Raw genomic sequence first — 72,089 nt, forward strand, 5'->3', positions numbered from 1 at the left:
ATGAATTATGTTTCGATGAATAAAATGTGTAATCTCGCGTGCCTGGATGTAAATAACGCCACACATCTATCAAATCATGCCTACGCAGGAAGCGCAGCAAAGCTCTTCTGTCGCCTCTAGCGTAGCGGATGGAAGAATTTGAATTATCCTCCTGAGGATAGCAAGTAAGGTTAAAATCTCCACCCACAAGGAGAGTACCTTCTACATGATCCAACAGTACACGTTCTAGCAGTGTAAAGAAGGCCCCCTGACCAGCGTTGGGGGCATAGACATTCAGCAGACTATACAAGGTTCCATCCAGCTCAGCCTTGACCAATATGTAGCGGCCCTCAACATCCCGCACCACCTCTCTCAATACCACCTGGACACGTTTATGTATTAAGATACCCACCCCCTGGGTCTTTTTCCGGACCTTATTAGAAGAAAGGAAAACGTGTGGATAGTTGTGGTGTGTAAGCAATTTCTCATAATGAGATTGAAAATGGGTCTCCTGAATAAATCCAACCGCACTATTCAGGCGGCTCATTTCTTTAAATAGCAAGCGTCGTTTTTGTGGAGAATTCAGTCCATGTACATTATAAGATAGCAAAGTGAGTTTATCCATTTGTACCAGAAAAGAAAAAGCACATCATTACCAAATCGACCATTAGTTCCAAAGCAGCCAAATCAACCAACCCCTGCAATCGTAACCTTAAGAGAAACATTATACAAACAGTCTTCCATACAATCATACAAGAAAGCACTCGGTCACCACTTTTCCCAGCACCAACACCCCCCCCTCCCCCCAACCCCCCAACAATACCCCACATGGTCCAGCCACCAAAGCACCTGGTAACCATGGTACAGGAAGTGTAGAGAAACAGCTCACAAAGGGACCCCCAAAACAAGCCCTATAAACAATCTTCGCGACAGATGCCGCTCAGCAAAGAGAAGAAAAAACAGTCACAGCATAAAATTTCTAAATCACAGTGCACAAATACAAATGTTCAAGTGAGTGAGGATGTAGCCGCCTCCAAAGGGCGACGAGCTGCAGCTGATCTAGCCACTCTCTGCCATCCCAGCCCTCTTCCTGGTTTGGGCACAGGTGACCTCTGAGGAAGGGGAGCCATTTCTGAGGCTGCCATCAAACTTGCTTCCACCATTCGAGCCTGAACATCCGCTACAGTTATTGCAGTGTAGGTCTTGCCTGCATGTGTAAAAGCCAGTCCGATGGGATAGATCCATCTATATCGAACACTGCGCTCCTGTAATATACGGGTACAGTCTCTATACGTGCGACGGCGGGCCAGGGTTGCTGGAGCCACATCAGGATAGACATCAATTTCTGCTTCTTCCCATTTGACGGTTCCCCCAGAGCGCCTCACCGCCCGAAGCACATGTTCCTTATCCATATAGCGATGGAAACAAGCCACAACATCTCGGGGGCGGTTCATATCACGCGGGCCAGGAATGCGGTGTGCCCTATCCAGCAAGGGTTTACCCACCTCCACAGGCAAACCAGCAGTCTCCAGTGCCTGTATGCATATATGATCAATCACCTCCATACATCGCGGGTCAGAAACAGTGTCAGGCACTCCCCGAAAGCGAAGGTTGCACCGTCTGGAGCGGTTTTCCAGATCCTCCAGTTTTAGGGTGCTCACATCAGCTTTTTCCTCCAGCGCTGCAATTTTGTTTCTCAGCTGTGTCAATTCAGAGCCATGTGTCTCCACTACAGCTTCCGTCTCCCCCACCCGACTCCCGAGGTCACCCACCTCTCGTTTGAGCTCTGCAACTACTGCATGTATATCAGCTCGAACTGCTGTAATCTCAGTTTTTAATTCCTGGAACCAGCCACGCATTTCCAGTTGCAGATTCGGCAACGTTGCAGCATCAGGTGGGCCCTCCGCAGCCGCGGTCGGATCGGGCGCCATTTTCGGACCAGATTTAGGAGGCCCATGTGGGATCGGGGAGGAGAACGTTTTAATATCTGTCTGTTTTTTCCGCGTCGCCATCGAGACGCAGCAGTGTAGTTTCACAGACAAGTTGAGGAAGGCAGACAGTGCAGGCACTCGAGATCGCGCGAAGGTCGCCAAATTTAGCCCGGGGGTCCGCGGAGCTATCGCTCTAGGCTGCCATCAGCCACGATGACGTCACTTCCCCCCGAGGCAAAATAATTTTGATAACTTCAAAGCAACCAGCCTGTCGTGTCTGGCTGCCTTCTAGATACACATCCTGGTTGCCTATAGCCAATTGGTACAACTTGAGTGAAATTCGCCCCCTCCCCCTCTCCAGTTGCCTCCTGCAGTCAGTCTATTAGCACGACTAGGTGTGTTTCTTCCATCTTCATCCTGCAATATTAGCATCATGGGACCTGCTGCACTGATTTCAATGAGTAGAATCAGGGATCACAAATACCATCCTGCTTTGGAATGCAAGTTCAAAACAGAACTGGCCAAAACAATCTCCCTCCTGGAACTAGGTAACTTGGCATATCTAATTTAAACAGTGTGTTCTCCCATTACAGATCAATAGCCTGTTTACATTGACATCCTCAGTATAAGTGTAACAAGATGGACAGATGTCAAGAAGAAGACTACAGATGGAATAGCAAAAATACAGTTTGGAAGGAAAGACTGGGCACACATACAAGGTGTTGCAATCAACTGCAGCAAAGACAATTATAGAATTGAAACCAATTACCGAGACTCATATATGACACTGCATGCTAAAGACACAAAAGTGCTATGCAGCCACAGAAGATGTAGAAAAGGACAATTTCTATTATATGTTACAAAAACATGTCACCAAGTCTCAAAACATGACAGTACTGATTTGAACAATCTAAACGCTAAAGTTGTCAAAGACAACAATGACTGGAGAAAAACAATGGGAAATGCCAGTGTTGGAATGCAAAACAATAATGATGAATGATTTGGTGGCACAAAGTTAGGGGCCCTGATATTCAGCCCACGGGAAGTAGCCTGGTTACCTCCTTCAGGCTGTGGTGATCCTGGAAATTCAGTGCTGGGGGCTCAGCCATCAGCATTGAATTTCCAGTTTAAAGTTCGCTGCCATGGACATAGCCAGCCAAGCTCATATTCAGGAGCTGACTGGCTAAGACCTAAGAGCCAAAGATAGACTTGCCTTTTAGACAACAGCACCCAAATTTCACAGAGTGACAAGCATCCTCTGAAACTGAAAAGCTTGAGACCTACAGTCTCCATTTCCAATAAGGGTTGTTCCCTTTATCTCCTGTCCTTTTCAGCTTATGAAAAACTTGATAAATTGAATGATTCTTGTTCTAACTAGATTTATTGTTGAGATCAGGCAGTGGCGTACCTAGCATATATGATACCCAGGGCCCATCATTTTTTGACACCCCCTCCATCTGTACGAAAAACATGATTTTTAGTAACAAGCCACATGTCACACATGAGTACCTAGGAAAAGGTAGCATCTTACATACTGTAGTGAGCAGTGCAACATCAATACTCCCATTGTAAAACTAAACAAGCCAGACTACTACAGATCAATCCTGCAGTCAAGCCTAACAAAAAACCATGTCTTTCGAACACACAGAACACAGAAAACACCTAGTATGGAATATGTAATCACAAACTAACCCCTCCCTCTTTTACAAAACTGTAGTGTGGATTTTAGCCAGGATGGTAACAGATGTTATGCTCATAGAATTCTGAGCATCAGAGCTGCTACCACCATGGCTGGCGCTAAAAAACGCTCCACAGTTTTGTAAAAGGGGGGATAAAATAGAAATACATAGACAAAAGGTTAAATGGAACCAGTAAGAAGCTGGACTCTGAATACAGAGCACCACAGAAACAGTGACACATGTCTCCTAAAGCAATAAATAAATAAATAAAAAATTCTACCTTTGTCTTCTATGGTTTCTGCTTTCCTCATCTTCTTGTAACTCTCTTCCTTCCATCCACTGTCTACCGTCTCTCTTCCCCTATATGGCATCTTCTCTCCTTCTATGCCCCTTCCAGAAACTGTATGCCTCTCCCTTCCATCTCACCTTTCACCCCCATTGGTCTGGCATCTCTCTCCTCCCCTTTCCTCTCCCACACCTTTCCTCTGCAATCCCTTTCCCTTTTTCCCCTCATTTTTTCTTTTCAATTTATTTTCTGCATCTGTCTAGAATACGTTCTTACTACCCTCTCATCAATGTCCTTTTTTACTGTCTACCTAAAGTTTGCCACCTCTTTCTCTCACCCCTCCAGTGTTTCCCTAACTCAATCCTTTTCTCCCCATCATGTGCCCTCCTTTTATTTATCCCCTCCTTCCATCATGTACCCTCTTTCTCCAACCCTTCCATCTAGTACCTTCTCCTCTCTCTGTCCACTTCCATCCAGCATCTGCTCCCCTCTGTCTCTCCTCCCATTTCCTTCCGACCTTTGCTCCCTTATCTCTCCCATCTGCACTTCCATCCAACATAGGCTCCCCACTACCATCCAATGTCTGCCCTTTCTCTCGCCATCCACCCCTCTTCAATCAGCATCTGCCCCCTTTCTTTCCCTTCAATATCCTTCCCCCTTATATTTCTCCCCTTTCTCTGTACATCAATTCTATCAGCACCACCCTTTCATACCACCCTGCACCCTTTCTTTCCCTCCACCACTCTTCCATTCCAGCAATTCTGCGCCTTTCTCTCCCTTCATGCAGCAAGGTCCCACGATGACTGTAGCTGCCAGCTGTCAGTCCACCCCATTCCAACATACTTGATCTGGAGCGGACTCAGGAGCCGCATGCTGGAAGGTCCTGTGATGGCTTGTCTGCTAGTTCTGCTCCGGCAGACACAGGGAGTTGTGGCAAAGTCTCGCAATGACTACATCTGCCGGGTCCACCCCCTCCGACATAACTTACTTCTTCCGGAACAGAGCCGGCAGACGAGTCATCGCGGGACCTTCCTGAACCTCAGCACGGCTGCCGACTCTGCTTCAGAGAAAGTAAGTCAGAGGTAATGTGACCATTTATTTTTTTCATCAAAAGGGGACATCTAGTAATTGACTGTGTACCCTTTCTTTCATTTCTTTCTTTCTGCACTCAGGCCCAATTGTCCTTTTCCATTCCCTCCCTCCTTCCTTCCCATGTCCATAGTGCCCACAGTGCCTCCTTACTGTGTCCATAGTGCCCCCAGTGCCTCCTTACCGTGTCCATGGTGCCCCCAGTGCCTCCTTCCCGTGTCCATGGTGCCCCAATGCCTCCTTCCCGTGTCCTTAGTGCCCCCAGTGCCCCCAGGAAGGACTTCCCCGCCCCTCCCCCTTGGTACGCCAATGAGATCAGGATCATATCCTTCTGTATTAAAACAAATGGCCTGGCCTTGATGAAGAAGGCTAGCTTCAATAAGACAGTTACAGAAGACTATTGACCTGTTTCTAACTTTCCCACTTTTGAGAAAGTTGTGTTACAGCAATTGGTTGGGATTTTTTTTTTGTGTGTGTGTGTGGTTAAATATACATGATCCATATGTTCTATATGGTATATAATTTTTGAATTCTATCTGTAATACATGAATGCCTGATGGTCACCCTTTTATCTCAGTTTTGATTCAAAAGTGCATCAATTACAGAGGAAATCTAAAAGCATTGGGATATAGTGACTTATGTTTTCACAATATGACCTTAGGTATACTTATAGGAGAGGACTTAATTTTAAATAACATTTGAGCCCTGCTGTACTACAGGATAGATAATCTTTTGCCTCTTGAAGTGGACATCATAAACCTTATGGCAAATGCAAGATCATTCTGTGCTACCCTGATGTTGGGGTCTGAATTTATCAACCCAGTGTATTTTCATCATATCTCTTCTTTTCTTTGGTTTATTTATCTTTACACATCCAGGGGGTGGGGGGGTTGGAGGGACGGGAATAAATATTGATAGTGATATTTGGGTAACTTTATTCTTTATTTGTATTGTATATTAGGATATATTATATGCAGAAAAATGAAATTATTGAATGATATTTATGTTACCTGTATAGATAATAGTGGAATATGTGGAATATCTTTTGTTCTTTCATTTGTATGACACTGTTTTTGATTAAAAATCAATAAAGAATTAAAAAAAAAAAAAAAAAGAAATGCCTGAGTACTCATTACTTTGGTAAAAGACAAATAGCTGTCTAAAGATTAATATGTACTTCCAATTCTTTGAACAAAACAATAGATAAATAATTTTCTATGCAAATTAGTTTGGCAGGTCCACAGTGATGCTGCCTGAGATTTCCAGGTCAACATTTCTGTATTTCTTGCTTGTATTTCTTGCAAGGGCTAGAGAAGGATCAGGTGTCTGGTTTAATAATGTCAGTCCATCTGTCAACGAAAACTGATATTATTTGCCAAAGAGGCTGCAATAGCAAGATACCTTAATTGCAAAGCTGTCTAGATATTCTGTTAAAGGACTGTCATGATAAAACATGCTTTGACATTGACAGTTGTTTGCTATGTGAACATTTGCCAGTTAAGGTAAATTATCTGTGATGTCCTTTATAACACTTTGCAGGACTTCAATCATTTTCATTCACATGGTGCTAGTATAAACAGGGGCAGTTTTCACCAAGCCACCTTGTGGCAAAGTAAGGTCTACCTGTGAAAATTTGCTAAAATTACACAAGTCAAAAATGCCCATTTGCACCCTAATTCTGTATATGATGCTCACAATTACGCAAACAAATTTCATCATGTACCCAATTTGCATATAAAGCTAACTTAAAATGGAGTTTGCTATAATTCTATAATTTCTTTTTACTTTATAATTTTTATTCATTTTTAAACACTTTCAATAAGTGGAAACAGAATAAATTAAACAATTTACACTTTAGACATCACTTAAAATTTTACAAGATTCATATAGATTAATACCCTCCCCCACCCAGTCTAATTTTTATCATTAAAGTAACTATAACATTTTATAATTTCTGCTGTCAGAAAGAGCCATATATCAAGAAATGATAAAACGAGCCTCAAAGACTTCAGTGCAGCTCAAAGTACAAACGTTAATTATAGGAGTCACCTTTATTATCATTGGCTCCGTATTAAAGTCATGTGCAATTTAATTGACACATGAGCCAATTAGCACTGATAATTATGCATTAATAATGAATTATCAGCACTAATTGGCATTCATTTAAATTTAACATGCACATTTTATAGGTGCTGAAACCCATGTGTAAACTTTACACTATTTGTCTTGAAGCCTTTATCTGTGCTATTTACCATTACCTTGGGCTATTTACCTCATGAAAATTAGTCCATAAAGTAAACTTACCTCATGGTAATTATTTACCCCAAGGTAAATAATTACCACAGGTTGTATTTTCTCTGGAACAATCAAGGATCATGATATCCAAGGGTAGATGTCATGATCCGAAACCTGTCCATCATGTGGGTGTTAAATACTAATAAGATTCAGGATCTTAATCTGAAATTGCCATCTTTTAGTCCAGTTTCATTGGAAAAATTCTATAATTTATTTATCCACAGGTCAGATATCAGATAGCTTTTTGCAGCACAGAACAATTCCTATTATGACTGTATCTCCAACTCTGCAGGGACTACCTCTGAGTGTGAGAAGACAATTGTTCCCGTTTTAATTATGGTCATTTCCACTAAGGAAGTTATGATGATAATTAGGCTGTGTTACGATGGTAATTTTAATCATAATAAATCTTTCCACTAGAAACTAACTGAAATCACCAACTTATTTCACATAGGTCGGCAAAATACTTTCAGAAAATAATGAATTATAGCTGTTGGATTTCTAAATCAAAATTACTAATATTTTCTTATCAAGCATCAATATAAAGCAAAGTGATTAAAAATGCTTAGATTGTAATTTATTTTAATGAAAGGTTTTTGGGTCTTTCTAGAAAATTGTAACCTTAAACAATTACACATCCCTAAATATAAGACACAACAAACTGAAAAGTGGACTCATAGAGGAGGTCATTTTAGATGCACCTAGATGTGTAAATGGCCATGTTGCCTGGTCAAATTTTGGTGGCCCATGCAAACTCAGATATTCAGCAGCACTTAGCCCCCTTCACTGAGGACAGAATACTAGGCATGGCCCAGCATGTCTTTTCCCTTCTCCACAACTTCCATCATGCTGAAAAAACCTGCCAGCCTCGGCAGTGATTCAGTAACACCTGCAGCTCCCCTTCCTGCTTTCTGTCTGCTGCGGTCCACTCGGGCAGAAACAGGAAATTGCAGGGAGGGGAGCTGCAGGCAACATTACTGAATCATTGCTGAGGCTGGCAGTTTTTCAGTGTTACGGAAAGTGTAGACGACATTGGACCGGCACGGAGAAAAGGGAAAAGACATGCTGGGCCGAAGAGGAAGCCTCCTGGACTAACCGTGGTTTTTTAAAGTAAGAAAGGGGGGATATTAATTAAAAAGTGCCAGATTGGGGGGGGGAGATCTTATGGGGCCAGAAACAGAGGACAGAGAGAGAGAAATGGTGGGCAATGGTCTGAAGGGAAATAAATTGGACCTAGGGTGGTGTGGAGGAAGAGGAAAAGAGATACTTGAAGTGAGAACTGTTGGAAAATAAAGGGAGAAATAGTGGACCTGGGGGAGGAAGGCAGGCAGGCAGTGGTAGAGATGGAATGGGGGGAGGCAGTTGGGAAGAGAAAGGGAGAGAAGTTGGATCTGGGGTGGAAGGGAAGAAGGGAGATATTAGGTCTGGGCATGGAAGGGAGAGAGAGATGCAGCATCTTTTATTTTTCTTCCATCTCATTGTTCAGCATCAAGGGGGAAGGGAAGAAGAACAACAGAAAAGAGCAGGAGCAAAATGTTGGATCATGGGGAGAGAGGAAGAGAGATGAACCCATGGAAGGGCAGGAGGGAAGAGAGCTGGGGATGCTAGGGGATGGCGAGAAAGGGAAAGGGAGATATAGCCTGACCAGTGGAGAGAGGGTTCTGAAAGTGGTGAGCCATGTGGAAGAGGTCAAAAGGGAGATGACTAGTGAGAGAACAGTGAGTACAGTGGTAGAACTGTGGTAATGGGGAATAGATAGAAGGAAATAGGAGGCTGGGAAAGGAGTGAGATGAGAAATGGGAGAGCTAGGGACTGAGAGAAGATAGAAAATTGAGAGGTAGCTGAAAATTTAAAAAGAAGAAGGGTGAGATAGGGCAAAATTTGAATGGACAGAGGCAAAAAAGTAAAGAAAAAGTTAAGACAGCTGAAAGGGAAAAATCAATACATTGGAGACAGGCATAAGGAACAATAGAGAAAAGGAGAATAAATGGACAGCAGACACTGGAAAGAGAATTGGTAGAAGATAGAGAAAAAGCAGAAAGAGAAACCAGGTACCATGGAAAAACAAAGTGACCAGACAACAAAAGGTAGAAAAAATAATTTTATTTTCTATTTTGTGATTACAATATGTCAGATTTGAAATGTGTATCCTGCCAGAGCTGGTGTTAGACAGCAAGTGTGAACTAGGACCTATAAGAGAGAGGAAAAGCCTTTTTTATTTATTTTGTTAATGTATATTGTGTATAAAACTGCCCTACGAACCCGTGCCAAATCCTTCCCCCTCCCCTCCCCCTTTTGATCCCTGGAAAAATTTTCTTCTATAAAAGTGGTCCTTGGTGTCAAAAAGGTTGGGGACCACTAGCATTGAGTATTCAAGCAGACTACCCCAGCACTATCTGGTTACTGCTGGGGTGGTCTGAGGACACAGTCAGGGTAGAGCTGGAAGTTACTTGGTTAGCAGACTGAAAATCACAGCTAACCAGGTTAAGTGCACAGATAAAGCTAGCATAGTAAAAAAGCTATTCCGACTTTATCCAGGGAGTGGAATATCACTGGTAGCCATGTTACTTCCAGGAGCTATGGTGTGCCCAATATTCATTGCCAGTGCCTGAATTTGGATCCGGTTGGATTTTTATCACAGTATTTTTTTTTATCATTGTACTATTTTAATTGAATTTTCATGGTTTTATATGTCAGTGTTTAATAAATTATCTCCAGAACATCTGTATCCACAGTTTTTGTTTTCATCAGTGCCTGAATTAAGCCTGACATTTGACTATCGCTTAAATTCAGCCTGCTGTGATCAGAGCTTTCAAAATGCTGAGTGCCACCATCTGAATATCAAGATGTTTAATTTTATGTGCAAAAAAATATTTAAATAAGAATGAAAGGAATGAATGAATGAACTAGTATGTGAGAGGTCTATGCTATTATGCAGTGACCAGTTTGTGTATATGATGGTCAGTTTCTGTATTAGTAATGTTATAAATTTGATACATTTTGTATTTCAGCTAATTTTGAATGATTGATTGCTGATCTGTTGTGCACAGCTTTAAAGGTTTTTGATGGATTAACATATGAATAGGCATTTTTATAAAATAGCAGGACTTAATTTGTAGATAAATAAAAACCAAGTAGAACTATAAAGCCAAAGGAGCCAGAAGGTGGATAGAAGCAGGAGCACCAGAAGAAGGGTTGAATTAGGAAGCAGATTGACTGACTGATTTGTGATTTACTTCAGGTTCAAGCCCTCCCATCCTTTTCCTTGCAGGCTGTCTGGAGGGGAGGAGCTAGAGTAAAATACCCTTGCTGATTTGTTTGTAAGCAGTATTAGCAACAAGTCCTGAAGATGAGAGCCCTGGATTTCCTTAAGTATGATCACTAGAGGCAACCACACCAAAGGAGAACACCCAAGGAGTAGGACATGCTCCTTGAGCTTGCCCTTTGGGGTAAGCGCGCGCTAAAACCACTATTGCAGCTTAATAAAAGGAGCCCTATGTGTTTTCTTATACTCTCAGCAAAGCACATACCTTGCTCTCTGAGTTTCCTTTGTGATGAAAGATTATCATGCTATAACTTTAATTTCTTCTATTTCTTGATGAAAAATATAAAACCAACAACAACAAAGGAAAATACTAATATTAATAACATCAATGAACCCTTAGTTTTGGGAACAGGAGAAATAGGGTGAATTTGAGTACCATCACACTGCCATGGTGATAGCACGAAATCGGGTAGTAATGGGTGAAGTGTGCTGGATCTGTAAATTACACTGGTCAGGGCTGATGTCAATATGCCTAAGGGACTGGAATTTAGAAGATATATGTCTGCATCAGACCTTTTTATTCACAATTTCCAAGGACGATACACCAGTTTTTGGTGGGATTTTGGATCATACTTCCAAACAGCTAGGTTAGCTCAGGTGATAGCCACAAAATGATGTCTTTCATTTCAAATCCATCTTAGTATCCTAAAGTTATTACAGTTTGAATGTTGCCTTACTGCCTGTGCGAAATGAATTGATGGTCTCAGTTCAGTTCCCAGTGGCCAGGTGTTCACGTCTCTGAAATCCATCATCACAACTTGGCAATATTATCATTCTCAGAAGAGAAGTCAAAGACTGCACAGGCATGGAACTTAAATTACTTGCACATCCTTAGATATGGTGGTTAAAGAGTAGGGATGAAACATTAATAGATCAGTATGAGAAATTTTACATTACTACTATCCTCTTGGTACCTGTCATGAGAATAAATGAATGACTTATGTTTCCAGTGCTGTCAATTGAGTACAATTCTCATGCAATAAATTTAGAAAAAGTAAAAATTATGTATGATCAGCATAACCCTAACCTTTTTGGGGTAATAATTATATTCTAGCTCTCTTTCTGTCCCTTTCCACAGTGAAGAAACATATCATTTCACTCCCTTGTTTACAAATCACAATTTGGTTCACTAGTATAAGCCATGGGTAGGCAATTCTGGTCCTCGAGAGCCAGAGCCAGGTCAGGTTTTCAGGATATCCACAATGAATATGTATGAGATGGATTTGCATGCACTACCTCCTTGAGATGCAAATCTATCTCTTGCATATTTATTGTGGATATCCTGAAAACCTGACCTGGCTCCGGCTCTCGAGGACTGGAATTGCCTACCCCTGGTATAAGCCAACAAAACATGCATGTTAGACTTTATTACAAGTCAACATAAATCCATTCAACATGAAAAATCCTTGCTTTTACACCTGACTAGCTATTGTAGCTGACTGGCATATGATTCTTAAATGGATAGGTATTATCAGCTGAATAGCTCTTGGGGGCCGATGTTCAGAATTCTGGAAAAGTTAAGAGAGGCTGGTCATGTAGTCAGGAAAGCAAAAATGCAAATGGAAGAAAAAATAGCTGACACGGTAAAACAGGGAGACAAGACATTGTTTAGATATATTAGTGATAGGAAGACGTGCAAAGGTGAAGGAGAGAAATATGTTGAAGCTGATAAAGAAAAGGCTGAATTACTTAAAAAATATTTCTGTTCTGTGTGGCTGAAGCACAGGGAGTGGGACCACAGAAGACAAACATGAATAGGGATGGAAGAGTGGTAGACCCTGATTGATTTTCACAGGGTTGTGTTCATGAGGAGCTAGCTAAAATAAAAGTAGACAAAGCGATGGGGCCGGATAGTGTACATCCGAAGATGCTGAAGGAACTTAGGGAAATTCTGGTGGCTCTGCTGACTGAACTTTTCAATGCTTTTCTATAGTCGGGAGTGGTCCCGGAGGACTGAAAAATGGTGGATGGGGGCCCCTCTCCACAAAAGTGGAAGTAAGGAAGAAGTAGGGAATTACAGGCCGGTAAGTCTGACTTCTGTGGTAAGCAAATTAATGGAAACACTTTTAAAACAGAGAATGGTGAAGTTTCTGGAATCCTATGAATTACAGGACCGGAGGCAACATGGATTCACTAGAGGTAGATCTTGTCAGACAAATCTGATCAATTTCTTTAACAGGGCGACCAGAGAATTGGATAGAGGGAGTGCACTAGTTGTGATGTACTTAGATTTTAGCAAAGCCTTTGACAGTGTTCCACACAGATGTCTAATAAATAAACCGAGTGCCCTCAGGATGGGTCCCAAAGTGATAGACTGGGTCAAGAACTGGTTGAGTGGAAGGTGACAGAGGGTAGTGATTGATGGAGATCGTTCTGAGGAAAGGGATGTTACCAGTGGTGTGCCTCAAGTTTCTGTTCTTGGGCCTGTTCTTTTTAACATTTTTATAAACAATATTGCTGAAGGGCTGTCAAGTAAGATTTGCCTCTTTGCAGATGATACCAAAATCTGCAATGGAGTGGACATCCAGGATGATGTGAATAGCATGAAGAGAGACCTGGCGAAGCTTGAAGTCTGAAATTTGGCAGCTTAAATTTAATGCTAAGAAATGCAAGATCATGCATTTGGGCTGCAAAAACCTGAGGGAATGGTACAGTTTAGGGGGTGAAGAACATATGTGCACAACAGAAGAGTGGGACTTGGGTGTGATTGTATGTGATGATCTTAAGGTGGCCAAACAGATTGAAAAGGTGACGGCAAAAGCTAAAAGGATGCTAGGGTGCATAGGAAGAGGTATGGCCAGTAGGAAACAGGAGGTATTGATGCCCCTGTATAAGACTTTGGTGAGACCTCATTTAGAATACAAAAAGCTATAAAAAGGATGGAGTCGGTCCAGAAGAAGGCTACTAAAATGGTGTCGTACTGCGTATGGGGACAGACTTAAGGCATATGGGGAAGACTTAAAAATTTCAATCTGTATACTTTGGAGGAAAGGCGGGAAAGGGGAGATATGATAGAGACGTTTAAATACCTACGTAAGTCTCTTTTGTTTGAAAGGAAGCTCTAGATTGAGAGGGCATAGGAGCGCAGGGAGCCTATGAGTGTCGAGAGCAGCGTGGGGCATTCAGCGCAGCTCCCTGCGCTAAAAAACACTATCGCAGTTTAGTAAAAAGGGAGGGGGTATATTTGTCTATTTTTGTATAGTTGTTACTGAGATAACATTGCATAAAGTCATCTGCCTAGACCTCTTTGAAAACCCGCGGAATATAAATGATAATTAACATTTTCTCTGCGTACAGTGTGCTTTGTGTTTTTAAAATTTTATTGTTGGTAGATCATTTTGACTTGGCCACAAAGTTAAGGGGGAGGGAGGGAGGGGAGCTGCTGAAAGACATCTAGTAATCCTTGCAGGCTTGACTGTGCAGGGAATTATTTTTGTAAAATCATGTTTTGTTATGTAACTGGCATTATTTAGACTTTAATTTCTATGAATGAATAGAATGAAAATGATATAAAATTACTTGCTTGTTTTTATGTGCGTGCGCTGAAGGAAAGTGGAGAATGGGCTGAGGACGCTGAAGGGAAATGGGGAAGAGAGAGTGGGGAGAAGACGCTGATTTATAAATTGACAATTGTACAGAATATTGTTTCTTTTTATACTTTAATATAATAAGTTCAATATAAAACAATTCAAGGCTTGTGTGGATGGAATCAGGTGGTTTGTGGGGATGGGGACCGAGCTTACGGGGATTAGTCCAATAAAATGGTATTTTCTTATTTCTCATTATTTGTTTTATTTTTATTTGTTAATTTGTAAAGTGGTGATTGTTATATATCAGTTTTTTCAAATTTACATCTACTGTCTTTATATTTTGCACAGTATTAGAAGACATGTGTTACTGTTTTTGTGGTGTGGTGTTGCATTGTATGAAGAGTCTGGTTTCTTGGCGATTCAGTCTAACTTTTGACTACATATTTCTATTTTTAGTTTGTGATTATTCCATATTGGGCGAGGGTGTATCTCTGTTCTGTGTGTATGAAAAGAACATAGTTTTCAGTTGGCATTGACTGCAAAATCAATTGACTGTGCGAGATCTGGCTTGTTTAGTTTTATAATGTATGTGTTGGTGTTCACTGCAGTGTTTAAGATGCTGCCTTTTCCTAGGTATACTCTTGTGCGATATGTGGATTATTACTAAAAATCATATTTTTCATATAGATGGGGGGGGTCAAAAAATGATGGGCCCCCGGTGTCACATATGCTAGGTACGCCACTGCCCTAGCCCCACCCCCACTGCCTGTTTATCGATGATGTCATGTGTATGCGCGCATGACGTCACCATGTTGCATCCGCGTGTGCACAGATGCCCCTTCCCAACACGATTTCTTTTAAAAACCCAGACAAAGTGCCAGGTTTTGAAAACCAATCCAGACTTCCGGACCTGTCTTCAAAAGGAAATCCAGGTATCTGGTAACCCTAGTTCTGAGCATAGTCCCATTGAATTCCATTGCCTTATCCAATCAAGACCCAGCTTTGCTGGTCACTTATAGAACTTGATTTTTCTCTCTCTGCTTGCTGCTGCTCTCTCATTTTTTTCCCCAGCTGTTTACTTTTCTTAATTTCCCAGTTACTTTACCCAGTGGCATACCAAGGGGGGGGGGGGGAGGGCAGTCCGCCCTGGGTGCATAGACATCCGGGTCCAGAAAGTCCTGCCCTACTGTTGAAAAAGACCTGCACCTCAGCGTGGCTGCCGGTCCACCCCACTCCAACGTACTTGCTCTGGAGCAGAGTCAGCAGTCACGCTGAGGTGCAGGAAGGTCCCGCGATGAGTACATCTGCTGGCTCTGGTCCGGAAGAAGTAAGTTACATCGGAGGGGGTGGACCTGGCAGACGCAGGGAGTTGCGGCAAGGTCCCGCGATGACTGCATCTGCCGGGTCCACCCCCTCCGACGTAACTTACTTCTTCCGGAGCAGAGCAAGCAGATGTACTAATCGCGGGACCTTCCTGCACCTCAGCGTGGCTGCCGACTCTGTTCCAGAGCAAGTACGTTGGAGTGGGGTGGACCGGCAGCCGGCAGCTACAGTCATCGCGGGACCTTGCTACATGAAGGGAGAAGGGAGCAGGACTTCTGGTATGAAAGAGTGGTGGAGGGAGAAAAAGGCATGGAAGGGTGGTACTGATGGAATTGGTGTGCAGGGAAAGGGGAGAGAGGCATAAGTGGAAAGGATACTGGATGGAATTGGATTGGAGGGAAAGAAAGGGGGTAGATACTAATTAAAGAGGGGTGGATGGAGAGAGAAAGGGTAGATATTGGATGGTAGTGGGGAGGGTAGAGGGGGAGCCTATGCTGGATGGAAGTGCGAATGGGAGAGATAAGGGAGCAAATGCTGGAAGGAAATGGGAGGGGAGCAAATGCTGGATGAAAGTGGACAGAGAGAGGAGAAGGTACTAGATGGAAGGGGTAGAGAAAGAGGGCACATGATGGAAGGAGGGGATAAATAAAAGGAGGGCACATGATGCGGGGAAAAGGATTGAGTTAGTGAAATACTGGAGCGGGTGAGGGAAAGAGATGGCGAGCTGTAAGTAGACAGTAAAAAAGGAAATTGATGAGAGGGTAGTAAGAACGTAATCTAGACAGATGCAGAAAATAAATTGAAAAGGAAAAAGAGAGAAAAAAGGGATTGCAGAGGAGAGGGAAGGAGAGGAGAGAGATGCCAGACAAATGAGGGTGAAAGGAGAGATGTAAGGGGGAGGCATACAGTTTCTGGAAGGAGAGAAGATGCCATATAGGGGCAGAGAGACGGCAGATAGTGGATGGAAGAAAGGGAGTAACAAGAAGATGAGGAAAGCAGAAACCAGAGAAGACAAAGGTAGAACAAAAATTTTCTATTTATTTATTGCTTTAGGAGGCATGTGTCACTGCTTCTGTGGTGTTGCATTGTATGCAGAGTCCAGCTTCTTGCTGGTTCAATTTAATCTTTGTCTATGTATTTCTATTTTATCCCCCCCTTTTACAAAACTGTGGAGCATTTTTTAGCACCAGCCATGATGGTAGCAGCTCTGATGCTCAGAATTCTACCACCATAGCTAAAAGCACACTACAGTTTTTTAAAGGGGGAGGGGTTAGTTTGTGATTACATATTCCATACTAGGCGAAGGTGTTTTCTGTGTTCTGTGTGTTCGAAAGACATGGTTTTCTGTTAGGATTGACTGCAGGATTGATCTTTACTAGTCTGGCTTGTTTAGTTTTTTAATGGGTGTATTGATGTACTGCTCACTTCAGTATGTAAGATGTTGACTTTTCCTAAGTATACTCTTGTGTGATGTTTGCATTGTTACTAAAAATCATGGTTTTCATATAGATGTGGGTATGGGTGTCAAGAAACGATGGGCCCCAGGTGCCACATATGCTAGGTACGCACTGACTTTACCTGACCATGCAGGCCAGATTCATTAACAGTGCAATTCCCAATAAGCATTACCTGACAGTGACATAATCTCCTTCCCAAGCTGTAGAGAATTCTCCAGTGGGGAGCTGTCCATATTCAAGGAAGAAATTTATGCTCTTTCTCAATATGGTAAGCTAAGTTTATATATTGGGATTTATTAACTGCCTTTATGAAAATATTCACCTAAGGTGGAGTACAGCAAGTACAATTCAACATAACATACAATTTGGTGAACAGCATAACAGTAGTAAAAAGACCAAATATAAACAAATACAATGAATGAGGTAAAGTCAAAGTCAGCAAATTAAAACTTAATAATAGGGTTACCATGAAACAGTTGCAAAAAGATAACAACACTGAAAGTCAAATAAGAGAGATACAATACAATATCAGCACAATTCTTATGAGACACCTAAAAAGCACACATCAGAACAAATAATATAGATACGGCACTAATGCTTTTCTATAATACAGCTTATTAGATGAGGGCAAGATGGGTGGTACAGAGTCCACTGGAATCAACAGATGGGAGACTAAACTCAAGGCAAGTTGATTATACAGTTAAAAATATAAGGAACTATTTAATTACAGTATGTGTAGCAAGATAGTCTAGGTGCAGAATGAGTGTTTAGTCAATCACCCTATGTATTAAAGATTTGGGAGAAGCAACAGCAAACCGTGGAACAAAAGAATGAAAATGAAAGACCTGATTTTGATGAAAGAGTCACTTGGCTTTAATTCTATAAACAGTAAGAACAGCTGGGCACCACAATGAAAGACTTCTGAGGAAATTAGAATGTTATGGGGATAGGAAGTAATGTCCTATTATTGATTAAGAACTGATTGGAAGACAGAAAACAGAGTAGGTTTAAATGGTCAATATTCTCAATGGAGAAGGGTAAATAGTGGGGTTCCCCAGGGGTCTGTTCTGGGACTGTCGCTTTTTAACATTTTTATCAGTAATCTAAAGAAGGAAATAACTAGTGAGATAATTAAATTTGTTGAAACGCTAGCCACCAGTGACCATAACATGGTATGGTTTAACCTTAAGAAAGGCTTCCCTAGATCACAAACAAAAACAAGGGTACTCAATTTCCGGAGCACTGATTTCACACGCATGGGAGATTTCATCTATCAGATGCTGCAGGTTCAAGAAGTAACTGATAATGTAGAAGCTATGTGGTCAACCTTGAAATCGACCCTTCATGAGGCAACTATCCGCTACATAAAATCGGTAACCAAACAACAAAGAAAAAAGAAGCCCCAATGGTTCACAGATGAGGTCTCGTACCTAGTCAAGGAGAAGAAAAAAGCATTTCTCTCATACAAACGCACCGGGGAAAAAGAAGCTAACATTGAATACAGGACAAAGTCTGCAGCGGTCAAAACAGCAGTCAGGGAGGCCAAACTTCGTACGGAAGAAACTCTAGCGAACAACATTAAGAAAGGGGACAAATCCTTCTTCAGATACATTAGCGACAGGAAAAAGAAGGCAAACAGGATAGTACGCCTTAGAACGCCAGATGGGAATTATGTGGAAACAGATTCCGATAAAGCCAAAATACTGAATGATTACTTCTGTTCAGTCTTTACCTGCGAGGCACCAGGGCACGGGCCACGGCTGGAAGCAAAGCAAAGCATGGAAGACCCATTTCAGAATTTTGAGTTCACACCAGCTGATGTTTACAGAGAACTGTCAAGATTCAAGGTGAACAAAGCCATGGGACCGGACAATTTGCACCCAAGAGTGCTCAGAGAGCTATGCGATGTTTTGGCGGAACCGTTAGTCGTGCTCTTCAATCTCTCCCTGAGAACAGGGAGAGTCCCCCTGGACTGGAAAACTGCCAACGTTGTTCCTCTGCACAAGAAGGGTTGCAGAGCGGAGGCTGCGAATTACAGACCAGTGAGTCTCACATCAATAGTGTGTAAACTCATGGAAACTCTACTTAAAGGCAAACTAGACACAATACTGGATGAGGGGAATCTGAGGGATCCCTGCCAACATGGATTCACTAGGGGCAGGTCATGCCAGTCCAATCTTATCAGCTTCTTTGACTGGGTGACAGGAAAGCTGGACTTGGGAGAGTCTCTGGACATAGTGTACTTGGATTTCAGTAAAGCTTTTGACAGTGTCCCACACCGTAGACTATTAAACAAGATGAAATCAATGGGGTTAGGTGAGAAACTAACTGCATGGGTCAAGGAGTGGCTGAGTAGAAGACTTCAGAGGGTGGTGGTCAATGGCACCCTCTCTGAGACATCGGAAGTGACTAGCGGAGTGCCGCAGGGCTCAGTCCTGGGACCATCCCTTTTCAATATATTCATAAGGGACTTGACCCGAGGGCTTCAGGGTAAAGTAGCACTGTTTGCCGACGACGCCAAACTGTGTAATATAGTAGGTGAATGCAATCTCAAGGATAGTATGACGCAGGATCTAATCACATTGGAAAACTGGTCCTCGACATGGCAGCTGGGCTTCAACGCTAAGAAGTGTAAGGTCATGCATCTCGGTAGCAGAAATCCATGCAGAACATACACCTTGAATGGAGAAACACTAGCTAGGACTTCAGAAGAACGGGACTTGGGAGTGATCATCAGCGCAGACATGAAGGCTGCCAAACAAGTAGAGAAGGCCTCATCCAAGGCAAGGCAAATGATGGGATGTATCAATAAAAGCTTCGTCAGCCGCAAACCTGAAGTCATAATGCCACTCTACAGAACCATGGTGAGACCTCATCTGGAATACTGTGTGCAATTCTCGAGGCCACATTACCGGAAAGATGTGCTTCGAGCTGAGTCGGTCCAGCGGATGGCCACTAGGATGGTCGCCGGACTCAAGGGTCTCTCATACAAAGAAAGACTGGGCAAACTGCAGCTCTATACCCTAGAGGAGCGCAGGGAAAGGGGTGACATGATTGAGACATTCAAGTACGTCATAGGTCGTGTAGAGGTGGAAAACGATATATTCTTTCCCAAGGGACCCTCGGTCACAAGGGGGCACCCGCTCAAACTCAGAGGAGGGAAATTTAGTGGTGACATCAGGAAGTATTTCTTCACAGAAAGGGTGGTAGATCACTGGAACAAACTTCCGGTGCAGGTGATCAAGGCCACCAGTGTGCTCAACTTTAAGAATAAATGGGACATCCAGTGGGATCCCTACGACGGTCGAGTTAAGGAACTAGGTCATTAGCACTCAGACTTAATAGGGTGGGTAAATGGAGTGGGCAGACTTGATGGGCTGTAGCCCTTTTCTGCCATCATCTTTCTATGTTTCTATGTTTCTAAAGTTATTCAAAGTTGTAAAATCACAACAGGATGTGCAAAGTGATGCATGTGGGAAAGAGGTACCTGAACTATAGCTAAGTGATGCTGGGTTTTATGTTAGGAGTCACTGCCCAGGAAAAGGATCTAAGTGTCATTGGTGAAGATAAGTTAAAATTCTCAGCTCAATGTGTGGCAGTGGCTAAGAAAGCAAATAGAATGTTAGGAATTATCAGGAAAGGAATGGAAAACAAAGATGGAAATGTTATAATGCCCTTGTATATGGTACGGCCATACCTCAAATTCTATATGCAGTTCTGGTCACCATATCTCAAAGATATAGCAGAATTAGAAAAGGTACAGAAAAAGGTGATGAAAATGATAAAAAAGATGGGACAACATTCCTATGAGGAAAGGCTAAAGCGGCTAGGGCTCTTCAGCATGGAGAAGGGATGGCTAAGGGGTTTTATGACAGAGGTCTATAAAATAATGAGCGGAGTGGAAAGGGTAGATGAGAATCTCTTGTTCACTGTTTCCAAAAATACTAGGCCTGGGGGGGGGATGATATGATGAAACTACTAATTAGCAGATTTAAAACAAACTGGAGAAAATATTTCTTCACACAATGTGTAATAAAACTCTGGAATTCTTTTCCCGGAGAATGTGGTGAAATCAGTTTGCTTAGTGGGGTTTAAAAAAAGGCTTGGATAATTTCCCAAAAGAGAAGTCCGTAGGCCATTATTGAGATGGCTTGGGGAAATCCACTGCTTATTTCTAGGATAAGCAGCATAAAATCTGTTTTACTACTTAGGATCTAGCTTAGGTACTTGGGACCTGGGCTGGCCATTGTTGGACCTTTGGTCTATCCCAATATGGCAATTCTTATGTTCTTATGTTTATAGACTATCTGACTTACATACATATTCTAATTGTTTAATTAGACCTAAATTGGCACTTAAGTGCCACTAATTGATAATAATTAGCACTACCTATAACTAATTGGTACTAATTAGCAGCTACATGTGTTAGTGAGGTATACCCATTCTATAAAGTTAATATCTAAATCCTATAGCAGGGCTGCCCAAGTCCGGTCCTTGAGATCTACTGGCAGGCCAGGTTTTCTGGATATCCACAATGAACATGCATGAGAGAGATTTGTCTGCACTGCCTTCTTGGTATGCAAATCTCTCTCATGCATGTTCATTGTGGATATCCAGAAAACCTGGCCTGCCAGTAGATCTCGAGGACCGGACTTGGGCAGCCCTGTCCTATAGCATGCAACTGCAAAAGGAGCATATACAAGGGCAAGGTCAGGGGCATGCCGCTATTTTGCTGCACACTTTACAGAACACTGGAAGTTAACGCACACAATGGCTGCATTTAAGTGCAAGCAGTTATACCTGCCTTTATTTGGGTGCCTCTTTGCCACACACAGGGCAGGATTAACCAATAGGCCAAGTAGGCACGTGCCTAGGGCCCGAAATGGTCAGGGGGGCCCGATGAAGGAGGGCATCAACACTGTTTTTTCTAAACAGCAATGGGCCCCTCCAGTATCGATCGGCAACACGGGCCTCCCCCCTGATCGGCAATGAGCCCCCCCCCCAATCGACGGAAAGTAAAACAAGCAAGCAACACGGGTAAGAAAGGCAATGGGCACTGTAACTGTGCAAGCAGTGCTGTTTGCCCAAAGCTTCCCTCTGACCCAGCTTCCTGTTTCCGCCTGGGAGCTTGGTGGGGTGGGGTGGGGCAGGGGGCCCAGTGTACTTGTGTGCCTAGGGGCCCTTGATGAATTAATCCTGCCCTGGCCACACAAGCTAGTCTCTACAGCAGCTTTAGCACACAGTTTGGTTATTATGGGCGCCAGAATTGTGAGACCCTAAAAAAGAATTGGCCCCCTTTTTTTTCCTGTGTGTAAACTCTTTTACTCGTGGAAATGGCTTTTATAAATAGTCGTTTTCTCCCTAGAAATGGGATGTTTGATACTAGGTGGTAACTTTCATGCTTGCGCTGATCAAGGTTCTTCTTTAGCAATAGATACACCACTGCTCACTTTAATGCTGTTCTCAGTGGCCCCTTTAGAAAGAGAGACATTCATGATTTTTATGGCCTCTTTTATAAGGCCCCTACTTGCCTACTGCACAACTTTTGATGGGCAGGGGTCAAAGAAGAAGATGGTTAGTCAATAGCCTCTCAGGATTTGATCAGGTCCCTCCTCTGCTTTTGGGTTAAGAGCGTTCCCTATGTTTGTGTAAGAAGAAAACAATTTTATGCACTCCTAGCTAACTAGCAATAGATTGGGGTGACTGCCTGCACCAGCAGCTCAGTTTTGAAGGGGCAGGCTGGTTGGAGCCTGTCCAGTGCATTGTAAGAAATATTGTTTTTTGGCTGCTGTTAAGGCTTGGTGGTGTTTTGTCATATGTTTCCTAGCCAGTTGTCATCCAGGCGAGATTTATGCCATCTGCTCTCCAGTTCCCATCATTCATGCATAAGAGCTCTAAGTTCTGGAGAGAATCAGGTCTCCCACTGAATCACTTCTCTCCCATTCAATCTGTTCAGAATTCTACTGCACGACTTATCTTCTACCAGTATCACTACACTCATATAACTTCTCTCTTCAGATGACCTCATTGGTTTCCTATCCATTTCTGTATATAGTTCAAATACCTCTTACTGACATACAAGTGCATTCTTTCTGAAGCTCCTCAGTATCTCTCCCTACACCTCTTTCCAGAAACTTCATTCATCCAGTAAATCACTCTTTATCTATATCAGGGGTGTCAAATGTCGGTCTGCGAGGGCCACAATCCAGTTGGATTTTCAGGATTTCCCCAATGAATATGCATGAGATATATTAGCATACAATGAAAGCAGTGCATGCAAATAGATCTCATGCATATTCATTGGGGAAATCCTGAAAGCCCAACTGGATTGCAACCTTCGAGGACCGACATCTGACACCCTTGATCTATATGCTTAGAGTAGAGGAACAGCCTAGTAGTTAGTACAGTGCACTAAAAATCTGGGGAACTGGGTTCGATTCCCACTGGAACCCCATGTGAGTCTGGGCAAGTCACTTAACGCTTCATTGCCCCAGATACAAAATAAGTACCTGTACATACCATATTTTTTGCTCCATAAGATGCACCCTATATTTAGAGGAGAAAAACACATTCTGAATCAAATTCTCCCTGCCAGGCTCTGTACCCAAGCCCACACTCCTTGCCAAGCTCTGCACCCTGTCCCTCCTCCCTGCCAGGCTCTGTACCCTGTCCTCCGTCTGGTTGTCTAAGTGGCTGGCATGCAGGTAGGGACAGGGCAGGCAGGCCTCCTCCCCCCAAGCCTCCTCCACCCGCAGGCAGGCAGGCAGGCCCCGGCCTCATCCCCATACCTATTTTTAATTCAGAAGGCACCGCCCCCTGTACCTAATTCTCTCCGTACTTTTTTTAAATTTGGCCCTTACCTATTTTTAATTCGGGTGGCACCCCATACCTATTTTTAATTCAGCAGGCCCTGGCCCTGGCCCTAGCCCCCATTACCTTATCTCAATTCCACTGCCCTCCCTTGCTGGACACAGCTGCCTCTCTGACAGCAGAGTGGTGCATAAGGCCGCCTGCCCGGTCCCACACCAACTCCCGTGAGAACTGAGTTCTCACGGGAAGCGGCGCAGGACCAGGCAGGCAGCTCCATGCACCACTCTGTCACTGGAGAAGAGGAGGCAGCCATGTCAGCTGACCAGGCAAGCAGCCCCTTGCGTTGCTCTGCCGCCGGAAAAGGCACTGAAGGAGGGCAGTGGAATTGAGATAAGGCAACGGGGTGGGGAGGAGGTTTGGGTATTCACTCCATAAAACGCACCCTTATTTCCACCGCTTTTTTAGGGGTGGAAAGAGTTCGTCTCATGGAGCGAAAAATATGGTAATATATAAACTGCTTTGATCATAACCACTAAAAGGCAGTATATCAAGTCCCATTCCTTTTCCTCCATTGCCATCTCCAGACTCTGATCCTTTTATCTTGCTGTGCTGTATGCCTGGAATAGACTTCCTGAGTTAGTGCATCATGCTATGTCTCTGGCCCTATTCAAATCTAAGCTAAAAACCCACCTTTTGAGGCTGCCTCACGAGATTGCCACTAGAAGTCTCGGCAGCTATTTTCATTGCTGAAAGAGCTTGGGCAGCAGCGAGTGGGAATCACTCCTGCCCTAGCACACTTCTAGACCACCAGAGAAATAAAGTAGGTCTGGGGTCCTTCCTCTGGGTCCAGGAGGGGATTGGTGGTGTCTGTTCAGGGGTAGGGGTTCTGTAGATGCAAGGTATTAACCAAACTCAGGTAATATGCAGCCACACACACACTATTGTGCATTATGTTGAAACAGCAAGAGGCTAGACTGCGGCTACACTCTGAGGACATGACTACTGCTGGCCACTATGCACCTATTTAGAAGTGCTGCAGACAGCAACAAACATGTATCCTTCAGTAGTTTAGGAATAGGTTTGCAGTTAAGATGCCACAGGTTTGATGATGTAAACACATTACAGAGGTACGGGGAAGGGAAGCGGGCACGTGCGTGGCTTTTGGGGGGAGGGAAGAAGCGTGTAGGGGTGGGGGTGGGACGGGGAGGGACACCACTGGCACAGGTGCTTCTCACCCTTGCTATGCTCTGAAATCACCTACAAAGTGCTGGGCTTTGAAAAGCCGGCCAGACCCCTGGACATGTCCTCAAAAGGAGGACATGTCCGGGGAAATCCGGACATTTGGTAACCCTAAGCCTTAACCTAGATTACTCTTCTTTAGTGGAAAGTGACACAGGCAGGAGGAATCAGCTACCAGAGGTATACAAGGCAAAGTTCAGGAAGCCCAGGAGAGTAGAAAGAAGATGTAGGGCCAGAATACTCCTTGACTTCAGGACCCAGAAGTCCTCTTGGCTGAGGTAAGCTAATTCTGTGTACTAACTACATTTGAGCGTTGTTCTGAGTAGAGAATGACACGGTGACAAAATTCATCACCGTTCCCGTTCCTGCGGATAACCGTGGGAAATAATCCCATGTCATTTTTTAGTGTCTATTTCAGCCTCAGTCCTTCTACACCAGCATTCCTCAAAGCAAAGCTTGAGGGTCAGTGGTTGTGGCCATTCATGCTCTGATTCTTATGTGAGCCAAGGATAATGAAGCCATTGTGACATCACTGATGTGATTGGCTCTTAGGCACTGGTGGAATGAGACATTATGACATCACAATATCTGCTCTGGAATGTTGCTGCTCAATCTCAGCATTCTTCAAAGCAAAGCTTGTGGGTCAGTAGTTGTGGCCATTCATACTCTGATTCTTCCCTCTCTCCTTAAAGAATGACATGAAGATGGTTTACCGCAGTTATCCGTGGGGACGGGAACGGTGATTAATTTTGTCTCCGTGTCATTCTCTAGTTCTGAGGTCTGGCAAGGATAAGGTCTCACTATCTGTTTGGTATAGGACTTTTACTAGCAGTCTAAATTTGGGGTGTGGCTGTATGAGCTCCAGCCTCAGCTTATAACTTCTACAAAGACAGTAAATGCCATACTTTTCTTGTGCTAAGTATCCCCACCCTGTTTCTGCAAGCTCTGTCTGAACTGCCCAAGCCTGGCAAGTTCTGCAGGGAGAGGAGAAATGTTATCACCCAAAGGGGGGGGGGAGGAGAGATATTAAAGGACAGATGTCACAGTTTTACCATATCCTCAAATTTTAGGACATGTGCATATCACCACTCTCCTTTATCATTCAAAGGTCGCCTCAGCCCCACCACTCCACCGCTATGTTAATTCTCATTAGCGGGAAGAATTATGTGGCACTTCATCATTGGCTGTACCTTTAAAAAAAATTTTTCTTTTAGTATTATGTTTTTGTATCTTTGTGTTCCACTTAATAATAATAATAAATAAAGTTGTTTAAGCATTTATCTGTGTACTTAGCTTTTCCATCAGCCAACGCCTGGGAGTCTGACCCGACATGGCATGTTTCGCACCCAAAGTGCTGTATCAAGGGTCTCCCTGTGAAACAGTGGAAAGGAACTTGTAAGGTGCCGTTCACCACAACCTCCCCCACATCTTAAAAACTTATCTTACCCCTGTATTCATAATCAATTGCTAACTCACCGAAAGCGTGCGTGTCATCCGACTCTACATTAGCTTATGAGAGCAAAAGATGGCCGTGGCGTCTTACCTCGGAGTTTAAATGTCCCTCCCTTCTCAATCAGCTGTTTCCTCCCCCTCTCTCTCATTGGCCAGATCTTTAACCTATGAGTGAAGTCCATTCTATTTCTCCATTCAATCCATGAGGGGTTACAGTATCCAACAGGAAAATGTGTCTCTGTTCGTTCTCATTAAGTTTCCTCAGATCTTTCCCACCATCCCTCCCCACAACTTTAGTAATGACCCGCCACCGGATTTCCTCCACTGTATGCTTATGTGCAATCCAATGTTCGACTAAAGGGGCCTGGGTGACACCATTTAATATGCGGGATTTATGCTCTGTTAGTCTAACACGGATCGCCCAATTGGTCCGTCCAATATATACTAGCCCGCAAGGGCAAATAATTGCATAAATCACGTCTTGTGTTGTACAGTTGGTATCAGTCCTGGATGTTAAAACGATGTCTCTCCCCGGCACCCTCCAGCAACTTCCCTCTATAATAGACGAGTACCATTGACATCTCCCACATTTGCTATGTTATCCCCCTTCACCCCTGGTCACACCCCCATATTTTGAAGAGTTGCATTTCGATCCCAAAGTGGCGCCCCTCGAGTAGGCTATCCTGGGGAACTCCCTTAAGCTCTGATGGACTTGAACAATATACCAATATTGTCTCATAATGGCCACCAACCGGGTAGCTGCCTTAGAGAAACAGAGCATAACAGAGCATAAATCCCGCATATTAAATGGTGTCACCCAGGCCCCTTTAGTCGAACATTGGATTGCACATAAGCATACAGTGGAGGAAATCCGGTGGCGGGTCATTACTAAAGTTGTGGGGAGGGATGGTGGGAAAGATCTGAGGAAACTTAATGAGAACGAATAGAGACACATTTTCCTGTTGGATACTGTAACCCCTCATGGATTGAACGGAGAAATAGAATGGACTTCACTCATAGGTTAAAGATCTGGCCAATGAGAGAGAGGGGGAGGAAACAGCTGATTGAGAAGGGAGGGACATTTAAACTCCGAGGTAAGACGCCGCGGCCATCTTTTGCTCGCATAAGCTAATGTAGATTCGGATAACACTCACGCTCTCGGTGAGTTAGCAATTGATTATGAATACAGGGGTAAGATAAGTTTTTAAGATGTGGGGGAGGTTGTGGTGAACGGCACCTAACAAGTTCCTTTCCACTGTTTCACAGGGAGACCCTTGATACAGCACTTTGGGTGCGAAACATGCCATGTCGGGTCAGACTCCCAGGCGTTGGCTGATGGAAAAGCTAAGTACACAGATAAATGCTTAAACAACTTTATTTATTATTATTATTATTATTAAGTGGAACACAAAGATACAAAAACATAATACTAAAAGAAAAATTTTTTTTAAAGGTACAGCCGATGATGAAGTGCCACATAATTCTTCCCGCTAATGAGAATTAACATAGCGGTGGAGTGGTGGGGCTGAGGCGACCTTTGAATGATAAAGGAGAGTGGTGATATAATAGAGTTTGAGTTTATGTAGGAAGGGACGTGCAAGTATATACTAAAGACAGTGCCATAGGATTACACAGTTTTACCATATGGCATCCAGGTTTTACTTCCCATGCTTTCAATTGATATAAAGCCCAGATGTCTCAATCTACCCTCCCTTTTCTAGAGCCATATGGTAACTCTAGTTATATTACTAACATTAAACATATACTTACAGATCTTGGGAAGGAGGATTCCTCATTAAACTTCCTAGTCAGCCTCTCCCAGGCCCTTCTGTAACATAAAAGGACATAAAAATTAATTTCTATACTGCTACACAGCCAACAATACGCAATTACTCATCCATACAGTTACAATAGAAAACATTTCTTCACCTGTGCAATGATTAGGGTTACCAGACATCCGGATTTCCCCAGACAGTTTTTCAAAACCCGGCACTTTGTCCTGGTTTTGAATAGCTTGGAACAAATCACTGTTGGGCAGGAGGACAGCCACGCATGTGTTTGTGCATGATGTCATTGTGTGCTTCTGCGCATGCATAGATGCCCTGCGGCCTGACAAGAGAAGGGGGCGAGGCTGGGGCAGGGCTAGGGAGGGATTCGAGGTAGGACAGGGGCATAATGGGGCGGGGATGGGTGGAACTGGGCGGGCTTGGGGGCGGGTCCAGGGGTCCAGATATTCATTACATTATATTACATTACATTAGTGATTTCTATTCCGCTTGTACCTTGCGGTTCTAAGCGGATTACATTAGAAGATGGCTGGTTATTTCCAGGCGATGACAATACAATACTTTACATTACTTTACAAACTTTGCATACCTTTCTTTACATAACTTTTCATACATTACTTTACATAGCTTTACGTAGATTTACTTTGCATTACTTTACATTACCTTACAGTACTTACATAACTTTACATTACATTATTTTACATAACATAACTTTACATTACAGAAAGCTAGATTCAGTTTATAAGTAGAGGTATCGGACGTTTTGAGATATTTAGTGGTTACAATGTTTCCGGGTATGTATTGAAGTATCGTCATGGAGACTTGATTAGATGTTGCCTGAAAGGGAGGAATTGCAAGGAAAGTGCGGTAGGGATAGGAAATGAGGGGAGATTAGGTTGTTGGGATGTGTTTTTTGAATAGTATGGTTTTAATATGATTTTCCATTTGGAAAATCTGCTAACCCTAGCAATGATCATATAATTGTCTCACCTGTATCGGAGATAACTCCTTCTATGGCCTGGGGCCACAAAATAGTGGTGTCCTTTCTGAATAAAGAGGCTGACCAGGAGTTTTGAGTCAGCCAAGGAAAAGTTGGGCTGCCTTCTTCCCAACATCATGCTGCAGCTTCTGTCTCCGTGCTGATAACATCATGCGCGCGCCGATGTCACTAGGCGATTCACTAAAGCACTCCCATAATCAGAGCATCTACAAAATAGCCGCCTATACACGCCTATTTAACATAGCTACCTTACAATTAGTTCAGCGCCGCTTAGCACAATTCAATAAAGAGCAGCCAATTTTTAGTGAATCATGCTAAGCGACGCCTATATTGGTGCCTATCTTTTGGGCGCTTCTTATAGAATTCCCCCCTCTTTGTCTTCAGATGTGTGGCAGAATAAATCAATTTCTCCGAATATTATTTATTGTAATAACTGTCTCCTAAATTAAACGGGTCAGATGAAATGCAGTAGGTGGGCATATAAATCTAAGTTTCCCACAGCAACAAAATGCAGGTTTTAAAGCATTCTTTCATGACTTTTATTACATGCCAAGAAAGCACTTTCTATTCACATTAATTTTAAATGGCATTTTCAATTTTATTTCTTGCTGTGACATAGAAATCCAGGTCAACAAACAAGCTGTAGGTGATACCTTTTTAGTGAACTAAATACATTTATGATTAGTTTTTGAAAGCTCTACTTTCTTTTCATGAGGCCAGTGCTGAATGAGCAACTTGCCCAAATATGCAGGTGAATGATTACCATTGTGCTATGCATGGGGATTTTTTTTGTTGATTTTTTTGGTCAAAGCTCTCAAGCGTTGTAAAGCAAAATGTATTCATGCTTTTTTTTTTGTTTACTGCTTCCCCAAAAGGCTATGAGGTAGTTCACATCAGCAATACTACTAATACTATCCATGTAGTTGTGTCAAACCCTTGGATACTTTGTAGGCCAGTTTTCACCATGCTTCCTTATTTTCCACAGTATATCCTGCAGTCAGTAGTAAGATACTGTAAGATGATCCCTCATACACAACATTCATTATCCCAGTGAAGTCTCAATCTCCTTTGTTCTTTTCTTTTAGGGCTTCAGATATGCCAGTGGTTAGCCAAATGTTTCCTATGGCTACCAGTATACTTGTGGCCATGGCTTCCTCACTAGCCCCATATTTTTTCTTTGGACGGAAATGTATATTATTACAATGGCTATCGCCACAACCCCCTGATATATCGCAATGGAGAGCATTAATGCTACAACAAATGTTGTTGGAACGCCGTGAGATTATGGACTTGTCGTCCAAACCTGGACGTCTGTATTATCAATGCTGGTACCTATTTAGTTTGACTTTTACTGCTTATGTTCAATCTCAAATTTGGAATGTTTGAGTTCCTTAGTTATTTTTTTTCTTTTCTCTTGATTCCACCGCTGCTGCCGGGGTGGGGGGGGGGGTGGGTGGGAGGGTGGGGGGTTTGGTTTGGTGGGTGGGGATTGGCTTTCTGGTATGTTTTGAAAAGCATTTTGCTGTGAACGTTGTTATTCTCGTACTATTTAATAAAAATGATTCAACATAAACTTTAAAGTGCTATGTGCTCTAGCTCTAATTTATCATTTTTCATTTATAAAAGATAATAAACTTAAACTTTTAACATTAAAAACTTATCTTTGTTTCTTAATGTTATTCTCTTGTTCACATCAGGAAGGGACCTGTCATTTCAACATGTTTTGCCCATAGGCTGCTTCAAGAAAAGTCCCCCCTTTTCCACAGCTTCTTTCAATTGCCTGATGTTCATTCCCCTGTCATTCTTGATGGTATCCAGCCAACGGGCCTTTGGTCTCTCCTGCTTCCTTTTACCATTCTGAGTAGAACTTCTTTTTCTAGTGAATTTGTCCTCATCACATGTCCAAAATAGGTCATATTTTGTCTGGTAATCTTGCCATCTAGGGACAACTCTGGGATTATATGATCAAGAACATATTTGTTGGTGATCCTAGCTATCCATGGGATTCATAGAAGTCTTCTCCAGTACTACAGATTGAAGGCATCAATTTTTCTTCTACCTGCTTTTGTGAGTGTCCATGTCTCACAGTCATGTGTCATAATTGGGAACAAAATGGCAGTAGACACTCACGAAAGCAGGTAGAAGAAAAACTGATGCCTTCGATATGTAGTGCTGAACATTTCTTAAGAAAGAACTGAATATTTTTTTGCACATTGTAAAGTTTAAAAGTGTAAGGAAGTAATATGATCCTTGGAGAACCATTTTTAAAAAGGACATCTAAGTCAGATTTGGATGTTTCCCACTAAAAACATCCAAAATCGGAAGCACAGTAACATCCATTTTTGAAAGTCAAACCACTAGACATTAAAAAAAAAAATTTTTTTTTTTTTTTTTAATCACCTAGGTCGATGTCTAGGCCTCCATGACATCCAACCCTTAGGATGCCTAACTTTATACCCCATTTTCAATCAAAGAAACATCGAAGTTAAAAACGTCTGGACATGGGAATGGTCATCATTGTGATGGATTGGCCACACAAACATGCCAACACAGCAGTGGGTCATCTTAGAAGACAGCACTTTAAACTTCACATAACGAGCATCAGAAGTACATCTCACCATATGCCCCTTATAATTTATGGTGAGTCCTCCAAAACTCCCCCCAAATCTACTAGACCCACCTGTCTACCACCCAATAGCCCCAGTGACTACAGGTGGCATCTATAAGGCAGCAGAGTAGGGTTTTGGTAGGCTCACACTTTCCACCATAAATGTAGTGGTTAGAGTGGCTTATGGGTCAGGGTCCTCCTCTATATGGTTCACTAGCCCATCCACTAGGTTACTTAAGACACCTATGTAATGCTGTATTAAGATTTCCCGTACTGGATGATGCTGTTGTAGAGACAGGTATATACTCTTTCATTCAGATTTATGGATAGGGGGAGGTAGTCAGTAACCACTGGGGAGGGTGGGGGGTCATACCTTAATGTATCCAGTGGTCATCTGGCCAGTTTGGTACCTTTATAGCACTTAGACATTTTGGGCTAGACCTGTTTTAGAAGCATCTAAGTTCCATCCAGGACATCATGGAAAAGGTTTGACTATCGCCGCAAGATGTCCTATTGTCCCAGGACAAGCTGGCAGCATATTCTCACATATTTTATGATGTAGTGGTAAACCCATTTAGATTTTCTCTCATGGGCGTGACTTACAAGGTTCCGTGGGTATATTTCACCTTGCGGTGAGTTCCCTCTACTGAATTTCTATTTGAGAATTCATTTAAATATTCGGAGCTTATATCTTCTAACATTTGTGACAAGGAGAATTTTGTCATGTGGGAAGAAACCCTGCAGTGCTCTAAAACTAGCCCTAAACCTACCCCTAGAAGCAGGCAGGTTAGGGAAACTGCCCTGCAGAATTTATCCCCGTGAAAGGCAACCCAAAAGTAATCTAATTATACTTGCTTAGTTCTAGTGTAGGGAATGCTAAAGGCAAAGAACTACAGGTACCAGCATGCACCAGGCTGGTGATAGCAAAACCCACAAAGGGATTAGCTCCTGCAATCAGCTCTGCTGGGGGGCAGAGTTAGTGAGCAGGGAAGCTATCCAGGTTCATTAGCAAAGCACCAGAGAACCACAGGTGTTTTGAGAGGCAATCAGCCCCATGATAGAGAAAAGGGTGTGGTCTCTAAACCAAAGAGGCAGCCATAAACTTACAGCATTGCTGAATCCTTGAGGAGAGGCAGAGTTGTGCAAACCTGGATTCAGAAGGCAGAGACCAGCACTTCCCAGAACAAGCAGGTAGAAAACCTCAGAGCTGAAGCCTCTAACCTTTCTTCTGAAGGTACTGAATACGAGATGGAAATGCCAGAAGAGATGTCAGTAGAGGATATTGAAATGGAGCCTGAGGAATTAGGCATGTAATGAAGACATGGTCACAGAGTGAAGTCTGAGGGAAGTAAAAAGCTGTTGCTGATAATGTGGTGTTGCCTCACAAACAAAGTAACAGAGAAATTAAGAAGGACAGCTTCTGATTAACTAAGGGTAATGGAAAAGTTAAGCAGTCCTGAGAATTGCTCCAGAGGCAAGCTGTTTGAAGTTGCCATATTTTTTTTCTTGAACTGTATAGTGAATAAGCATGGTGGGCTAACAGGCTGTTTAGCCACCAATGAGAGTTTTTGTTTGTATGTTTTGAATTGCACTACAGTATAAAGCCAGAAAATAAAGTTATCTTAAAATTCACACTAAACACCTGTACAGAACCTTTTTTATTTGATGCAGACACCCTTCTACCCTCTATTCCAGTGGTTCCCAACCCTGTCCTGGAGGAACACCAGGCCAATTGGGTTTTCAGGCTAGCCCTAATGAATATGCATGAAGCAAATTTGCATGCCTATCACTTCCATCATATGCAAATCTCTCTCATGCATATTCATTAGGGCTAGCCTGAAAACCCGATTGGCCTGGTGTTCCTCCAGGACAGGGTTGGGAATCACTGCTCTATTCAACCACTTGGCTGAGGCTTGGAAAACCCAGATCAGGGCTTGGGCTAATCCAGTCCAGGTCTTACCCAGTAACGCAATATAGTTATATAACATAAGGGGGCATTTACAAACAAGTTTTCTTTGTTATTCAATGTTATATAGAACAGGGTTATCTAACTCTAGTCCCTGAGGGCCTGAAACTACTAGAGTTTTCAGGATATTCCTAATTGATATGCATGAGAAAAATTTCTACATAGTAATTTACACTTGTTCAAAGTTTTTAAAGGTGCTTGTTTCTGCCAGGGCCTTAATCCCATATAGTTTATGCCCACCTCCACAATGAAATCAAGTAAAAAATTTATGGTATTACTACTTACATATATAGGTTTGTAGACTGGAGCAACTACATGTGAAAGTGGTATCATTTTACCTGTGGAAATTATGACATTGCCACTTGCATTTCTATGTGGAAGCTACCAGGTCTGTTTTGTTCATTTTTTCAACATATATCTTTTTAAAATGGCAGGTGCCACTGTATGTGCCAAGATACACATGAAATCCTGGGACCCACTCTATCTACCTTTCAGCTGCTTATTCCCTGGAGGAGGCAGGCTCTGGTACACCTTCAGATTTCAGGAGGTTTTTTTTGTGAGGCTGAATTCTTTAGTAGCTGGAATCGGGGTTCTAGGTAGTAGCATGGCCAGACAGCCAAAGTGGAGGGTACAAAATTTTCTCTCATCCTCCATCCATCTCCCCATTCTCCTAAAGATTTCCTCTATAGGTAGCCAGAACTCCCTTTTGTCAAGCTTGGCAGACAGCAGAAACATGAGCCAACAATGCTAACACCCCACACATGCTTAGTTGTCGGTAGCTCAAGGCTGCTGCCACCAACTGCAGAACCTGGTAAAAGAGAGTTCTGGTTGTCTTGAGAGGAGATCATCAGATGATGACATAGGAGCCAACTTTTCAAAATGATTGGGGATGCTGAAAAGCTCTGCCCCAGACCCTGCCCCTATAATAATAGTATTAATTGTAATACTATTTTTTTCATTTTTCATATATACACACACACTATAATTTTAACAATACATAATGGTTAACCGCAAAATTAAACTACAGTGTATGCTTCTCAATATTTATTTCTACTAGAACACCTGGTCTTGGTCACACGTATGAAACACAGATAACCCCTATGCAAATACAGGACCACAGACTAAAAGTATTAATATTCACAAATGAAACCCTAAGATGCCAGACTCTACATGCAATTCAACACCAGAGAAATAGAAAGAAAATTAATTTCTTCCTGAACAGTGCATAATATAGACAGGAGATATAAATTCTCAAAATAACTTTCTTCCATTTTTCTGCTTTCTTCTCAAAATATATCTGCATCTCCTCCCCTCTCTCTCCCCTTCCCTTCCATCCCTGTGCACAATTTCCTCCCTCTCCTTTTCCTGTAGTCTGACATCTTTCTCCCCCTCCCCCCTCATGGTCTGGCATTTATCTCGCCTTCCTGTGGTCCAACATCTCTCTCCACCCCTTGTCCCCTTCCTATGGTCTGGTATCTCTCTCTCTTCTCCTTCCTGCAGTCTGGCATCTCTCTCTCTCTCTCCACCCCTTGTCCCCTTCCTATGGTCTGGTATCTCTCTCTTCTCCTTCCTGCAGTCTGCAATTTCTCTCTCTCCTTTCCATCACCTCTTTAGTAGATATTAAAGCATTAAAAATCTGAGACCCTTTAAAGAGTTTTTGATTGGTTGATCAGGTTATCATAATATTGTCTTTTGGTCTCAGTTATCGCTACTATATATTTTACTTCTTCTCCATCTTATATGGCATTACTGGTTCTTCTGCTTCCCCCAAGCTCTCTTGGTTTGTAATACTAGTACTGTAATGGTTCTGAAAACCATGGGTTGTTTTTCTGCTTCAGAATTCAATTGTTAGCATCTTTCTCATGAGTTTTAGAGTGAATGTTTTTGGTAGTTTTAAGTACAAATTTAAAAGATAGTGATCGGAACAGATAACTGGTTCCTATTTGACATGATCTATCAGGGGGAACTTTAGACCTTCAGAAATAGCGGAAACAAAATCTAAGCAATGCCCTCCTTTATGAGTTGACTCATGAAAAAGTTGTGAAGTATAATCATTTTAGTAAGTTTTTGAAAGTTGCAGATTTTGGGGTCTTCATTTATTTTGAGATGTAGATTTAGGTCCCCAAGTGTTATCAAATGCAAGATCAAGATGGATAATTTATCTTCTATCACGCTCCAGTTACCTGGTGGTCTATAGATCTGAAAACTAGCCCAATATACCCACAAATTCTTAGTAATGATTTACATCTGCTATCAAACATTCACATATATTGCAACTTCAACCTAGCTCCATCCAACATCTGCTCTCAGGTACACCTACATACAGGTCATGTAAAAGTAAGTGCAATAGTATAATGTGCCTAATGTTTATGCTTGTATACTCATTCACAATTTTATAAGCCATTTTCTGCATGCATAATATGCTTTACTCATGGAAAAATCTCTATAAAATTATCTCCTTAAAGGCCACATCACTGGAGCAATTAAGGATGAATTGCAGAGTGTGTTAGCTAATGTTTAAAGCTGTTGAGAGAATTATACTGATCATTGTGTCGACACTGTACACACACTTCTGTTGCCTTTAAATTAAAATAAAAAACCTGAACATGCACTAGCACTTACCTAAATAAATTGCATGTTAAAAGGCATAGATGGCTCCTGATAAGCAACATCTTAAATTAAGAAAAAAATGTCAATGATACGGAAAGTTGTTGTGGATAATAGCTTCCTGATGCAGCATAAAATAGTGTGAAAAAATTGAATCTGTTAAAGCAAATTGCACTGAAAGCAAACTTGAAGCATTTATTACATTTCAATAATACTGTGTAATTAGAAGTATAAAACAGAGCAGAACAAAGCCAGTTTCTTTTACTATTAGTATGTAACCAGGATGGCTTCATCTGTATAAGCTCAAAACTGGAGCTTCCCCCTCCTGTTCACACAATAAATTTGTTCTCTCAGGGCAGGACTGAGGACTGGATTGAATCCAGGAGGCTAGAAGGCATCGTCCACATAAAAACTCCACTGGGCTGATATTCACAGTGATGTAACCTGCCATAAATGGTTTGCCCAAGCAGAAACAGGAAGTTGTATCCACAAAAAGTTGTACCCACAAAAAGGGATGCAAGTCGGAGACTGCAAATTACAGACCGGTAAGTCTCACATCAATAGTGTGTAAACTTATGGAAACGTTGATTAATCACAAATTAGATATGATCCTGAGCAACGAGAGGCTGAGGGATCCCCTCCAGCATGGATTTACAAAGGGAAGATCTGCCAATCCAATCTAAGCAGCTTCTTTGACTGGGTAACAAAAAAGCTAGATATGGGAGAGTCCCTGGATGTCGTGTATTTGGACTTCAGTAAGGCTTTTGATAGTGTCCCACACCACAGGTTATTGAACAAGATGAGGTCATTGGGACTAGGAGAAACATTGACTGCATGGATTTAAGACTGGCTCAGTAGCAGACTCCAGAGTGTGGTGGTCAATGGTACTCCATACGAAACATAGGAAGTGATCAGTGGAGTGCCGCAGGGCTCAGTCTTGGGTCCAATCCTATTTAACATCTTTGTACAGGACCTGCCTCAGACTTTGAGGTAAAATTGCATTATTTGCTGATGAAGCTAAACTGTGCAACATAGTGGGCAAAAGCACCGTGCCAGACACTATGACGCAGGACAATGGTCCGCAACTTGGCAACTGAGTTTTAATGCCAAAAAGTGTAAGATTATGTACCTTGGCAGCAGAAATCCTTGCAGAACTTACACCCTGAATGGTGAGACCTTAGCAAGAACTGTTGAAGAACAGGACCTAGGAGTAATCACTAGTGAAGATATGAAGACTGCCAATCAAGTAGAGACAGCATCATCCAAGGCTAGACAAATGCTGGGTTGCATCCGTAGAAGTTTTGTCAGCCGGAAGCCTGATGTTATAATGCCATGGTGAAACCTCATCTGGAATATTGTGTTCAGGTTTGGAAGCCACATTATCAAAAGGATGTGCTAAAAATGGAGTCAGTTCAGCGAATGGCCACTAGGATGGTCTCAGGCCTCAAGGATCTCCCATATGAAGAACGTCTAGGTAAGTTGCAGCTATACTCTCTCGAGGAACACAGAGAGAGGGGAGACATGATAGAGACGCTCAAATATGTTACTGGCCTTATTGAGGTAGAAGAAGACATCTTTTTCCTTACAGGAACTACGGCAACAAGAGGGCATCCATTGAAAATCAAGGGTGGGAGATTTCATGCTGACACTAGGAAGTATTTCTTCACCGAAAGGGTGGTTGATCGTTGGAATAATCTTCCACTTCAGGTCAGTAGCGTACTAAAGGGGGCGAGGTCCGCCCCGGGTGCCAGCTCTGAGGGGGGTGCTCCCGGCCTTGCCGTTCAGTCCCCCCCACCCCCAAAGGACTGCTCGCCCCCCTGGCCTCCCTGCACCACCTATGAAGCAGCCCACAGCGGGATCGCGATGTCGGCAATCCCTGAGCTGCTTCGGCGCTGCTTCCTGTGTCGCGGTCCCACCCCTCCCCTCCTCTGATGTCAGAGAAGGGGCAGGACTGCGGCAGAGAAAGCAGCTCCGAAGCAGTGAAGGGATCGCTGACATCGCGATCCCACTGCGGGCTGCTTCAGGTGGTGCAGGGAGGCCAGGGGGGCAAGCGGTCCTTTGGGGGTGGGGGGGATTGAACTCAAGGTCAGGAGCACCCCCTCAGGGCCTGATTCAGGTGGTGCAGGGAGGCCAGGGGGGTGAGCGGTCCTTCGGGGTGGGGCGGGCAGGCAGGCCTTCAAGGGGGAGGGAGGGTGACAGGCAGGCAGGCCTTCAATGGGGGGGACAGGCAGGCCTTCAAAGGGGAGACAGGCCTTCAAGGGGGGTGTCAGGCAGGCTTTCAAGGGAGGGACAGGCCTTTAAGGGGGGGGACAGGCAGGCAGGCTTTCAAGGGAGGGATAGGCCTTCAAGCGGGTGGGACAGGCAGGCCTTCAAAGGGGGGATAGGCCTTCAAGAGGATCAGGCAGGCAGGCCTTCGGGGGGGAGTGCAGGCCTTCGGGGATGGGATGCAGACCTTTAAGGGGGGGGACAGGCATTCAGGGAGGGGGGCCCCAGTGTAGAAATACACGGAGGGAATGAGGGGGTTCAAAGAGATGCGCATATGCCGGACTTTGGGTGGGAAGAAATAATGGGTCTGAAAATAGAGAAGAGGGAGAGATGATGGACCATAGTTTTTAAAGAGGGAAGGAACAGAAAGGGAGAGAAGTTGGACAGAAGGGATGGTGTGGAGGGGGGATAGAGATACTGGATAGGAGGGTAGTTGGGAAAAGAAAGGGAGAGATGGTGGACCTTGGGGTGGTGGGGAAGGAGGGAGAGATGCTGGATGAAAGGGTAGTTAAGAAAAGATAGATCTGTGGAGGGAGATGAAAAAAGGATAGATGCCAGACCTCCTGGGGAGGGAAGGGAAACAGGTAGGACAGAGATGGCAGATGGATGGTTAGCATGCAGAAAGAAGGAAGAAGGAGACCCTGGCAAGCAAGTTATCAGAAGACAACCAGATCCTTGGACCAACAAGATTTGAAAAATAACCAGACAACAAAAGGTAGAAAAACTCATTTTATTTTCTGTTTTGTGATTACAATATGTCAGATTTGAAATGTGTATCCTGCCAGAGCTGGTGTTAGACCGTGAGCTAGGATTTAACAGAGAGGAAAAGTCCTTTTTGTTTCTTTATTTTATTTACACCACAGCGCCAGTGTGGTTAGGAGAAGCCAAAGGGGGGTGAAAAAGCTATAAAATAAACCCACCAGGATGTTTAAAAAAAAACACAAAAAAACACCCGGAAAGTTGAATCGAAAAACCAATTCAATAGGTTGAATCGAGTCAAAAATTTTTGTTTTTCTTGAATCGGCCAGCACTAGTATGCGCTACTGTCTTAGACTTTAGGACCTGGGATTGGAGAGAGATGGCATCCTCAGTACTTTATAATGCAAGTGAAACGAGGATTTGGTCAGACTTTTGAAGGGTCTGCAGAAGAAAAATATTGTATAGGCCGGGGACATGAGACAGCAGGAAACGGGAACTTTTCTTCCTTCTATTTTTGTGAATGGCAAGGCTAAGGATGTCAGAGAGTTCAATTAAAATATGTGCTTTATAAGAAAATATAATAATGTGTTTTATAAAGTTTATAAGCATTGCTGGCCTACCCGTTGAAGTGTTCCTAATGGTGGTGGTGGTGGTGGCAGCGTGTCAATGTGATGAGAGGAAGAGGTGGCCTGGAAAATTAGAACTAAGCTTAAAAATGAAGTGGCCAGAAGTTATGGTAAAAGCAGATAGCATTGCTGATTTTAAGAAAGGTTTGGACAAATTCCTGGAGGAAAAGGTGTTGTTCCTGGGTAGTTGTTTTGGGATCTCTTCTAGTGGTTTGTCAGTATCTCCTTGTGGTCCAAGGAAGGAAACTTTGTTAACCTTAGCATTGACCTTCAGAATATGTTTGTAACAGTGCTGCTTGTATGGCATTAGACTATGTAGTGATCGAAAGAAAAAAACAGATCTTTGCACATTTTGCACTGTATGGTGGGTGTATGAGGAGATTCACATTTCCTGCACAGCTAAGTCCTTGTGAAGTTACCTTGTTCTTTCTGTATTTGACATCTAGCAAGGTCTCTGTTTGGAAGGAAAGAACTAAGCTTAAAAATGAAGTGGCCAGAAGTTATGGTAAAAGCAGATAGCATTGCTGATTTTAAGAAAGGTTTGGACAAATTCCTGGAGGAAAAGTCCATAGTCTGTTATTAAGACATGGGGGAAGTGTCTGCTTGCCCTGGATCGGTGGCATGGAATGTTGCTACTCTTTGGGTTTTGACCAGGTACTAATGACCTGGATTGGTTACCATGAGAATGGGCTACTGGGCATGATAGACCATTGGTCTGACCCAGTTAGGCTATTCTTATGTTATGTTCTCATCTGTAGGGGCCTTTGTTTTCACTTCTTATTTTAATGTATTTTTTTTCTGGGAACTTATCAGTGTTTTTTAGAATGGGAACAAAAATGGAAGAGAATTAATGTGTGTAGAATTGGGGGGAGGGGGGGTTTACTAATTTCTTCAGCTAAATAATTAAATCCACTTCAACCAGACATAGGAGAACTCACGTACCATTCACACACCCTCCAACCAAAATTGTCAAAAGAAAATAACTGTTCGACAACCTCCTAACACTCGACCCCCAACTCTACAACCTATTGACCTCGACCACAGACTACAAAACCTTCAAAAAAGAAATAAAAACCCTTCTATTCAAAAACACATAAAACCGAACTAACACAATCAGAACTGTCCCAAGCATCACCTACAACTACTCCATATGTACTTCTGATGTCATGACAATTCAGACATAATTTATGTTATGTTTGGATTAATGGTTACATATATGAGGTTCAATAAAAGAAAATTTTCAGTGCCTGTTTCTATTATGACCATTTATTTTTCATGGTTATTACAAAAAATATTTTTTTACATGGGGGGGGTGTCAATAAATGATGGGCCCCGGGTGCCACATACCCTAGGTACGCCACTGCTTCAGGTAATTGAGGCCAGCAACGTGCTCGACTTTAAGAAAAAATGGGATAAGCATGTGGGTTCACTTCGAGGAAGTGCTTAGGGGGGAGGGTTCTTAGAGTGGGCAGACTTGTTGGGCCGATGGCCCTTTTCTGCCATCATATTCTATGTTTCTAGGGGGTAGACTGCAGCAAAGAAACAGTGTCAAGGAGGCCCATAGGCAGCTTTAGAGAATCACTACTGCATTGGTGACCTACTTGCATTTTTTTTACAAGGGGGGGGGCTGGCTTCAGAACTGGGTGGGGAGAAGAGAAGGATAACCCAGCCCACAGGGGCCCCCTGGAACTGTGGGGCCCAGGGCAGCTGCCTTATTTGCCCCCCCCCCCCTCCACCCCAACACCAACCCAGTATGGAACAGATATTCAGCCAGCTTGGTGAGCATTTTTTTTAGCCATTGCTGGCATTATTCCTGAATATTTAATGCTGGGCCATGTCCAGCCTCCAGCACTAAATATCTGGGTTTATGTGGCCCAGTTATCTCTTTTGTGGTTAAGAAAATAAGAATAGCCTTACTGAGGTCTGACCAATGGTCCATCAAGCCCAATAGCCCGTTCTCACGGTGGCCAATCCAGGTCACTAGTACCTGGCCAAAACCCGAGGAGTAGAAATATTCCATGTCCCGATATAGGGCAAGCAGTGGCTTCCCCTATGTCCTTCTCAATAACAGACCATGGACTTCTCTTCCAGGAACTTGTCCAAACCTTTCTTAAAACCAGCTACACTATCCGCTCTTAAGTGCAGTATGCAGCACTAACCTGCTTAAGTGACACTTCACAAAGATAGCCCTGACTTTTATGAGGTCTGACTTTTATGAGTGCTGACTCCACCCCCAGAACATCCACAAAATATCCAGATTTCACTGTGGTAAAAGGTTAAAGGGGATGGGACATGATATCCAGCTTTTTCTGTGTAGTTTCAATCAAAGTGGTTTACATGTTTACATGTTTTTAGAAACTCCAAAAAGAACTATACTATATATAAATAACTGAAAAACAACCCCCAAAAGGGAAATATAGTAGAAACATAGAAACATAGAAAGATGACGGCAGAAAAGGGCTATAGCCCATCAAGTCTGCCCACTCTACTGACCCACCCCATTAAGTCTGAGTACTAATGACCTAGTTCCTTAACTCGACCCTCGTAAGGATCCTACTAGGGCATCCCATTTATTCTTAAAGTCAATAACGCTGGTGGCCTTGATCACCTGCTCTGGAAGCTTGTTCCAGTGATCTACAACCCTTTCTGTGAAGAAATACTTCCTTATGTCACTATCGAATTTCCCTCCTCTGAGTTTGAATGGATGCCCCCTTGTGACCGAGGGTCCCCTGAGAAAGAAGATGTCTTCTTCCACCTCGACATGTCCCGTGATGTATTTAAATGTCTCAATCATGTCCCCCCTCTCCCTGCGCTCCTCTAGAGTGTAGAGCTGCAATTTGTTTAGTCTTTCTTCGTACGAGAGACCCTTGAGCCCCGAGATCATCCTAGTGGCCATCCGCTGAACCGACTCAACTCTAAGCACGTCTTTACGGTAATGTGGCCTCCAGAATTGCACACAGTACTCCAGATGAGGTCTCACCATGGTTCTGTACAGTGGCATTATGACTTCAGATTTGCGGCTAACGAAGCTTCTATTGATACATCCCATAAGTTGCCTTGCTTTGGATGAGGCCTTCTCTACTTGTTTGACGGCCTTCATGTCTGCACTGATGATTATTCCCAAGTCTCTTTCTTCTGAAGTCCTAGCTAGTGTTTCTCCATTTAAGGTGTAAGGTTTGCATGGATTTCTGCTACCGAGATGCATAACCTTACATTTCTTAGCGTTGAAGCCCAGCTGCCATGTCGAGGACCAGTTTTCCAACGTAAGCAGATCCTGCGTCATACTATCCTGCAGATTGCTTTCACTTACTATATTACATAGTTTGGCGTCATCAGCGAATAGAGTTACTTTACCCTGAAGTCCTTGGGTCAAGTCTCTTATGAATATGTTAAAAAGGAGTGGACCCAGGACCGAGCCCTGTGGCACTCCGCTGGTCACCTCCGATGTCTCAGAGAGGGTGCCGTTGACCACCACCCTCTGACGTCTTCCACTCAGCCAATCTTTGACCCATGCAATTAGTGTCTCACCTAACCCCATTGATTTCATCTTGTTTAATAGTCTACGGTGTGGGACGCTGTCGAAAGCTTTACTGAAATCTAAGTACACTATGTCCAGAGACTCTCCCGAGTCCAGCTTTCCTGTTACCCAATCAAAGAAGCTGATAAGATTGGATTGGCATGACCTACCCCTAGTGAATCCATGTTGACTAGGATCCCTTAGATTCCCCTCATCCAAAATCGTGTCTAATTTACATTTAAGTAGTGTTTCCATGAGTTTACACACTATTGATGTGAGACTCACTGGTCTGTAATTTGCAGCCTCCGCTCTGCAACCCTTTTTGTGCAGAGGAACGACGTTAGCTGTTTTCCAGTCCAGGGGGACTCTCCCTGTACTTAGGGAGAGATTGAAGAGCATGGTTAATGGTTCCGCCAGGACATCGCACAGCTCCCTGAGTACTCGTGGGTGCAATTTGTCTGGTCCCATGGCTTTGTTTACCTTGAGTCTTGACAGTTCGCTGTAAACATCAGCTGGTGAGAATCCAAAATTCTGAAATGGGTCTTCCTTGCTTGGCTTTGCTTCCAGCTGTGGCCCGTGTCCAGGTGCCTCACAGGTAAAGACTGAGCAGAAGTAATCGTTCAGTAGTTTGGCTTTTTCGGAATCTGTTTCCACATAAATCCCATCTGCTGTTCTAAGACGTACTATCCCGTTTGTGTTCTTCTGCCTGTCACTAATATACCTGAAGAAGGATTTGTCCCCTTTCTTAATGTTCTTTGCTAGAGTTTCTTCCACTCGAAGTTTTGCCTCCCTGACTGCTGTTTTGACCGCAGCAGACCTTGTCTTGTATTCAATTTTAGCTTCTTTCTCCCCGGTGCGTTTGTATGAAAGAAATGCTCTTTTCTTGTCCTTGACTAGGTGTGAGATCTCATCAGTGAATCAACGGGGTTTCTTCTTTCTTTGTTGTTTATTTACCGATTTTATGTAGCGGATAGTTGCTTCGTGTAGTGTCCTTTTCAGTGTTGACCACATAGCTTCCACATCATCCGTTGTTTCTTGAGCCTGTAGCGTCTGATGGACGAAATCACCCATGCTTGCGAAGTCAGTGCCCCGGAAATTGAGTACCTTCGTTTTTGTTTGTGAGACCCCTAAGTCAGATCCCTGTATAACTTAAATTGTGTAGAAAAAGAGATCTCAGAAATAGAAGTGCCCACATAATTCAGCACAACAATGTCATGCAATTAGGGCTAGTCACAGTCAAATAAAAGAGGACAATACTGCATTAGTTTAGGACTTTATGAAGATGGATATTGCATTATATGGAGTTTTTTTCCCCAAGACCAATGACTGAGACTAGCCCTAATTGCATGACATTGTTGTGCTGAATTATGTGGGCACTTCTATTTCTGAAATCTCTCTTTTTCTCCACAATTTTTAAGTAACAGTGAACCCTTTTTGGAGTTGTTTTTTCAATTACATATTTATAGACAGGTACTTATTTTGTACCTGGGGCAATGAAGTGTTCAGTGATTTGCCAAGGGTCACAAGGAGCTGCAGTCTGAATCAAACTCGCAACCTCAGGGTATTGAGGCAGCTGCTTTGACCACTAGGCCACTCCTAAAAATATACTAATATACAGTGGCATTAACTGATTAACTACAGCTGAATTTCAGCAGATAACCCCACACACAAGCAATAGCCAGGAACCATTTCTGACCGTCTAAATCACTTTGAATATATATCATCCCCTATAAGTTTATACCAGTAAGGCTTAAGACCAAGAGGCACTCCCTTGTGGCATGGGTCCAGGCTGGGAGGTAAAACTAACAAAGATTTAAACTGTGCCCTGGGCTTTATAGTCCAGAGTCTTTTTCTTCAAAAATATTCTTCACCCTTTACAATGGCCATGGCCTTTTATGGTCAATTCCTCTGTATTTCTAGAGCAGCATCTCACAAACTTTTTTTTAACTCTGGTACACTAAATGGAGAAAATGTTTTTCACGGCACATTGTAATTGAGATTATACCTCTGTAATTATTCACTGACGCAAGCAGTGAATTCACCTGCTTCTCGTGCCGCCCTCGGCTCCCTTCTGATGTCATGGCCTGGTCCTGTGACAGGAAGTGTGTCAGAAGGAGCCGAGGATGGCACAAGCAGTAGGTGGATGCTGCTGCTCACACTGACAAATATTTACAGAGGTATCCCAGGGTGGAGAAGAGAAGAGGCGCCGGAAGTAACAGACTCTTGCATACATGACATGCATGTCATCTATTCTAGTGCATATTTATTTTATGAATTATTTCTTATGAAGAGAATTTTAAAAATAAATTCTGGAATCCTCCAGGCACACCCAGAATCTCTTCATGGCACTCTACTGTGCCACAGAATGGAGCCTTTAAAACATCAGCCCTATATCTCAAATCTTTATATATATATATATATATAGGCTACTAAGATGATTCATTTAACTTTTTATGATGAATTTCTAATCAAATAGTAATTGTCATCACAACTAATAAACGACATTTCCTAATAAAAATCATAATCACAACTTTAAATATCTGCCTCCAGAACATCAGCACCTGGCAGCCTGCCATAGGAAAGCCTAGTGTATATATATACACATACTAGTATATATATATACTAGTGTGTGTGTTTATTTATATTTATTTATATATATGTATATATATAGTTTAAGCCGTTACATTAACGGTGCTAGAGTAGATGTCTATCTATCTTTTTTTTTTTTTTTTCTTTGTCTCTCTCTCTCCGTGTATGCTGTCTGTCATTCTTTCTGTCTCTGTCTCCCTGCCTGCCTGTATTTCTCTGTTGTACCATGCCTGCCTGACTCTCTGTGACTCGCTTCCTCTATCCTTACTGTCCCATCTTATGTCTTTAGTGCCCTCAGTGCTTCCTTCCTATGTCCTTAGTGCCCCTAGTGCCACCTTCCTATGTCCTTAGTGCCCCCAGTGCCACCTTCCAATGTCCTTAGTGCCCCTTCCTATGCCCTTAGTGCCTCCTATGTCCTTAGTGCCCCCAGTGCCACCTTCCTATGTCCTTAGTGCCTCCTTCCTATGTCCTTAGTGCCCTCAGTGCCTCCTTCCTATGCCCTTAATGCCCTCAGTGCCTCCTATATCCTTAGTGCCACCTTCCTATGTCCTTAGTGTCCCATCCTATGCCCCCAGTGCCTCCTTCCTGTCCTTAGTGCCCCTTCCTTTGTCCTTAGTGCCCTCAGTGCCTCCTTCCTATGCCCTTAGTGCCCTCAGTGCCTCCTATGTCTTTAGTGCCCTCAGTGCTCCTCCACCCCCAAAGCCAGCCAGCCAGCCTGCCTGCCTGCCTGCCTCCCTCCCCCCTTGTACAGTAGAACCTATCATTTTTCTATCCCTCCCTCCCATCCCCCTGTGCAGTAGAACCCTTGAGCATCATGCTTTCATCTCCCCCCCCCCAGCCACTACCACCGAAGTGCAGCCGACCCCACTTACCCTCCCATCGCGAGATGACCAGAAACCTCCCGGCTCGAGCAGCAGCTGCAGCACTCTAAACACGCTGCTTCAAGGACATCTACTGCCCGCAATTTCCTCTGCCGCGTCACTGGCAGAGCAAATCAGGGCAGTAGAAGGCCGCGAAGCAGCGTGTTTAGAGTGCTGCGGCCGCTGCTAGAATCAAGAGGTTTGTCGGGACCATGGGAAGGGAAGAGGGGCAGCAGCAAGGGACTAAAAGAGCCAGTCAGACTGCGGTTGGAGGGTCGGATGGGAGGATCAACGGGGGATCGGGTGCGCCAGGGAGGGGGTAGGGGGGCGAAGACGACGACACTCAACCTCTCGCTGGGGGCGGAAAGGCTCTGGACGCGAGCTGGGAGGAAGACCGGCGTTTTCTGAGGCTGCGGCCGCCTGGAGACTGCGTTCAGCTGCCCAGGAACCCCGTTACACTCTCGATGCACCTCCAGGTCCACGTGTACGGCCTGCACTGCACACTCCAAAGAGGGGAGCAGAAGGAACGGCAGTGACGACAGCGGTTTCTTTCGCAGTGAGTGAGGGGGGGGGGAAGCTTCAGAGTGTTCCCTGCCGCTGCGTTCTAAAATAGAATCCGGCCACGGATCACACACCACAGCGGCAGGGAACACAAAACCCTAAGTGCGCTTGCGCGCTTAGAGTTTTATTATATAGGATATATATATAGGCTACTAAGATGATTCATTTAACTTTTTATGATGAATTTCTAATCAAATAGTAATTGTCATCACAACTAATAAACGACATTTCCTAATAAAAATCATAATCACAACTTTAAATATCTGCCTCCAGAACATCAGCACCTGGCAGCCTGCCATAGGAAAGCCTAGTAGAGCTGTACAGAGGCGGCTTAAGTCGTCTTTGTGGTAGGTTAGGGACCCATGGAGAGGAGGACCGAGACCAATAAGCCACTGTAATCACTGCATTCATGGTGAAACATGTGCACTCCCCCATAACCCCCCAAACCCTTTTGTACTGCCATATAAGTGGCTCCTGTAGCCATAAGGGCTATTTGGGTTATAGAGAGGTGGGTATAGTAGGTTTCCATGACCTATAATGGAGCTGCAGTGAGATGTTTAAGGGGCACCCTTTTTGTGACGTTCACAGCAGGGCCTGTAAGGTACCCCACTATTCAGGTGCCATTTTTGGGTGTCCAGTCCATCACTTTGCTGACCCCTCCCATGTCCAACAGGGCTTATTCCAGGTGTTTTTGACTTGGATGAATATTTGGATGAAAATATGGTATAAAGACAGACGAATTAGCAGCTTGGATGATCAGACTGCTGGATGTATAGTTAGATGATTTTTTAAAAATATATATATATATATATTGGGCTTTTTTTTTTTTTTATCGAAAATGTGTCCTAAGTAACCCAGCCCCTCCACGAGAGTCTGGAACAGTGCAGAGCATTCAGCGTGTCAGCCTGTGCTAAAAACCACTTCTGCGGTTTTGTTAAAAAAAAAAAAAAAAAAAAAGGGGGGTTAGTGATTACTGTTTATTTGGGATGATATTCTTTTAAAAATATCAATGATCATTTTTTTAAATTCCAAATAGGGTGACTACTATATGATCAATAAAAGAACTCTTGTTCTGCAGCACCATCGCCAGCCTCTGTGCTTACAGCACCATCTACTGGGAACTTGGTAATCATTTCTGCATATATTTTTTTCAATAATTTGTTCTTTATGCATTTGAACAATGTTCAAGTATGTGCAACTAAACTTGATAGAGGATGCCTTTTGCTCCAGGTGAAGATAATAGGCTATTTTTAAACTTGAAATGTGCAGACATTTCTTCCTCTAACTCTGTTAATTAAACTTATTGACAGTTGCTTAAGATAATCTAGAGATGTTTTGCTTTTTACATAGGCAACTTTATGTAGCATGCTTAAGAGTTGGATTTGAAAAAAAAAAAATCTTTGTGTTCACATCTAACTCTATACCAAAATCATCTTTTAAAATAATGTCCATGTTTCATGCAAACTTATGACCCTGTCAATCTCTCCTTTTATCTTTTTTCTAAATTTCCTCATTTTATCATAGTCTCTCTTTGTATGATACGTTCTAAAGCAGTAGATTTTAAAAAATCTGCCTTTTAGGGCCTGTTTCTATAAACACCATCTAACTTGTAGACAACCAGTCGTCATGGTTGTCAATCAACCGCTAGGTGCCATTTATAGAATCACGTTTAGCCGTGCCTAAACGGGCTTAGGCATCACTAGGAGTCCTTATGGTAAGTGCCGGTATAGGGTTACCAGACGTCACGATTTACCCGGACATGTCTTGGCGTCTGGACAGCATTTCAAAACCCGGAACCTTGGTCGGGTTTTGAAAAGCTTTCAGCTGGGAGTGGCATCAGCAGGGCATCTGCGCATGCGCAGATGCAATGCGATGTCATGTACATACATGTGACTTTGTCAAGTCACAACTGCGCATGTGCAAATGCCCTCCCAATGGTGCTCCGAACAGGTTGAGGGGGCGGGGCTGGGGGGCGTAATAGGGCGTGACATGGACAGGGCCGGGCCGGGCGGAACTGGGTGGACCTGGGGTGTGGCCATGGTTCTGGATTTTACTTCCATAAAATCTGGTAACCCTATGCCAGTATATTAGGCCAGGATTTTCCTAGCCTAATTTACCAGAACCTAAGACAGACACCTAGGGACACCTAAGTCAACCATGCCTATTCTTTTCCCCTAATCATGTCTACTTTTCAGGTAGGCATCTTTAGACACCGGTATGCACCTCAACTTAGGCATCGCCAGGCACCACGTGGTATTCCATGCACAACACTAATTAAGAAATTTTTAATTTTTAAAAAAATATTTTTAATGGAGTGGTCAGTTGCCATGACAAATAAGCCAATTAAAAAAATTGCATGCAAATATTATTTAGACATCACTAGGCATCCATGATTAGGGTGCCATTTATAGAATCAGGCCCTTAGTGATAAAGAATTTTATTGTATTATTATCATTATTGCCTAGCAGCCCCACTACTATTAACCCTTCTACCACATCCTACCTACCAATAGGAACTAGCTATAAAGCAGTGGTCTCAAACTCACGGCCCGGGGGGGCCACATGCGGTCCACCAGGTACTATTATGAGGCCCTCAGTATGTTTGTCATAATCACAAAAGTAAAATAAAACAGTTTCTTCATCATATGTCTCTTTAGCTATAAATGACAATATTATTATTAAGACTTAGCCAAAAGGAAAGATTTATAAACTATAATGAGTTTTACCTCATGCAAAATTGTCATTTCTTTAATAAGACTATTTTTTCTGCGGCCCTCCAAGTACCTACAAATCCACAATGTGGCCCTGCAAAGGGTTTGAGTTTGAGACCACTGCTCTAAAGCATGTTCCTCTCTGGTCAATTTTTGAACCAATTGCTCTATGAAATATTCATTTATTGCATATAGAAACTTTTACCTCTCACTACTACTGTATTTGCCAAATTTGTTAGCCTTCTTGATTTCTGTTAGCACTTGGTTATTTGTCTCTTCTGCCTTTCTAGTTGGATAACATTACCCCCCCCCCCCAGTATCCTCATCATCCCACATATTGCATTTTGTTTCCTGTAGAACTTGAATCCTGTTTGACCCTATGCTATCCTTAACATATACCTCCACCAATTTGATGCACCCTGTTGTTTTAATTTAATTTGTACCCTAGTATTACAGCTCTCTGAGACACTTTTATATCTCTTTCATCTTTTACTCTCCCATCTTATTCTTACACCCCACCCCCTTCTTCTATGAAACTGCGATAGCAGTTTCTTGCACTGGGAGCTGAGCTGAATGGCCCACGCTGCTCCCGACTCTCATAGAAACTCAATGAGAGTCGGGAGCAGTGCAGGCCATTCAGTGTGGCTCTCTGCGCTAAAAAACGCTAGCACGGTTTCGTAGAAGAGGGGATTAGACTTCTGGCATTTGTATTTACACCTAGTATAGGAGTTGATGGGATAATTTGGAATCCTTTATCTCTGTTCTTTATTTCAAATACTCCAGAGCTGGTTTAGCTTTTATCGTTAATTTTCTATTAGAATATTCTACAATAATTTCTGCATTTTGCCATTTTTTCCTGAAGGAACTTTACTCTAACCTAGCATCTCGCAAACTTCTCGAAGCCGTGGCACACTAAACCCTGTGCCACGGCTGGAAGGCATCTGGAAATGTGCAGGCATGGACACGATGATATCACATTGACATCCGCACATGCATGAAGGTCCTCCAGACGGGGTTCTGAGCTGCCAGTGAGGGGGTGCTTCAAGAGGTGAGGTGCATAGAGAAGGAGAAGCACTGGCTGACTGCCTACAGAACATGCCTCTTGCCATAAGAGGCACTTCCAGTAGGCAGTCAGCTGGCGCTGGCACCTCTTCCTTGCTGGCTTCTTGCGACACAACCAGAATCTCACCATGGCATACAGTTTGCGATACACTCCTTTAACCAATATGCTCCTGATCTGAGTGACAGGTGAGCTTCCCTTATGCTATAGTTTAAAAGCTGTTCTTTCTCTTTAAAAGTTATCAGCAGCAGCCTGGTTCAAGCCTGATTAAGATGGAAACTATCTTTTCAGAATATACTTCCCCTACTCTAAAATGTTGCCCTGATCCTAACAAATGTAGGCCTCCCTTTTATCAAGCCAATATATTCGGCAATTTTTGAAGAATTTTTCTATTTGAACAAGGCTTTTTTTTTTATTGCCAGCCACTGTAGTAAAAGTTCCAATGCTCATAGGAATTCTGTGAGCATCAGAGCTTTTACCGCAGTGACCAGTGATAAAAAAAAACCTTCACATGGCTTGATAAAAGGGGGCCATAATTCCCTCCTCTCTACACCTTCTTTTTATGTATTCATTGAAATACCTGAACCCTGCCTGCCTCTTGGGTCCAGTAAGGAGTACAGGGAGGTCCTGGATTTCAAATTTCTACCTAAAAGCTTAAATTTGGCTTCCAAAATCTCCCTTCTACACTTTTCTGTGTCATTGGTACCCACATACACCAAGACAGTTGACTCTTCTTTAGCGCTGTTAAAAAAAAAAAAAATTAAAAAAAAAAAAAAAAGCAGCCTTTCTAGATAAAATGTGAGGTCCACTAATATCATACAGGTAGGGAAGTTGCAAGGGGATCCTGATGCCCACCAGGCACCCAGCTATTTACAGTCCTGGGCATACCGGTACATTCTGGAGGAGCAGGAAGACATTATTACCTGGAGAGTAGGTTCTATCTACAGGATCATATCCTGCTGTATCAAGGTGATGCTCTCCTCCAGGTGACCTTCTTCCTCCAAGAGGGTACAGCCCCTTACCTTACCTTTTTGATATAGCCTTCAATCCATTACCCTACTCCCCACCAATCCAGCCAGCAGATTAACTGTTCCCCTTAATTGTATCCATGACCAGGGCAGGATTAACCAATAGGCCAAGTAGGCACATGTCTAGGGCCCGAAATGGTCAGGAGGACCCGATGAAGGAGGACATCAACATTGTTTTTTCCAAAATGGTGATGGGCCCCTTCAGCATCGATTGGCAACGTGGGCCCCGCCCCCCCCCCCCCCCCCCCCCCCCATTGACGGAATGTAAGACAAGCAAGCAAGGCAGGTAAGAAAGGCAACGGAAACTGTAATTGTGCAAGCGGTGCTGCTTGTCCAAAGCTTCCCTCTGATGCAGCTTCCTGTTTCCGCCTGGGTGCAGGGCAGGGGGGCCTAGTGTACTTGTCTGCCTAGGGTCCCTCGACGAATTAATCCTGCCCTGTCGATGACATCCTGTTTATCTTGTCTGTTTAGATTGTAAGTTCTTTTGAGCAGGGACTGTATTCTTTGTGACTCTGTAAAATATAGTGCTGCGTATGTCTGGTAATGTTATAGAAATAAGTAGTAGTAGTAGTAGGTTGACAAACTGGAGGTGGACTTTCTATGGTCCTGAAACTCTCTTCTATATACCTTTGTCTGCCTCGGTTCCATTAAACCTATTCCTCTAACTTCTAGAGATCAGTGTCATTTTGAGAGCTAGGAAAGCTTTGCGTTAAGTGCACATATGACATTTCCCCCACCTGGGAGATAATTACTACTTCTTGTTATTCATGCTTAATTACTAATGGTGTAAGAATACTTAAAATATAAGAATTAGTTTATTAGGTATACTTTACACTATTATTTGATGTTTGTTTCTTTAATGAACTGCAAAAGATCTCGAATTAATCTAGTGCTGAGGGTTAATTACTCATTGATGAATATCCCAAATTAAAGCCCTGTGGTGAAAAACATTCCTTCTATCTTCTTAATTGGCTTAAAAGCCTATAAATCAAAGACTGAGCCTAGGGGAAGGAGACGTTGGAGAGAGGTGGCAGGTGGAAATCGAGTAGAGAGCCTTTACCTAGCTTATTGCTCTATCAATACATATCAGATTTCCTAAACAATACTAGATTACTAGGCTAGTTAATAATTTATCAGTGACTAAGTGTAACAGGGCTGCCAGACACGTACTTGCAGCATATCTTGCAGTCAATTGTAAGATACTGCCATTAATTGTTCTTCAAATACAAATATATAAATTCATTTGTCTTTTTCTTTTTTCTAAGGGCTTCAGAAGTGCCAGTTGATAGACAAGTGTTTTCAATGGCTAAGAACCTTAGGATTCCTTTTACTAAGGTGCGCTAGCGGTTTTAGCGTGCACTACAATACCGCATGCATATGCCTTCATACAGCTTGTTAGTATTTTTCACTTAGCACGTGGTTAACGCGTGCTAATCTATAGCACACACTAAAAACGCTAGCGCTCCTTAGTAAAAGGAGCTCCTAGTGTAGCATTGGCCTCCTCATTAGCCCCACAATTTTTATTTTAATAAATCAAATATTTTAAAGTGCTCTAGTTCTGCATCAGTTTCATACAATTATTCTAATAAAAGCTAAAACTTATCTTTGTTTTGCTCTTTTGTTCATTCGACATGTTTATCCCGAAGGCTGTTTCAAGAAAAGTCCCCCCTTCTATATTTACTCTGCACCATCCTGATCTGCTCATTACTTGGCTTAAAGAGAGTGCCTTACAACTGGCAAATGAGAAAAAATAACTTAAATCTATAAGTTTTTAAAAAAAAGTAGATTATCTACTGGTGTACTGTAAGCCAGTCACTGTCTGATGTGTTATCATTAACTAAAAGCCATTTACACATTTGCTATAATTAAATATTATTTAGCATAGGTAGGAAACACATTTTTATTTTTGTGTCCTTTTTTTTTTTGCCTCTACAAATATGGGAAACCCTAAGTAAACCTATCCTGCAGGGTAGGAAACACTGGATATTGAGGAATGAGGTTGAACTGTAAGGGATAGAGTGTGTTGTAGAAGGGCTCAGGTAGGACAGAGTACGGTGGGGGAGTAAACTGGTAGAGATAAGCTTCTCTGGCTATCCATTTGGCTATATGATTTCTCCCCTGTGTATTATATTACATTATGTTACTATTTATGGATCCCTAATATGCCCCGAAGGAGTTCAATGCAATTTAGAAGAGCCTGGCCATATCCAGGGATTACATTATTTCATTAGGGTTCATGACACAGATAACTTGATTTGTATTCATGTAGGTGTATGATTAAGGCACATGATTTGGAGAGAATTCTGGCTATATCTGGTGTTGTAGTCATGATATTACGAGTTCTGGTATGGGTTTTTCCTTCCCGGTTTGTAAGGAGCTTGGTCATCTATCGAGATAGGAGAGGTGATTTGTGTCTTGTTTGGTTTCTGGTGGTCATAGCCTGTTGTGTGTGTGTGTGTGGGGGGGGGGGGGTTAAGGTATTTTCCAAAGAGCTAGATTTTTAGGCCTTTATGAAAGTTTTGGTAGGACTTGAAGGATGCCGTATGTGTTATGCTGTACATTTTGGGTTATGTGCTGTGGTATTTAAGTATGAATGTAATTTATCTCTTGTTTATATGTCTTTTTTTAAAATTCTTTATTGTCTTGACATCTATCCTACTTTAACTGGAGGTTTTTTTTCTACATTTTATAGTTATTGTAAACCGCTTGGATCTGTCATATGAACAAACGGTATAACAAGTTTTAATAAAACATTTATATGCTCACACTAGCTCCACAAGCTTATTTTATATTTTCATTAAGTCTTCCAAGGACCTCAGCGATACAACTCAGGGCTCAAATTCTTTCACTTGCAGGCTCCAGTAGTTCAACATTGGGTAGAGTTTGGACATTCAGTAGATCAAATTAAATGGCAAATAATAGATCAACTAAAGGATGAGGGGAGAGGATGGAAATTTAGAAGAATATCTAAATTGGAGAGAGCAGAAATGGATTCATACTTTAAAATCAGTTACTCCATTAGGTTTAAATTTGGAGATTGAATGGGCAACTTTTTTAGTTCTGGGAGGTTGTGATTGGAGGAAGAAGAGGAGGGAGGAGTTTTTGTAACTTTAAATCTAGTAGAGATGTGCTGACACCATCTTGGTCCAGGGAAGAGTTAGAGTGAGTGGCTATTCATGAAAATGGTAATGGTGTGTTTAGGATTATAGCTATATATTTAGATATAATATAGGGGGTACAGAAATTGTAGATTGAATTTGTTGTATCTCCTTTCAGGGGTATGTCCTTGAAGAAGCAGTAAGTGAAACAGACTATAGGACCCCTGATTGAATGACACCATGTATCTAAAGCTAAGTGCTATTTATAACTAATCTTAATGAAAGGATGTTTAGAATATAAAAACTTACATAAAATAGTAAGATATAAAAGAGAACCAGTGACGATTTGGTACATAAAACTCTAGGACTGTGAAAGCATTTGAGCTCTGAGTTGTATCTCTGAGGTCCTGGGAAGACTTAATGAAAATATAAAATAAGCTTGTGGAGATAGTATGAGTATTCTCAAGCTTTATGGAATTGTTGCTTTTATTGTGAAGTGGAAGTACATTTATATGCAGTACAAAACAGGAGATATGAACCTCATGAATGTATAACAAAAAAGAAATGAGGCACCAACAAAGCAGATACAGATGATATAAAATTTCAAGAGTTTAATAAATCAATATCAAATCAAACAATTGGTGGCTGCCTATCATGTGTCAATCACATGACAGTGCTGTATAGAGAATCACGTCTCTGGAAAAGATAGGCACCAGAAAGGTAGGCCAGGGTTTTCCAGGCCTACATTTTCAGCACTTATCTTTGTCGTGAATTGCACCTACATAGGCACTTTATGGTGCCTATTGCCACTTCCAACATTAGCCACACCCATAGTGCTTTTAAGTGCTATAAAGCACCTACATAGGCGTGATTCTGGTGCCTTTTATTTTGGCTATGAGGGTGAGAGCTTTTTATTTAGGTGCCAATAGGTGCTTTAATGTTTCTCAATTAACTTAGGCGCCGGTAGTTAAGGACTTGGAATCTACTTTTATTTCTATAGGAATATTTTGCTGGTTTTGTATACTTCACCTCCGAATCCAGATCTGTTGTCTCTGCAAAACTGTCTGACCTTTGTGGCTTATTGGCTATCTGCCCATCACTTAAAGTTGCTGACTGGCTATCTGCCCATCACTTAAAGCTGAATCCATCAAAGATGACTGCCTGCTGGCTAACAGGTTAGAAGGATTGTCCTTTGGATGTACTGCTTTTATTTGATTGCTTTATTCAACTAGTCATTTCCTTAGGTATCTTGGGGTAATATATGATTTTGATTTGTCATTTATTACTCACATTTCCAATGAATTTTAAAGCTTGATTTTTATGCGCTTCATCAAATTTGTGTAGTTCATAGCTGTTTTTCTGATAACACTCTCCGCACATCATTGTTACATGCAATCATTTTTTGTTCTGTTGGATTATTGTAATGTTTATGCAGGACTGTATGATCACTTCAAAATATAGCAGCTCATTTTCATCACTATGCATGTTGGTTTGACCGGGTTTCTCCTTTAAAAAAATGTTATTGGCATTAAAGAGCACTACACCAGTTTAAAGTGCTTCTAAGAACGAGGTAATCAATGAACACAAAAATATGACCCATTGACATTATAGGATGAACATCTGTTCATTAATTCAAAATACTGAACATAGGGAAAATAAACCTCTTTCCCTCCCCACCATCTTTTTTTATTTTTCAACCTTCCAACCCTACCCCAAACATTTGGATTGGTTTCAGTCATTCTTGGAAAATAGGACGCTTTGTGTGGAGGTAGTTCAGGAAAAGTCCAGTAATCTGTGGTGTTCCTCAAGGTTCAGTGTTGTCTGCCATACTATTTACCATTTATCTGTAACCTTTCTATAAGGAGTTGTGCAAACCTGGGGTTAGATTTCGTCTATATGCAGATGACATCCAGTTTCTGATCCCTGTGAACAACTCAATTGATGCTTTGAAGGACCTCAATAACCATTTTCATGTGATTAAGCGCTGGTTGCACCAGAATCAGATGAAGTTGAATATGGTAAAGACTGAAGTCGTATGTGTGGGCCATGACAAGTAGTTACTGTTTTCCTCAGAGATAGTATCAGATTATGCTGTCATTCCAGAACAGTGTCAAAACCAAGGAGGACAACGGCGCACCAACAATCCCACACCAACATTTGAGCGCAGAACAAATGCATGCCGTTGATTCTTTGACTTTGAGGGCTTCTGTTTTACGCTCTGGGTGGGGTGTGGGGAACCCCCCCAACTACACTTAGAATTCCTTGTGTTCCTGTTGGGGGTTGGGGGAACCCCCAGTACACTGAAAATGCCCGTTCTCCTTCGCGTTTTTACTCTTCGGGAGTTTTCAGTGCAGTGAGGAGGTCCCCCCCCCCCCAACACACACACACCCTGTGACAAACCTATTGTAATCCCAAGGTTTATCACAGGGAAATATAGGAAATCATACAAACCCGGCGTAGAAGGGCAGACCAGGTCAAAGCCCAAGACAGTAATTTAGCTGACTACCCTATGAGCAGTGAAGATGAGACCGAGACAGAACAGGAAAGGTTTCCCTTACCTGAGGCAGTGCCAAAGCAAAGTATGAAATCTCTGCCCTACTTTTGCCCAGGTCCTGTAAGGCAGAAAGACAGTTTTCCCTCATAGAAACATCCCAGGCTTAGGAAGGAAAGCCTTTCGCCCCACAAGGGTGTGTGGTTTTCCTCAGCTTAAAGCAAGGCTCAGCAGAGAGAAGGGCAGAGGCGAACAGGAGGAGAGACAGGAAGCTCAGAAAGGGACTGAGCTTACCCCAGACCAGGTAAGCAGCCCTGACTGGGAATTGAGAGAGGAGCCAGTTGAAAGAAACCTTCCTTTAGGATTCTTTTCCTCAGAGCCGGGTGAGGCTATGATCGTGGAAGACAACAGTACTACAGCTGAAGTTTGGCCAGAGCAAATGGAAGTGGCTTGAAACAATCTTGAGTTTATTGGATGTTTTCCTTGGCTGGGTTTGTTTTTTTTTCCTGATATGCAGACTATGTATGCTGCAAGAGAAGGGATTTTTGGTCTGTAAAGTTTGCTGCATTTTTCTTCTGTGCTTTAAGCAAAGGGACAGTATCCTTCACTGTACAAAACAGTGACTAAATTAAGCCAAACGCTGAGCAAGAAACTCAGCCTGTTTGTTTCTCTGATTCACTGTTAACAGACCTCCATGTGGGGAACACTAGCTGTTACCATAGCAGCATGGTGATTGCAGTGAGCCTGCATGCTTCTCAAAAACATAATGAAAATCTCTGGATTTAAAACAGCTATGTTTTCTCTGTTAAACACCATCTCAGTTTGGATTGAATTCATCTTTAAAAACCAGTGTTTGCGGTCTACTGCCTTGCTAAGGAACCTGCTTCCCAGAAGTGTAAATGATCCTGTCTCTTTCTCATGGCTACCTGTGCCAGCAGATCAGTATTGCTGGCTTCTTAATCACTGCAATAGTCTCCCATCATGCTGCTCAGGAACAGAGAGCTTCTTATTCAAACTGTTGTAAAATAATGAAGCATTTAAGCCAAATAATTGTATTCTTTTTCCTGCATAAAGTATGCCTAGCCTTAAGACTCTGGTGAAGAGGACTGTATAAAGTCCAGAGCTGGCAGCAGAGTTAAGTTTGTTGGGTGGAATCTTTTCCTTTTGGTTATATTTTCATGCTCACATGGAAACCTTTGATGGACTATGATTTTGAGGCCAGTGGCCAAATAAAGTATATATTTTTCATTAAGGCCATTCTGACTAAAGGGTATTCTTTGCAATTATAGGCTGCTGCCTAGAGAGGGAAAAATCCTGAGAGACTCCCCTAGTTCCAGGGAAACCCATTATGCTCTTTAGGAGCACAGATGTGACAACCCCCAACGGGATTGTGAGGACATCTAAGTGTAGTGGGGGGTTCCCCCCCCCCCCCTTAGAGTACAAAAGGGAAGGCCTCAAAGTGGCAGAAACAGTGGCGCGCATTTTTCCTGTGCTCAAATGTCAGCACGGGATTGTCGGCACGCCGTTGGCCTCCGCAGTTTTGATGTGTCACCATCATTCCTGTATTAGGGATAGTTTTGGATTCAACTTTAAAACGCTTAAGTCCCAGGTCAAGTTGGTAGTGTCTTGGGCATTTTTTAAACTTCGCCTACTACGTAGATTAAGAGATTTTCTGTCTGTAGATAACTTTTAAGACCATTATTAGTGTAATGTTGACCCCAGTATATGACTACTGTAATGCTTTGTATTTAGGTTTACCGAAATGTGTGGTCCAAGCTTTACAGGTTGCTAAGTATGCTACCGCTCAAATCATCGTGCAAGTTTCGAAATTGAATTTAAGGTTCTGTGCTTAATTTTTAAGCATGTGAATGATGATGGCCCATTGGTTTTGTGTTCTTTGTTGCATTTTTATCAGCCAACACGAGTGTTAAGGTCTATGGATAGGATGTGTTTGGATGTGCCATTTTTGAGTGTGCTTTCTGGGTTCTGTAAAACTATGCTGATGGTACAAGGGCCAATATGTTGGAATGCATTGCCCTTTGAGATAAGGCAGACGTTGGGTATTTTGCAGTTTAGGAAAATGATTAAAACTAATGGGTCCTTTTACTAAGATGTGCTAATTGATTTAGTGTGCGCTAAATGCTAAGGTGCCCCTAGAATATAATGGGTGCCTTAGCATTTAGCGCGCGCTAAATCAGTTAGCGCACCTTAGTGAAAGGATCCTTGGGTTATTTGAATGAGTGTTTTCTTCTTAATGTGGCTTATTGTTAGTTTCTGTTTCTGTAATTCTATGTTCAGTTTGATTGTTTTGGGTTTTATAGTGAATGGATGTTACTGTTTTGATGCCTATGATTATTTCACCTTTTTAAATTTTAATTGCTAAATGTTGTTAGTGTTTTTAAGCTGTATGTTTTTGTAAGTTATTTGATTATGTATGTTAAATTGTTACCTGCTTAGAATTGTAGGATATGCAGGCTATACATTTTTAAATAAGAGGAATGGTTGGGCAAGTAACTCCTTTATTGGTCCAGCTTCATTAACTTCAGGTTGCATTTCATGTTCAGTAAAAGTAAAAAAATAAAAAAAATTTAGTCTTTAGGGCACTTTGGGAAGGTTTTCCAGTTATTTGACTTTGGCTATTATTCCCTATGTTTCCTCACCTTGTCAAAGCCTGTTTGGAGTCTACAAGACACTGCACATTTTTCTTTCTAGCTAGCTGTATTTGAATAATCTTAGAACAGAGCTGTCTATCAAAAATTTTAAGGTATTACTTAAATACATCCATTCTGCTTTTCTGACCGATCTAGTTTTAATTTTTTTTTTTTTTTAAGTTAAAAGATTTTTTATTGATTTTAACAATAAATACAACAAATGTTAAGACAAGATACATACAAGCTGTACAAAACCAAGTCATAAGATATTATCAAGTTTTAATTATTTTATTGTAAACCACTTTGATCTTGGCAAGCAAAGATGATATATCATGTATACACAAATTAACCAGGGGTATAGCCAGACAAGCAATTTTGGGTGGGCCTGAGTTCAAAGTGGGTGAGACCAGGAACTCTGCCGCCCTCCACCTAGCATGTCTTCCTCCCCTCCCCTCATGTGACTGTGATGATAGAATTCTTGATGGGGAGGGGAAGAAGATATGCCAGGAGTCCTCAGCTGACAGGGCTATGAGGTATGAGATAATGATACCATCCATTTGTGAATTATTTTACGATACCACCAGAAAGGTCATTTTCTAAGTTACCGCACCCATGATATGGAATGCCCTTTAAACATCAAATTAGAATCGTCACTAGAAAAATTCCGAGCCAAAGTGAAAACATTTCTCTTCAAAGACACCTTCAGCACATGAGACTTCCCTCCCTCTTCTGGCAGAGACACTTCAGCAGAGAACTACAAACGTTTCCTTTGAAGCAACCCCTTCCCATTTGTGCTCCTCCTCCCTCCTTTCCCCTTTTTTGTACTTTATTTTTTATTTCAATGTATTTTTTAATCCCCATTGTTCTTTCCAACTAGTCACATAAGGTTATGTTTGTCATCAGTCCCCCTTCTTTTTCTTTTATCACACTTTATATAGCTTTTATTTTCTTAAGTTTATTTTTTATATTAAACTTGCTGTAAACCATTTACCTAAACTTGATAGATGGTATATCAAATATTAATAAACTTGGATAATAGCTTTATATTGCCTTTAATATATTTCTTGAATTGCTTTCAGGAGATAATACTCCTCATGACCTTAGCAACGAAAGGTTAGCTCCAAAACATAGCTAAGCAATGTATTGTTAGGCCAAAATACTTAATCCAATAAATTCATCAGCTTAGTTTTACACTTAAAAAGTTACAGTACATTGTTTAATAATGACAACAAGATGATAGACAAATGACCCTACTCTACCCTACCTTACTTGATGTCAATGACATAAAAACATTTGAAATTATTACTATAGAGTGAGAACAGCTGATCAGGAAAAAAAAAAAAGCATTCTACAATGTGAGAATTTTTGTGTACACCCACCAGATGTCAGCATTACTCTAGTCACATGCAATTGATTGACTAAACTGGAGTTTATTTATTTGGTTTTATATCCTGTCTTCCCAGAACAGCTCAGAACCGGTTACAAGTTTACATTCATAATAAAGCGTATTTATACAAAATGATGGCAAACGTAGCAGGGCAGAACATTGTCAGACAAAACTGGCAAAACCTAGTTAACAAAGCATGGTAAAATATAATATGACAGAAAATGGTATGGTGAAATATAGCATGGCGAGCATAGTATAGCAAAACATAGCATGGAAAACATAGGGTTCCTTTTAGTAAGGTGCGCTGGCATTTTTAGCGCGTGCTAACCCCACGTTGCACGAAAAATACTAATGCAAGCTCTATGGAGGTGTTAGTGTGTAGCACGCGCTAAGCGCATGCTAAAACCACTAGCGCACCTTAGTAAAAGGAGCCCATAGTGTTACAAGCATGGCTAACCTACCCCCCCTTTTACAAAACCGCAGAAGCAATTTTTAGTGCAGGCCAGCGCACTGAATGCTCTGCGCTGCTCCTAAAGCTCGTAGGAACTCTTGAGTATCGAGAACGGAACCTTTTATCAATTCCTTCGCTAAAAATTATTAGTACAAGAAGACAATTTATCTTCTCGTGTACAGCACCCCAGATTTGGAATGCGCTTCCCATGTTTTTACGGGAGGAGAAGGTGTTTGGGAAATTTAAAAGCGAATTAAAAACCTTTCTGTTTAAAGATGCATTTGCAAATTAATTAAATTTTATTATAAAGTGTTATTTTAGTGAATTATTTTGCTTTTTCTTGTTTTTTCAACTTCCTTTTGTATTTTCCCTGTATGTTCTTTCTTTACTATAAAAAATGTATTTCATCCCCTCTTACCTTTTGTTTATATTATAATTAATTAAGAGTATGTAATGTTTTTGTTTCCTTATGAATGTATATTTTATTGTACATCGCTTAGAAATCCGATTAAGCGATTGAACAAGCCAACTAATAAACTTGAAACTTGAACTTGATCATTCAGTGTGCCAGCTGGTGCTATAAACCACTATTGCAGTTGTTTTATTGGGGGGAGGGGGGGTTGTAAATCTTTATTCATTTTTAAACTTTCCACAAGTGTAACAAAATACAATCATATACACTCTATTATCACTTATTATTTCTGACAAAAATTCAGTCATAATAAATACCCCCTCCCTCTAATATAAATCTCAATATTATTCAAAATCCCAACCCGACCATGTGCCTCAGGCCGCGCCCCCAGGTGGGACCTAAGGCTCCAGGGCCTATTCTGATTGGTCCACGCGCCTTAAGCCCCACCAGTAGGCGGAGCTTTAGGATGGATGGGCCAATCCGGCCTCATTCCTTCGTTGGCTGCCTGCCGGACAGGCGGGTTTGGCTCCCGTCTGTCCGGCTAACTACTAAAGGTACGGGGAAGGGGGGTGGGGGGGTCGTGGGGGTCGCCAGGGGGATCGCGGGTCGGCTGGGGGGCGGTCGGAGGTTCTTGGGGGGGAGGGGGGTTTGCGTCGAGGGCAGGAGGGCCTGGGATCCCTCCTGCCCGTAATGTAGTGCGGGGTGGGGTTAGGGGGTCGCCGTGGCCAGGAGGGTTTGGGCTCCCTTCTGGCCCAACTACCAAAGGTACGGGGAAGGGGGGTGGGGGGGTCGTGGGGGTCGCCAGGGGGATCGCGGGTCGGCTGGGGGGCGGTCGGAGGTTCTCGGGGGGGAGGGGGGTTTGCGTCGAGGGCAGGAGGGCCTGGGATCCCTCCTGCCCGTAATGTAGTGCGGGGTGGGGTTAGGGGGTCGCCGTGGCCAGGAGGATTTGGGCTCCCTCCTGGCCCGATATTGTTGGGGAGTCGGCGGTCCTTCGGGGGGAGGGATGTATCGGACGTCGGGGGGGGGCATCAGGCTTTCAGGATGGGGACAGACCTTCAAGGGGGGACAGTGCACGGAAGTCAGGGGGGTGAACAGAGAGTCGGGACAGCGCACGGAAAGTCAGGGCGGGCGAAAGGAGCGTCGGGCAGCATGCGCGGTATACCCGTGAGCGCGGTATACCAAAGTTTTTGTACATATCAACGTGATTTCTGCGCGCTATACCCGTGTGCGCGTTTTATACGGGTGCGCGTTATTTGCGTGAAAATACGGTAGACTTAGAGTATTCTAATTTTTGTAAACGCACCGGGGTCCAAAATGCTCTATGTAACAGAAAAAAACAAGTTTGTCTCCTAGATGTCGCTACTGTACATCTCATCCTCCAAGACCAAATTCGTGGCCATTGAGATGAATTAATTTGATGCTTAATCTCAGTACTCCAAATATCTCTTAGACCATTCTTTGGTTTTTTTGTGGGTTTTTTAAAATAAATCCAGATATCAATTTATACCACTGTGCGGCCTGGTGACCTAGAAAGTCCACCTGAAAACACAAGAAAGGCAAACTATATTTATCACTAAGATTTTTCCATTCAGGGAACCCAGCCTGAATGGCCTCAACTGCAACCATTTAAAATTTTGTAATTTTTCAGACCATATTGCATTTTTTAAAAGGGGAGGGCTAGTATGACATGATGTGGCAAAAATAGTAAGGCAAGCATGGTACCTAGCATGGTAGACATGAAACGGCAAAAATTGTGTGGCAGACATAGCATGAGAAATCATAGCATGGTAAACAGTATGGTAAACATAGTATGGCACACTTTGGCATGGTCAGACATAGTACATTGTACAGTGGGACCATGCATGGCAGTGGAGGCTATACATTATACCACTGGAGAGGTCTTGGTATGGTAGAACATTATATGATGGGTAATACAATGTGTGACAGTATATGGCATGGTAGGATAAAGTGAGGGATGTTGTATAAACTAAAAGCAATGTTTTAAAAATTGAAATATCTGAAACCCAAGTTGATTATAGTGCACGAGGCACGCAGGAGAGAGGAGCAGAGCGGGAGAGCCAGTGAGGGAGGAGACAGGCAGCTCGCAACAGCTTGGGGTCGCGGTGAGAGGGAGCTCCGCCCACCCCCACTGCGTCAGAGGCACAGTCAAAAGGAGACGAGTCGGGCGCTCAGCAGAAGTGCAGGAGGGCTTCTAGCTGCGAGAGCCGCGTGCACGAGGTACGCAGGAGAGAGGAGCAGAGTGGGAGAGCCAGTGAGGGAGGAGACAGGCAGCTCGCAACAGCTTGGGGTCGCGGTGAGAGGGAGCTTCGCCCACCCCCACCGCATCAGAGGCACAGTCAGCGCCCGGGCTCCTCCTTAAAAGGAGGCGAGTCGGGCACTCAGCAGGAGGGCTTCTGGCCAAGAGAGCCGCATGCACGAGGCATGCAGGAGAGAGGAGCAGAGTGGGAGAGCCAGTGAGGAAGGAGGCAAGCAGCTCGCAACAGCTTGGGGTCGCAGCGCAAGGGAGCTCCGCCCACCCCTACTGCATCAGAGGCACAGTCAGTGCCCGGGCTCCTCCTTAAAAGGAGGCGAGCCAACGGTGCGTGGCAAAGGTGCTCGCCTTAGCGACTTAGTGACTTGGTGGCCTTAGTGACTTGGCCCTTCTTAAGGCCCTTAGCCTTTGCAAAGGGCCTTAAGAAGGGCCAAGTCACTTTAACAAGGACACCTGAGAGAGGCAGCAAGCTATTCAACAGGCGCTCTTCTTCCCTTCCAACTTTCAAACTATTTTTACAGGCAGCCGACTAGCAAATAGGCAGACTTAACTGACAATTTACTAACTACCTCTATCTATCCTTCCAACTTTCATACTTTTAGACTCCTTGACAGGCAGACATCCATACTAACTATATAAAGGGGAGGCTTTTCAAGCTCACTAACAAGCAGTCTGACATAACTAACTACCACACATCTATCTATCCTATAATAAATTAAATTATAAAAAAAAATATATATATATGTATATATTATAATAATTCCTTTTCTCTCTTTTCTTGAAAATGGCAGGGAGAACTAGAAGTAATAAGGCTACAATCAAGACCAGCGGCCCTGCCACTGAAGGGATCCAGGGGACGGCTGAGTTCCACGCACAGACTGTAGGGGAACTAGGACGCAGGACAGAGGTCTCCGTACAGAACATCCCCATGCTAAGGACGACAGTGGCAACACAGACAGAAGAGATGGATCAGCTTGACGGAGACATCATACACGAGCTGAGGAACCTGAGAGAGGAGGTGAAGCGTCTTAGAAGCATCCGAGACGACGAGGCCTTCATCGACGGAGTCATCCAGGAGCTGTCCCAGATCACTGAGCAGGAACCCGACAAGACCATCCTCAGGACTCTTAGGCATCTGCTGAGACTGGGCATCCTATACAGAATTAGGCCCTTGGGCCCTGATTCTCCAAAAGTGCGTCCCGATTTTAGGCAGCTGTAGGCGTCCTACAGCTGTCTAATCAGCCAATCGGGATGCACGTTTTTTAAAAAAAATGCTCCCCAGGCAGGCCTGAAGGCGCCTCCGGGAGCCTAGGGAGACCCGCAAGACGCCTAAGCTCACCTAAGGGCCTTAGGCGAACCTAGGTGGCCCTACGCGTCTCCCTAGTAGAGGAAGAAACCTTAAAATGTAGGCTAGCAAAATGCTGGTCTACATTGTAAGTAGACGCAGTCGCTATACTTATCGCAGCAAGGGATCTCTCTGCCGCAATAAGTATAGCGGGCCACGGCCTGTCCGATCGGATGCCCCCCCTCCGACACTACCAACCACCCCCCCCGACACTACCAACCGCCCCCCCGACATTACCAATCGCCCCCCCCGACATTACCGATCTCCCTCCCACCCCGACACTACCAATTGCTGGCAGGAGGGTGTCCAATCCCTCCTGCCCAAAGAGCACCCCCCCGTCACTAACAACCCCCAAACCTCCAAACTAACCTGTTCTTCAGGCCAGACGGTTCTTGCCCGTCCACCCTGTAGGCCCGCCTGGTCGAAATGAGGCGGGCTCGCCCCTTCCCGGCCCATCCCGCCGAAGCCTAAGGCCTGATTGGCCCAGGCTCTAGAAGCCTGGACCAATCAGGCCTTAGGCATAGCGGGTCCACCCATCCCCACTTAATCTAAGGCCTGATTGGCCAATCAGACCTTAGACTTAGTGGGGATGGGCGGACCCGCTATGCCTAAGGCCTGATTGGTCCAAGCTTTTAGAGCCTGGGCCAATCAGGCCTTAGGCTTCGGCGGGATGGACCGGGAAGGGGCGAGCCAGCCTCATTTCGACCAGGCGGGTCTACAGGCTGGACGGGCAAGAACCGTCTGGCCTGAAGAACAGGTTAGTTTGGAGGTTGTTAGCGCCGGGGGGGAGGCGGGGGGGGTGCGTCTTCGGGCAGGAGGGATTGGACACCCTCCTGCCAGCAATCGGTAGTGTCGGGGTGGGAGGGAGATCGGTAATGTCGGGGGGGGGGGGGGCGGCCCCCGATCGGACAGGCCGCGGCCCGCTAGTGTAGGCCGATTCTGAATAGTACGCCCCTCCCGGGCGTCCTATACAGAATCAGGGCCTAGGTGTCTTGCGGGCCTCGCCTTCAAAATAGGCGGCCTGCCTGGGGAGCATTTTTTTTTAAAAAAAACGTGCATCCCGATTGGCTGATTAGACAGCTGTAGGATGCTTACAGCTGCCTAAACTCGGGACGCACTTTTGGAGAATCAGGGCCTTAATGTCCCTTCCATTCTAGTTATTAACTTTCAAATTTCCACATTGGGACTTCCTTAGGTATTGATGTTATAACAAAATCATGTCTCATACAGCCTTCAAATATGACAGGTTTAAAGGAAAGTTTAGTAAATATCACATCTTTAGAAGATGACACAGTCAATGATGGTAATAACTCAGCTGCATCATCTGATTGGGTAACTCCTACAGGTTCCAATTGCTGACAAAAATCTCCAGTCCCATCTACACCTGACAAAGGACTAGAAGTCACTAGAATAGTGCCTGCAGGCATATTGGGTGGATTAGGTAGTGAAAGTAAATCAGGATTTAAGGAAGGGACCTTCAAACTGCTATCAGTCTTAGGTAAAGAGGTGGACTCGACAGAATAAGTAAAATGAGGACCTTTAACTGTAGCAAAAGAGTCCACAGGCCCTCACACCACTTTTTTGGGTTCATTGGCAACTCCTTTTCATTTCCCCATAGCAAAATAGTAAGAATATATTGAAAGAAATTCCTGAGAGAAAGTCGGAGTGGTCAAGATAAATCAAAAAGACATACTTCAAATTCTGTAACTGCCTCTTGAGATTGCTCCTCAGTTGGATCTGAAGGGGTTTCAAAGGGGCATTCTCCTTTGGCCACACCCCTTTGGGCACGTGACCATGGGCCACGTACTGCAGCAGTAGGCTGGCTAAAATAGTAATGCCCTGTCACCATAGGATGACATCAGATGCCCAGGGTGGCTCTTCTCACGGAGCTCCACATACCTCTGTCAGCGATCACCCAGAGCAGGAATACACAGTGGCTCTCTTCCCTGTTTCTTAAATAAATTAGGAATCTATAGTGATTACCAAATAATGTAATCAAGGTTCTACTGGATTTGGGAGTCTAAATAATATAGGAATAATTTTGGGTAGAGACAAAATGCCGGTAATCCAACAGGGTTTAAGACTAGTTTATATTGCGCCAACGCAGTGGCAAGAGAATCCAGGCATAACTGCAACAGGTGTTATACAGTAACTAGAGTTTAAGAGGTCATTACCATCTGCCAGTTTCTTCTTGGTTTGTGTAACTTTAGTTAGTGGCTTAGACGCCCGTATCAATAAGATACTACAACTGGAGCAAAGCTACATCTGGTTAGCAGTCTACTCGTAAGCAAGAAGATTAAGGACTGATTAGCTATAAAAACTGATTTACCCTCACAGTTAGATCTTGAGCAGGCCTGAGCCACATTCACAGAGGAGCCTGGGGAAATTTGCACTGTCATTGCCTATAATGTGTCTATTCTGTAGATGAAATGGTTCATTTCCAGTACTATCAACATGGGGTTGGATGACTTGAAGGGGAATTGTCACAGCATTAGAAAAGCTTTCACCTATAGACTATTGGTTCAAATGCAGCTCAGGGCTTCAGGAAATGAAAAAGACAGCCTACAGAATGTGAAAGTGGTTAGCGGTGTCAGTCCATTTCCGTGGGCCATTGCTAAATTATTCACACTGCAGTTATAGCCAGATGCTAAAAATTCTGTTGCATACTTCATCACTGATTTATGGCAAGGCCATACGAAGAAAAAAATCAATCGAGTACCATTTACAAGCATTAAATTCACTCAGAACCCCCCCCCCCCCCCCCAACATTTCTATAAACAAAGCTATATTTTATTTTCAGCTGAGTAAGTTCAGCCCTTTTCATTAATGGTATTAAGATATAACATTAAAGTTTATTCAGTCAGTGCTAATGATGTGTATGGCTTAAAAGAACTGTTGCCCAGGTCACAGCAGAAAAACATTTGAAGTGCCCATTGAACTTTCCTTTTGAAAAAGTGTGATTTCCACTTTATATAGTTATAATACAAACAGCAAATACAAAGTGAAACATTGTGGTTTCAATGTTATAGGCACAGAGCATTTAAGTGAACATTTCTACACATAAAAACACATATCCAGTTGTTTAGGGAATACCCAGGTTACTGTACTCAATATTCTAATTCTCAGGTGTTTCTTGTTACCTCATTTATTATTAAATATGGTAATACTATTCAGTTCCATTAAATTGAAAACTGTTTAAAACTTCATGGAGTTATAAGGAATTGGAACCAAGTGGAAAAGAGAAGTCAGTCTCGTAAGCTTGCATATGTAGCTTTAGCTATAGTAACTGAAAGGTGACCTGCTTAAACCTGCATCTGTTTTCTAACCACATGCTTGTGGCTCAATGTCCTGACAGCTTTCCATCAATCTAGTTTAGTTCAACGGTTTTAGTAAGGTTTTCAACCATCACATGTTTTTAATAGCAGAAACTCTGTCTTTCTCAGTATTTCTCTTCTGATATAATTTAAAGCCTAAGGTGGCAGTTTTGAACCTGTACTTAAATTGCTGTATAGTCCATTCTTAATCTGTACTTAAATTGCCGTATAGTCTTTGTATTGTCTAAATCAGGGTTCTCAAAGTCCCTCCTTGAGGGCCGCAATCCAGTCGGGTTTTCAGGATTTCCCCAATGAATATGCATGAGATCTATGTGCATGCACTGCTTTCAATGCATATTCATTGGGGAAATCCTGAAAACCCGACTGGATTGCGGCCCTCAAGGAGGGACTTTGAGATCCCTGATTTAGACAATACAAAGGGTTAGGTCTAAATGTACTCCACTGTGAATGTTTGCTTGTAGGCCGTTCTGAGCTACTGGGAGGACGGGATAAAAATCTAAATAAATAAAGTGGTGCCTGAATTAAGGTAACTTGGCTCCCAATTCTTTAACTGCATTACAGCAGTCCTAACCCATTATAGAATACTAGCACAAACCCATTTTAGAGCATCGAAAGTTAGGCATGACTGCTTATATCATATCAATGATCGACATAGTTGGTGTGTCTATATTTGTCTTACAAGCTGTGAATCTGATACTGTAGTATTCTATACATGGTGCGCATTGATTGGCGGACTGCTCATGACATGCTTATACTCCAATGGATAAGATGTGTTTGGTTGTGCTGTCTTTGAGTGTAGTGAAGCTTTCCAGGCACCATAGTACTATGCTGACGGTACGAGGGCCGATGTGCTAGAATGCGTTGCCCTGCGAGATAAAGGCAAGAGTTGGATCTGTTGCAGTCTAGGAAAATGGAGAAAACTATGTTATTTGAAGGAATGAGTGTTTTTTTCTCATAATTAGTTTTTATCATCTGTTATTTCGGTTCATAGTTAGTCGCACGTGAGACACCAGCACACAATCGAGCGCTGACAATTCGGCGCAAGAAAGAAGCATGCCGCGGGAAAACTTCATTTTAAAGAGCTCCGAAGTGGGGTGTGAGTGGGGGAACCCCACCACTTTACTGTATAGTGTTCGCTGCTGTTGGGGGGGATGGTTGGAACACTCCATTATAGAGAAAATGGAACTTTTTCTGATTTTGGGGGGGAAAAGTTCCATTTTCTCTATAATGTAAGGGATTGCACCCCCATGCCCCCCCTCCAAAGGCAGTGCAAACACTATGCAGTAAAGTGGGGGGTTCCCCCAAACCCCCGTCGGAGATCTTTAAAACTACGTTTTCCCACAACGCGCTTCTTTCTTGCGCCGAATTGTCAGCGCTCGATTGTCGGTGCTCTGGTGTCTTGCCCCCGATTATCCTGTCACCGTTATTTCTGCTAAGTTCTGTCTATTTGTTTTAGGCATTTTAGTTTGTAGTTTTTAAGGTGTATTAGCTTTTCTATATTAGCTTTTTAATTGTTTTTAGATTTTAAGCTGTATGTGTTTGTGTATTAATTTAATATGTATGTGTTACTGTTATCAAACAACAAAAATGGAGGAACTAGAAAAAATATCCACATAAATCATGAAATGATGGCCACCGTCATTGACTCAAAGAGAAAGTAGCAGTCACGTTAATGTAAAGATAAGTGCTGCTTGTTTTTTTATTATTCTTTCAAGCATAACACAGGGGTTGTTTCGTCAGTGATAAAAAGCTCAAAGTGAGTTAAAGAACAATTTAAACTTTTCTTAGCTTCAAAGCAATATTTGCTTTGCAGCCTCTGAGGTGTTTTCCCCTATTCAGCTATAATTGTTTGAAGTTAAGTGCTCACCTGGGGTTAAGGCATCGAGCGGGTTATAAATTTATTAAATAAATATATAGTCCGCCCATTTGATATTACACGTTAAGAATGAAATTCATCAACAGGTGCTAACCGCAGTAGGCAGTAATGATAAAAATGCCCATTATATTCCAATCATCGTTAACGCCCATTAATGAACTCCCCCTCCCAAGTGACATAAACACTAAGGGCTTGATTCTGCTCCTAAAGTGTTTTAATTGGTTTTAAATGGCACAATAATTGGTTGTGCCATTAAAAAAAACAATTAAATACACATTGCTGCATGCTGCTCTCCAGAACCAGCACCTAGTGAGGCCAAAACCCGAAAGTGGATATGTGTAGGGGTGGTGCCGGACTTTGGCATCACTAGGCACCGCTGGCCGTGATTCTACAAAGAGCCTAGGTGCTGGAAATGTAGGCTTGTAAAACCTGGCCTACATTTCTTGCACCTAGGGTCCTTGCTAGTTGTAATTCTGTAAGCGACACTTGTCCA

At 42.9% G+C, this 72,089-nt stretch overlaps 1 long non-coding RNA gene across 4 annotated transcripts; it reads left to right on the forward strand.

Annotated features, from left to right (window-relative positions):
• The first annotated feature begins 32,888 nt into the window (after nt 1-32,888).
• On the forward strand, nt 32,889-59,974 carry LOC117360275. 4 transcript variants are annotated; one of them, XR_004539400.1, is made up of 6 exons: nt 32,889-32,981; nt 36,718-36,908; nt 48,517-48,605; nt 51,053-51,438; nt 56,377-56,551; nt 59,620-59,974. It is a non-coding gene; the product is annotated as an uncharacterized LOC117360275 (long non-coding RNA). The 4 variants fall into 4 exon arrangements; XR_004539402.1 differs by lacking the exon at nt 51,053-51,438; XR_004539401.1 differs by lacking the exon at nt 36,718-36,908 and having other exon boundaries at nt 32,895-32,981.
• The last annotated feature ends 12,115 nt before the right edge of the window (nt 59,975-72,089 follow it).

This window comes from Geotrypetes seraphini, chromosome 5 (assembly GCF_902459505.1).
Source record: "Geotrypetes seraphini chromosome 5, aGeoSer1.1, whole genome shotgun sequence".
In the NCBI taxonomy this organism is placed as follows: Eukaryota; Metazoa; Chordata; class Amphibia; order Gymnophiona; family Dermophiidae; genus Geotrypetes; species Geotrypetes seraphini.